At 32.2% G+C, this 62,831-nt stretch overlaps 5 protein-coding genes across 9 annotated transcripts in view; 2 read left to right on the top strand and 3 right to left on the bottom strand.

The window, feature by feature from the left end:
• Positions 1-2,128: 2,128 nt before the first annotated feature.
• LOC111703821 (lactadherin) lies at positions 2,129-15,163 on the bottom strand. 4 transcript variants are annotated; one of them, XR_002765690.1, is made up of 8 exons: positions 15,050-15,163; positions 13,255-13,643; positions 10,965-11,001; positions 7,223-7,505; positions 5,453-5,643; positions 5,085-5,277; positions 2,380-3,773; positions 2,129-2,281 (listed from the first exon to the last, which is right to left on the bottom strand). XR_002765690.1 is itself a non-coding variant. In XM_023475884.1 (7 exons), the coding sequence occupies exons 2-7, from the start codon at positions 13,641-13,643 to the stop codon at positions 3,268-3,270; spliced, it is 1,599 nt and encodes a 532-aa protein (XP_023331652.1). In that variant the 5' UTR covers positions 15,050-15,163; the 3' UTR covers positions 2,129-3,267. The 4 variants fall into 4 exon arrangements, 2 of the variants coding, with proteins under 2 accessions (XP_023331652.1, XP_023331653.1); XR_002765691.1 differs by having other exon boundaries at positions 2,129-2,290; positions 2,510-3,773; XM_023475884.1 differs by having other exon boundaries at positions 2,129-3,773.
• Positions 15,164-24,875: 9,712 nt separating this feature from the next.
• Positions 24,876-28,650, bottom strand: LOC111703822 (uncharacterized). The gene is made up of 7 exons (XM_023475886.1): positions 28,499-28,650; positions 28,281-28,323; positions 28,047-28,222; positions 27,003-27,161; positions 26,178-26,338; positions 25,171-25,343; positions 24,876-25,043 (listed from the first exon to the last, which is right to left on the bottom strand). The coding sequence occupies exons 1-7, from the start codon at positions 28,587-28,589 to the stop codon at positions 24,920-24,922; spliced, it is 927 nt and encodes a 308-aa protein (XP_023331654.1). The 5' UTR covers positions 28,590-28,650; the 3' UTR covers positions 24,876-24,919.
• Positions 28,651-31,777: 3,127 nt separating this feature from the next.
• On the top strand, positions 31,778-32,739 carry LOC111703816 (uncharacterized). The gene is made up of 3 exons (XM_023475879.1): positions 31,778-31,829; positions 31,995-32,098; positions 32,632-32,739. Exons 1-3 carry the CDS (start codon positions 31,778-31,780, stop codon positions 32,737-32,739), a joined length of 264 nt encoding a protein of 87 aa, XP_023331647.1.
• Positions 32,740-35,790: 3,051 nt separating this feature from the next.
• Positions 35,791-50,652, top strand: LOC111703813 (intraflagellar transport protein 74 homolog). The gene is made up of 16 exons (XM_023475877.1): positions 35,791-36,083; positions 36,429-36,486; positions 36,598-36,685; positions 37,956-38,036; positions 38,242-38,311; positions 40,542-40,602; positions 41,705-41,808; positions 42,471-42,659; positions 43,680-43,751; positions 46,079-46,160; positions 46,761-46,831; positions 47,104-47,316; positions 48,332-48,468; positions 48,927-48,999; positions 49,357-49,432; positions 50,522-50,652. The coding sequence occupies exons 1-16, from the start codon at positions 35,793-35,795 to the stop codon at positions 50,650-50,652; spliced, it is 1,797 nt and encodes a 598-aa protein (XP_023331645.1). The 5' UTR covers positions 35,791-35,792.
• A 9,796-nt stretch (positions 50,653-60,448) lies between these two features.
• LOC111703817 (ras-related protein Rab-3) overlaps positions 60,449-62,831 on the bottom strand; it is a 20,515-nt gene continuing 18,132 nt past the window's right edge. For both annotated transcript variants that reach the window (XM_023475880.1, XM_023475881.1), the window contains 2 exons: positions 62,641-62,772; positions 60,449-61,033 (listed from right to left, as the gene is read on the bottom strand). In XM_023475880.1, coding sequence (XP_023331648.1) covers positions 60,899-61,033; positions 62,641-62,772 — 267 coding nt within the window. In that variant the 3' untranslated portion in view covers positions 60,449-60,898. The remainder of the gene's footprint in view (positions 61,034-62,640; positions 62,773-62,831) is intronic.

Below are 62,831 nucleotides of genomic sequence, written 5' to 3'. Positions count from 1 at the left end.
AGGATAGGGGAGAGAGATGGGAGGATAGGGGAGAGTGATGGTAGGCCGATAGGGGATAGAGATGGAAGCATAGGGGATAGAGATGGAAGGATAGGGGAGAGAGATGGAAGGATAGGGGAGAGTGATGGAAGGATAGGGGAGAGAGATGGTAGAATAGGGGATAGAGATGGAAGGATAGGGGAGATTCATTTACTTCATTCTTATCAATAAATCGTCTTAAAAATGTTTTTCAATAAAAAGAAGATAAGCTCAAAGCTGCATAATATATTTATAAATTAGAAGTTTTTTAACATTAGAATTAAGCAGAACTGTATATATCTGAATATCCTCTGGGTTTTTATATCTATTATTAGACTATAATACTTTTTTACAGGTTTCAAGATTCTACTGAGATCCTAAATAAAATGTAAATTAATCCTTCAGCGCTGAAATAATTTCCACCGGTTAATCTTTAAACTATCTCTAGTTCAGCATTTTAATAGGTTTTAAATCTTTAGGGTTCTGTGTTTTTTCTACACTAAGAGAGATATAATATTTAAAATAAACACAGTATACTATACAGTTAAAGTTATACTAAGCAGACTAGCACGTAATAATAGGCGTAAAGTGTCAAAGGGAACTGCAATCACTCACCACATACTTTCCAATCCTTATCTTTGCAACTTGATGGTGCAAACCTTTGACTAATTAATCTACGACAACTGGTTACAAATATTTAAGAAATAGAAAAGTAATCAAAGGTCGTTAATCTTGAACGCTTGATCTTGATATTTGATTGGGGCACTTTTAAATTTGAGAATTACCGCTCGATTCCGCAATTAAAGTTATCCCTACGGGGTTTGCCATCTACGGGATAACATTAATCCGTAGGTCTGCACAAGATGTAGATCAATGTTTGATCCCGATATCAACAACAAAACTACTTCAGCCTGGGGTTTCCAGCGAAAAGAATAAATCGTTTCGCCAAAATAAAAAAAATTCACGTAAAATTTCGCATTTTTTGCATTTCGTGCGCTCGAGAAAAATGCATAAATTTTCGCTTATTTCTCTAAATTTTGCCTTAATCTGTTTCGCGAAAAAATGCTAATTTTTCGCGAGAAAATAAATGCAAAAATTTTGCGAAAAAAAAACAAAAGAAATACGGAAGAGAAATTGTTAATTATGATTTCATAAAAGTTCTTATGCTAAGCTTACAGAGCAACATTCTTTCGCTTAATTCATTTTCGCGAAAAAGTTAACGAAATACGAACGAAAATTTTCGCATTTTTTTCGCGAAAGTTTTCGTTCGCTGGAAACCCGACTTCAAACGTTTTCAGATAAAGTTTAATCACGTTCACGTAAAAAAACCTAATGTTGTTTAACATTAAATATTTTCTTTTTCAAAATTATAGAAGAATACACTAATACAACAGAGCTTGGGTTCAATATTTGATTCCTGAGGCGAGTATTGAATGTGTATTGGAACTAAATAAGCTTGTATACAAAATCCTCAAATATAATATTAAGTCTGAACTCAAAACAACATTTGTATAATAAATACGAATTGGATATTTTGAAAACAATACAAGAATGGAAATATAGAGTTATGATTTTAGAAAATAAAACAAAATCGAGCTAGTTTGTTAAATACTAGTTAAACACGGTAAAATGCTGAACTGAAAGAAAGTATTCAAAAACATGACATTTGGGGAACTAAAGCACACTCCTCATGCCGCTTTAGTAATTGTAAATTGGCGGTACAGTCCAAAGTAGGACTGCAAAGGTTGGCCCAGCTCGGATATTCAAATGTACACCGCTGGGGCTTGAAAGTTTGTTTTTATTAATGACACTTTTCAATAAATACTTAAAATAATATTGTTAAAACTATATTATTTAAATTCCCGTAGAATTTCAGATGAGTAAATAAAATAAAAAATATACACAAAAATTTATTTTTAATTAAAACTACAAGCTTCATACAACTTTAATCGTAATCAATTGAAAAAAACCGATGCAGTTTATTAAAATTAAAATGAATGGTTTAAATCTAAATTTTTTGAGAGTTTGATCATTTTGAAGTTTTGAGTTGTACGTTTATAATTTCTGGAGGTTTGTACAACTTTATAAACAAATACTGTACAAGCATTGATTTAACATTGATTTAAGCTTTATGTATATATACATAGTACACGAACACAGTTTTCACTAAGCAGTTTGCAAGGGTGAGAACTAATAAATATTTATATTGGCTGCCACTTCTTACAGGATGTGATGAACAAAAATCTATATTATTTTGTGTAAACTGTACAGACTAAAGAGAAAACTGTACACTGTAAACTGTACAGATTACAATCTTAACTATACAAAGTACACTGTAAACTGCACGAAGTACACTGCAACCAGTACAGAGTACACTGTTAACGTGTACAGTGTACATAGTATACATTGTTAACTGTAAAAAGTAAACTTTAAACAGTACAGTGTACAGAGTACATTAGAAACTGAACAGTGTACAGAGTTCACTGTTAACTGTAACAAAGTATGCTGAACAAGTTTGCATTATTGGAACGGGTAGAATGGGGGCTTTATTTAGTCAAATTAAGGATGGAAGTGGAAGGGAAGTGAGGGATGGGGATATAAGTGAAAGAAGATTAGGAAGAGGAGAGGAAGTAAGAGATGGGGATATAAGTGGAAGTAGATTAGGACGAGGAGAGGAAGTAAGAGATGGGGATATAAGTGGAAGTAGATTAGGAAAGAGATGGGGATATAAGTGGAAGTAGATTAGGACGAGGAGAGGAAGTAAGAGATGGGGATATAAGTGGAAGTAGATTAGGACGAGGAGAGGAAGGAGAAAAGGATAACCATAGCAGAGTAAGAAGGTTAGGATCTAGCATTCAAGGAGTATTGAAGGAATATTGAAGGAATATTGAAGGAGTATTATAGGAGTATTGAAGGAATATTGAAGGAATATTGAAGGAGTATTGAAGGAGTATTGAAGGAATATTGAAGGAATATTGAAGGAGTATTGAAAGAGTGTATGGAGTGTACAAGTATATAAGGGAAAGGATAATGTATTTGTACACTATATTAAATCACAGCCGCGAATACATCATAAACCATCGAGAAATCTACAATGCCGAATTCTTAAGAATTCTTACTTGACAAAAAGAGCATTTTTGATTTGAGAAACATAGGTCTAGTTGATGTATGTATAATATGTTGAAAAGAACAGATCTGACATGAATACTAAAGGAAGGTTGAGGTCGGAAGACAAAGTTGAAGGTTTGATTAATAAACCATAACCTCGCAGAGAACAACTGTGAAATGTTTCTTCCAACGGTTTGGAACTCCTGATGCTTTAACATAGATAAACCTTCCTTCCACAGGTTCTGGACAATCAAAATGTAATCTAGGATTAAACAGAGCTGTGTTCATCCTTGAAATCACTCCACACTTAGGTTCATTTACTAGACCTGGAGAATCCAGTTTAGGTTTATCCGATACATATACACTTAGTTTATCCAGGTTGTGTACATAATCAGTGTACGGAGTAATCTTATCCTGTCCTGTACCCTGCCAGGTTAATATCAGGACTCCGTTCACAGAGATCTTCTTTCCTAGATCCACCATCCATACTGGTTTATCTGTATAGTAGTTATCCAGGATAGCACAGTTAGGAAGATTGGTATTCTCCTTACCATCTACAGCTAAACTACTATGCCCGTATTTCCATTGCTTCCAGGAGTGACGTTTATCATTGGTCCAGGTGTGTCCCAGGTAAGCTTTATTCGGAACTAAATATAAAAATTATATATATATATAAAGATGTTTAGGTTTACACAATGACTAATAAAGTTGATTGTTATTTAAACCCCATTAAATCTTCATATTTGTTAAATTGAAAACCAGGCTTCTCAGCTAAAACTGAAACTTTGCTAAGTGTTTAAATGGGACTAAAATACTTTTTAAATTATTTTAAACACCCTGTAGTGTATTATATAATATTATTACAAATGTTTATAAACATAAAGGAGTACATCGATATAAAGATCTACATAATTGGCGGGAATAACTATCTAAATCTATTGTACTGTATGATTTGTGTAAGTAAAGTAGTATTCCTGTAAATCTGTGGAAGTGAATTTATTAAGGAATGATATAGTGGACTATATGAATCCAAATCAGAACTATTTGGCAGAGGTTGAATATATCGGGGCTAAAGAAACAATAAAATTAATTAATTGCAAATTAAAAACTATAAATGTCTCGCATCCTAAAATAGAGATGTTCCGACCAGTGTATAAGGGGTTAGAGGTGGGATTAATGTATATGTGAGAGAAGGGGAGGTTTAAAGAATGGGAGAATAATGAAGGAATTTTGGTATCCTACTATCTTACTATTCTACTATCCTATATCCTACTGTCCCACTGTCCTACTATCCTACTATCCTACCATTCATACTATCCTACTATCCTACTATCCTACTATTCTACTATTCTATATCCTACTGTCCTACTATCCTACTATCCTACCATCCTACTATCCTACTATCCTACTATCCTACTATCCTACTATCCTATTATCCTACTAATCTACTATCCTACTATCCTACTATACTACTATACTACTATCCTGCTATCCTAGTATCCTACTATCCTAGTATCCTACTATTCTACTATTCTACTATCCTACTATATTGACAGATATAGATTGAAGGGTGTAAAATGCAGAGAATAAACACTGCGGGAGATTTCTTGTTTAAAATAGTGTATTTTGCATTGCTGGTTATAGTATGCACAATATAAATGTAACACCTCTCTCTATTTTGTTACCAAGTCTTTATCACCTTTACCACTTTGAGAACTTAAATACCAGTCCTAGGACTGTGCTGGGTTGAGTATGGAGAAAATCTAATGCAGTTAATACAACTTTAAAACTTTCTCACCAGACAAAGATTTGAGAAGGATTGAGATAGAATTGGTGTCGTTTACTGGTTTAAAAATCCTTGCTGTAGAGAACTATAAATATCATAAAATTCTGTACAGTCGTCTCCAAAAACTTGTCTATTGATTTATCTGTAAAAACCCAAAATATAAAAAACCTACCACAAGCAGATCTAGAGTTTACACTGAGGAACCCAGGACCACATTCTCCAGTGTGAGGACAACCTAGAACTCCAACCCTCAACCCTATCCGTCTTCTCCAGGTTAAAGGATGAATACGGACATATCTAGTTACCATGGGAACATTGAGATAGTGTCTTCTCTCCGTCTTTATATCCATATTTCCACCAAAAATCTAGAAACAAAAATTTTAGGTCTAATACATTATAAAAAAAAACTTATATTACGGGAATTCAAATATATACAAAAATTGAGGACATTTTATTAACAGTAAAACCAATAAAAAGAAACATTATCAAAGTAAAAAAATACGAATATTTGAATCCCCGTGTTTAAATGATCATGCTTACATGTCCCTTTGTACTGTTCTCTACCTTAGCCTCTAGATGGTTTGCATCCTTGTAGTAGAACCAGATATTAGTATCATTAGAGTAGGACAAGGAGTAGGAGGTTACCCAGTTCTTCTTATCTCCTCGTCCTCTACTCATTATACCAGTAACCAGGGTGGGAGGTCCTAGATCCAACTGTAACCATTGATGCTCTAAATATTAGAAAATTTAGAAAAACGGAAATCTGAATTCAATTTTAATCTAATTATTATCATTGCTAACTTATCTTAATACGAAGCATGAACAAAGAAATTGAGTCTTTGCCACAAACTTTGATTTTCCAATCCATTTTTACAAACCAATATTTTGGACTTTAGATATTTTAAACTATGAGTTATTTTAAGTCAAATAATCTAAGTTTTAAATATCAAAGATTTATACCATCAGGTTGCAAAGATTCAGGGATTAGAAAACTTGAGTTTTTGTCACAATGACTCAATTTTTTTAAAAGAATTGCAGAAAGTTTTTTTATCAGTTGTTTAAATGTCAAGTACATTTTCAAGTAAAGTACTTAATTTAAATAGATTCACTTTGACATTTTATTAGTATATTTTTTTTGTTTATAGAGCTATTTATAGCATTAAAAATAGCAATGATCATATTTTTGCGCCCCTGAACAAACAGAACGCCGCGCTGTAGGGTATATGTTCATATGCTTAAAATTAATATGTATAATTGATTTTATGTAAAATATGTACATTGTAACATTGAGAGAAATTCGTCTTATGAAAATTGTTCTAAGAGATTCTTTATTACAAACTTTAAAACAATAGAAATAATTGGTTTAGTGAGTAGATATTAACTCAATTTTCTAGATTCATTGAGAACACATGATTCAACAGCTTTTTATTAAGATACAAGGTAAAAAAAGAAACAAAAATCTATTATTTGAAGCTGTTTATCTTGAATTGTTCCTAATATCTCTAAATAAGGATTCAAGTTTGTCATTGTCAGCCCAATAGTATCATACATTGCATTCTGACAAATTCAAATTAATCAAACTCTAAAGATTGACATTTGGTGTTCTATGCACAAGCTGCACTGCTGTATCAAACAACTCAACTGTTCTATAGATCTATCTATATAAATCAGAGAGATCTCGTCAAATTCGAACAAAAAAAACTTTATTGTTACCAAAATTCTTCACAAAATATGTCATGTATACTTTGCATTGATTCGGATATAAGCTTGAACTTTAAATACGTCTATTATGTCAATTCTGTGGGGTCAAAACATTGTAGTTAAATATTTGATCTCTCTGTATTGTGTGAATGTGAAAATACATGCATCGATCAATACAAGATATAAAGTATAATAGTAATATATAAATATAATATATATTTATACATAGATTTATATAGATCTGTAGAACAGGTTTCCTTGTCACTGGAACTTATCTTAACACATCTTAAAACCTTATTAACAACTTTAATTAAAATATTCTACACACTCCCCCCACTAGACACTACACACTAGACAAGATTAATTGTCAGGGTAAATGTATATTTAAATTTTAAATCTTGCAACAGAAACAATAGAGGATATTGTCAGAGCTATTTTCAGTACTGGGAAAACGACAATATCTTCCTCATTATTAATCCGATAAAGATTTGAAGGGTACCCTTGTGAATCGATGTCCCTCTTTGAATTGAGGGTCATTAGAAAAAAAATAACAGTCCCTTTAATGAACTAAGCACTATTTACTTTATTAACGTTTTAGTAAATACTCACCATTAGTTCTCCTAGGGCACCAGCCCCCTGCACTATAAATATGACCGTCAGCAGGAGTACAAGTATCCTTAGACTTTTTCCTTCTCCCAGTACTACTACTCTCTAGCTGGGTACTCGGTAGCTCGGAGATTAAACTATTACACTCCTGGCAGCCCAGCACTTCCATCCTGAGGGAGGGATGGTTGTGCCAAGCTTCTATATGTATCCTGATAAACCTGGCTCGGACAGTGTGCTCCAGGTAGGATACTTTAATAGTGTGTGTATCCTGGTTACCCCGGTACACCTGAATATAGGAATATATAGAATACAATAAATTATCTACAAAATATTTAAAAATATTATTAGAAATATCAAGAAGACTATGCTTTTATATTTTTAAACCGCTTATTAACCATGTTTACTAACTAATAAGGTAATCCCAATTTTTTAAAATTTCTAACAAAAATCTGGAATACATAAAGAAGTGCAGGAAAAGAAGAATCTATGAGCTGTATAATGAAGAAGAATATACAGAACTGTAAGATAAAGAAGAATCTACAGAACTGTAAGATAAAGAAGAATCTATAGAACTGTAGGATAAAGAAGCAGATATGGAACTGTAAGATAAAGAATAATCTACAGAACTGTAAGATAAAGAAGCATATATAGAACTGTAAGATAAAGAAGAATCTACAGAACTGTAAGATAAAGAAGCATATATGGAACTGTAAGATAAAGAAGCTTATATAGAACTGTAAGATAAAGAAGAATCTATAGAACTGTAAGATAAAGAAGAATCTATAGAACTGTAAGATAAAGAAGAATCTACAGAACTGTAAGATAAAGAAGAATCTATAGAACTGTAAGATAAAGAAGCATATATAGAACTGTAAGATAAAGAAGAATCTATAGAATTGTAAGATAAAGAAAAATGTATAGAACTGTAAGATAAAGAAGAATCTATAGAACTGTAAGATAAAGAAGCATATATAGAACTGTAAGATAAAGAAGCAAATATAGAACTGTAAGATAAAGAAGCATTTATAGAACTGTCATATATAGAGGCATACATAGAACTGTAAGATAAAGTAGCATATATAGAACTGTAAGATGAAGAAGCATACATATAGGACTGTAAGATAAAGTAGTTTATATAGAACTGTAAAAAAAGAATACATAGAACTGTAAGATAAAAAAGCATATATAAAACTGTAAGAAAAGAAGAATACATAGAACTGTAAGATAAAGAAGAATATATAAAAATTGTAAGATAAAGAATAATATATAGAACTGTAAGAAAAAGAAGAATATAAAGAACTGTAAGATAGAGAAGAATTCATAAAACATGTAAGATAAAGAAGAATATATGGAACAGTAAGATAAAGAAGAATATATGGAGCAGTAAGATAAAGAATATTATGTAAAACTGTAAGAAAAAGAAGAATATAAAGAACTGTAAGATAAAGAAGAATGTTTAGAACTGGAAGATAAAGAAGAATTTATAGAACTGTAAGATAAAGAAGCATATATAGAACTGTAAGATAAAGAAGCATATATAGAACTGCAAGATAAAGAAGAATCTATAGAACTGTAAGATAAAGAAGAATGTTTAGAACTGAAAGATAAAGAAGAATTTATAGAACTGTGAGATAGAGAGAAAATATAGGACTGTAAGATAAAGAAGAATATATGGACCAGTAAGATAAAGAAGAATGTTTAGAACTGGAAGATAAAGAAGAATGTTTAGAACTGGAAGATAAAGAAGAATGTTTAGAACTGGAAGATAAAGAAGAATGTTTAGAACTGGAAGATAAACAAAAATTTATAGAACTGTAAGATTGAGAGAAAATATAGAACTGTAAGATAAAATATAGAACTGTAAGATAAAGAAGAATAAATAGAACTTAAAGACTGCAAATGAATGCAATTAATGGAAGAATGCAATTAATGTTTTAAATCCTATCGCTAAAAGCCCTCTATATCTACGCATAGCAACTACAATGAACTAATTATTAGCGAATGCAGTTTCAAGGGAACGCAAGTAATAATTACAGGGACCAGTCTTTCCAGCTCATTTCTGTACATTAAACCATTCTCAGATTTTAACCAGGTTCAAGAGAACATTTTGATAGAATAAAAATATTTATTTATACAAAGACAACCTTAATAAAGAGAACCAGACATGCCCTANCCCCTCCCTCTTCTCTATATGTGCAATAAAGTCCAATCTAAAATGAATTTATTCCAACTGTTTTGTTGATTGCAGGATTTAGATAAACTCCTGATATAAACCAAACCAAACCATAATATTACACAAACCAAACCAAACCATAATATTACACAAACCAAACCAAACCATAATATAAACCAAACCAAACCAAACCATAATATTACACAAACCAAACCAAACCATAATATTACACAAACCATACCAAATAATTGATCACACAAACTATACAAACCATTGATACTATTACAAACACCATACGAAAATATTAACAATATTGCACAAATCATAATAAACCATTGATAATTTTACACAAATTATTGATTATATTACGCAAACCATAACAAACCATTTTAACCCTGACAAAAATCTAACCATTGGTAACACTTTTATAAACCACGCTGAACCATTGAATAAAAAAAGACCAGTATAAAAGCAGTGTCATACATAAACACCAACAGAACCAAAAACAAATAATGATAACAGAACCCAAAATTACATTTTGTTTTAGCTTGAAAATCTATAATATCTTTTCATCCTTGATCTGAAAAGGGTTTGAAAGGTACCGCTGCATGTGAATATGTCAGCTGTTCCTTGAAACCAAACAAATGCTTCTTCGGCTCAACATTGAGCCTTATTCTCCACTAAAACCAACCAAGGTAGAAGATTGGGTCTTAAAGTCGGGTTTAAGGAATTACAGCTCGAGCCGAAGTTTTTAAGTCGCGGGCTCAGATGAGTGTGTGGAGGGTAAAGAATGATACAGGGTTGGATGTGTGGAAGGTAAAGATGGGTATAGGGTTGTATGTGTGAAGGGTAAAGAATGATATAGTGTTGGATGTGTGGAGGGTAAAGAAGGATACAGGGTTGTATGTGTGGAAGGTAAAGAAGGATAAAGTGTTGTATGTGTGGAGGGTAAAGATGGGTATAGTGTTGTATGTGTGGAGGGTAAAGAAGGGTATAGTGTTGTATGTGTGGAGGGTAAAGAAGGATACAGGGTTGGATGTGTGGAGGGTAAAGAATGATGTAGGGTTGTATGTGTGGAGGTTAAAGAAGGATACAGGGTTGTATGTGTGGAAGGTAAAGAAGGGTATAGGGTTGTATGTGTGGAGGGTAAAGAAGTATATAAGGCTGGATGTGTGGAGGGTAAAGAAGGATACAGTGTTGGATGTGTGGAGGGTAAAGAAGGATACAGGGTTGGATGTGTGGAAGGTAAAGAAGGATACAGGTTTGGATGTGTGGAGGGTAAAGAAGGATATAGGGTTGGATGTGTGGAGGGTAAAGAAGGATATAGTGTTGTATGTGCGGAGGGTAAAGAAGGGTAGGGTTGGATGTGTGGAGAGTAAAGAAGGATATAGGGTTGGATGTGTGGAGGGTAAAGAAGGATACAGGGTTGGATGTGTGGAGAGTAAAGATATAAATATTGTGTTGTATGTGTGGAGGGTAAAGAAGGATATAGGGTTGTATGTGTGGAGGGTAAAGAAGGATATAGTGTTGTATGTGTGGAGGGTAAAGGGAGGAATACTTATAAAATACTACCTTTTTATTCCCATAAATATCTCTAGCAAACTCCCATCTGAAATATTGCAAGATTAGAAGTTAAACTGGTTTCTAAATATATTCTAAATATACAACAAATCTCTTTATTTCATCCTGGTTTAGATTTATATCTTTAGAAAACTACAGACAGCCATAGAAGGCAACTTTAGAGAGTATCGATGAACGAACCCCAGTTTGAAAAAACAGAGCTTAAAAGATATTTTTATGATTTTATTATTTCATAAAATACATATTTTGTTTTGGTAAACAATTAAAACTCAGTTGAACCTCACTGGATTTTAAAAAAGTCCTTAGTCCCTAAAAAATCAATCAAAAATAAACATTTTTCATTTCAAACTCAAAGTTTAATTTGAAACCTTATTTTTATTCGATTGGCTCAATGAAAATAAAGTGAATATTTATTTAATAGAAAACGTGTGTTGTGGAGTTGCACAACCAGAGAATCTTTTATATCTCATAATATTAAACCAACTTTGTCATCTCAAAAAACCTTAATCTATATATAAATTTGGCTTGTCTGTCTGTTTGTTTGTCTGTCTGTTTGTATCCAATAAACGTCAAAACGGCTGAACCGATCGGGCCCAAATTTTTTGTGGGACATCACGTGACCAAAGGAAAGGTTTATGAATGATCAAAATTTCAAATATTTGTCTCCATCAAAATTCGATCTTCATTAAATTTTTGAAAATTTTGAAAATTCACGAATTTTTTTGTGAAATTCCGCGAATTATTTTTGTTTTGTTTTACAATGTACACAAAGAGAACATGTTCACAATTAATTTAGAAGATGGGCGCGAAGCGCCCTATAAGGCTAGTCTATATATAAATTTGGCTTGTCTGTCTGGGTGTCTGTTTGTTTGTTTGTATCCAATAAACGTCAAAACGGCTGAACCGATCGGGCCCAAATTTTTTGTGGGACCTCACGTGACCCCAAGGAAGGTTTATGAATGATCAAAATTTTAAAAATTTATGTTTAAAAGTTTTTTATTTTTAAAAAAGTTTTGAAAATGCGCAAACAAATATTATTAAATCCGCAAACTTTTTTTGTTTTTGTTTTATACTGTACAAAGAGAAGATGTTCAGAGATAAAGCCACAATTAAAAGTTGAAATAGAAGATGGGCGCGAAGCGCCCTAAAAGCCTAGAAAGAAGGCCGCAAAGCGCCCTGAATTTCTAGTATTACCAAAATTGAATAAACTCGATAATTGTTTACTGAAAAGCAATCTAAAATAGCATTGTTTTACACGTAAAGAGATTGTCAAAGTTATTTCAAATGATTCCGGTCCTAACATAACACGTCACATTCACATACTCTTTAAACCTTTATCTGAGTAAAAATGAAGAAGATATTGTCGTTTTTCTATTTTAAAATGTGATGATTTATGACATTTTCCTTCAGCAGTGTAAATCCGACTTTATAAATTAAGGGACACTTGAAATTACGTCTACAGTCCCTTTATACAACAAACCTTTCTGGTTAAAATAACATTGTTCCTTAAACCACTTAAAGCAAACAAAATGTTGGTTATGATTGTGTTATTATGAAAATCACAATTCTACCGAATGATTTTGCAAATAATGTTCTTTCTTTGCACGTCGCAAAAAAAACAATGATAAACTGCAGCATTTTTAACCAAAAGATAAAACTTAGGACTTGACAACTCAGACTTAAATGCTAAAATATAATAAATAATCTGGATTTTAAAGAGACTGTATCCGGATTTTAGTTAAAGTAAATTGCACTAACAATACTGTAAAATTGGAACTTGTATTATAAATCTGAACAATCCCTTTAAAGTTAAAAACATGATTTTTGCAATGTTTTTATTTTATTTTATGTTGTAAATGCAGAAGCATGCGTCTAGTAGATAACAATATGAATATTGATATTAGGATACAGAACGGACCAAATCCTTTAAAAATATCACAATTGGGACAAGAAAAAAAAAAATAGATTATCGGAAAAAATATTTAATTTTAATCTCTAACTCTGTTCAAAGCAATCATATCAAATTCTTGAAACGTAATGTAAAGAAAAGGAACTAAGTTTTTGTCACAAACTTAAATTTTCCAATCCCTTATCTTTGCAACCTGAGAGTGTAAACCTTTAATATTTCAAACTTAAACGATTTGATCTAACAAAATTAATAGTTTGAAATATCAATACGACATTGTCTTGCAATAATATAGTGGTTAGAAAGTCGGAGTTTGTGACGAAAACGCAGTGCCTTTTATTTTTGTATCATTAATTTGTAATTATTTTAAATTACCTGTAAGCATCTAGACTATATGAGATTATATAATGGGTGACCCACTGATCCATAGTGTCCCTCCCTTGCGTCATAACACCCGCAATCTCTGACTCCACCCCTAGATCTACTAGGATCCACTCCCCCTGCTTTAAATGCTCCGGACACCACGCCCTCTTCCCTGGGGAGTGTAGGCGGGCAAACTTGACAGCACAATCTGGATCCTCACCACGGCTGACAACACTGCTGGCTGCCAACTGCCAATCCTTGATCTCTCCTGAGAGAAGGCCGAGGGGGCGGGCCCGACACTCGGACTTGACATACTGGAGATTGAATAAGAAGATGAGCAGGCTCCAGGAGATAATGATAGATCTTATGTAGAAGAGGTGTGAACTGATATCCCGGTTCATCTGGAATTTAAATCATCGTGAATTTGTGAAAACATTAAGCCGCCATTTTATAAAAGAAAATTGATGATTTTTCCTTGTAAAGTTGCGGATTTGTTGTTTGGTAAATTAAGATTAAAATTATTTTGTTCTGTAATGTGATTTTTAAACACGAGATTATCTCTCAACTGAAAGGTTTAGATTTACAAAATATTTTCCGATAATAATAATTTTATTTTTATCTTATCTCCAGTTTGATTTGATACAAAGCCAAGTATGTTCACAATATCAGAAACTTTTACAGTAGCACTTTAATTTATGAAATAAATATTTGATAAAATAACAAATGTGAATTTTGGCAACACTGTTGATGAATAGTTTTTTTAAACTTTATATTCTCACGATTTCATTCCATTATTTTTATTAATGAATTCAGATTGTTTAATGGACAAAATATTGAACATCAAAATACAAATATCAATTTGCTCTTTAAAAAAAATATCAAAACAGCATTTTAAAGTTTTGTTATTTCTTTTCAATTGTGTATTATTAAACGATTTTTTCTTTACTAACGCTAGATCAATGGTTCACAACTATATTATTATATTATAAAGATTATAAAGATGTATTCACACACAAAGATATAAATACATATATAAATGGTGTAGTTTAAATTTGTTTAAATAAGTTTTTGAAAATACAGGTTTCCAAAAGAAAAGAGAAAAATATGCAAAATTATGCACAAATAGACAACATATAAATTATTCATTCTTGTATTTAAAAGTTCTTGTAAAACCGGAACTTTCCATGCATGTTCCAATGGGACATCAAAATATTTCATTTCTTTCTTAACTAACATTTTACTAAGATCCGAAAGATTTACAGAACACTCATTTGCAATACAAAATAAATTTCTGCCAAGAACTGTGTTAAGGTCATTTTTACATAAATTAGAAAGAAATCTAATGCAAAGCTTAGAACTTGCTTCAATAGTCTCATAGAAAGACGCACATCTGCTAGCCAACATAGTTTTTACATTGTGAAATACTTTCAATTAAGTACCTTAAATATCTTAAAGTTTTGGTCTTCTTTATAATATAGAAAACAAAAGTTTCATAAACCAAAATTTAAAAATTANGTCTCGGAAAGCCTGGGAAAATGCTCTTTTTTAACGATAAGAAGAGTTTTGATATTTAATTAAAATATTTTCTGTTTTGATTGATTTATCCCAGTTTTATGACAGGGAGAATTCAGTTTCTCAATCAAAATTAGAATTAAAGATATATAATCAAAAATAATTAGATAAACTCAAATTCTTTGATAAAAAATTATTTTTTCTAAAATGTTTCTCAAATTAAAATATTTGAAATTTATTTTATAATTTCGTATTGAATTAATTTAAATTTCAAGAATATTATTTTTAAAATTACCTTTTCCTGTTTTTTATTTTGGCTATCCGTGGTTTTTATAAGGTTTTAATTTGAATTTGCCACATTTAAACATTGCATCAAACTTCACTTTTGGGCACTCCAAGTCCTACTGACATAAAAGCCAAATATTTTGCGTAAAAGCATGGGCGGGTACGCCCATATTTTACAACTCACCTGCTTGGAACCCAAGGCTAGTCAGTCAGGGAGGAACCCATGCCAGTACAACTAATGGAGGAGGAACCGGGCCGGTACAACTAGAAATGAAAATAGGAAAATTTGATCCTTCCTTGCAGAATTCCTGTCCTTTAAACAGAGATACAATAACACATTTGTAAATATCAATGTCGTATTAAAGATATAAATCAAAAATAAGCCCAATATATATTATGATTAGGAAAGATAGATTAAATTTGATTAACTCTCGGTTCAAACTGAAATAGAAAAATTGAGATTTTTTAACACCTCGAACCTATGATGATTATGAAAAGATGGTATTTTGTTCTTCCTATGGTACTGGTTTTAAGGGAGCTTCGCTTTCAACCATCCATAAACCATTTCCCTGGGGTCATGACTTATGAGAGCTGCCGTTTCACTCTCAACTAAGCTATCGGTGCCATACACTGACCGAAGATATAGTAGTGTTTAGTGGAGAGTGGTTTTGACGTTTATTGGATACAAACAATAAAGATGGTGGGTGTGTGTATCCTGTCTAGAATTATATAGGATGAGGATATCTTATGTTTTGACTCTAAATATATAAAGAATCAGTTTCAGAGAATTCAGTTTAGTCATTCTGCAGGATTCGGCGCATTCTCAACAATTCTGTTGTAAAGTTGTTGGTTTTTAGGTTTCGGTAAAGGAATTTTAAAACTCATCTAAAGAATGCAATTACCAACATCTAAGCTTCCGGTTTGTTCTGAAATAATCTGCAGTTCTCTGAACGAATATATAGATATAAGTAGCGTTTATTGAAGATTGCAATAAGGTTCAGCTTCAAAGAATAATAATGCTTAGGGTTCAATTGAGGATCAGGATCAGGATCAGAATGTATTCAGCTTTAAAATCAGGAAGGACTCAGATTTCCTACTTTGTATTTAGATCAGGGATTCTGTCAAATCAAATTCAGCTTTAAATCCAGAAGGAATGCAACTTAGGGATAAATATTTAGTAGGGATTTAGCTATGGGACCAAGAAGCATTCTTCTCAAAGATCAGAGAGGATTCTGATCAAAGATCAGGAAGGATTAGCTGCTCAAAGATCAGAGAGGTTTCTGCTCAAAGATCAGAGAGGATTCTGCTCAAAGATCAGAGAGGATTCTGCTCAAAGATCAGAGAGGATTCTGCTCAAAGATCAGGGAGGATTCTGCTCAAAGATCAGGGAAGATTCTGCTCAAAGATCAGGGAGGATTCTGCTCAAAGATCAGAGAGGATTCTGCTCAAAGATCAGAGAGGATTCTGCTCAAAGATCAGGGAGGTTTCTGCTCAAAGATCAGAGAGGATTAGCTGCTCAAAGGTCAGAGAGGTTTCTGCTCAAAGATCAGGGAGGATTAGCTGCTCGCTCAAAGATCAGAGAGGATTAGCTGCTCAAAGATCATAGAGGATTCTGTTCAAAGATCAGAGAGGATTCTGCTCAAAGATCAGGGAGGATTCTGCTCAAAAATTAGGAAAGATCTAATTCAGAGATCAGGAAAGATTCAACTGAGGGATCATGTTTAAAGATTAAATATTCAAAACTTGATTTTAAACTTCATCTAATTGTTTTTATCTGATGAATAGACGAGGAAATGATTTTCTAAAATGCTTCACAAAAACCAAACTGTTCTTTGATTGTAATCATTTAAATATATTTGAGTCTCTTTTTGCGCCACTTTAAAAGGTTATTGTAGTTTTTGTTATTTTTTGCGTCAGATCGTGAACTTTTTCCAGGCAATGATTCTTCATCCCTTTGTATGGAAACTTGTCTAAATAGATTTCTGAAAACTACGCAACTTTGAATAGTTATTCAGTCATAGAGTAGTTAGAGAAGGAACTGATATTCAGTTATAGAGTAGTTAGAGAAGGAACTGATATTCAGTTATAGAGTAGTTAGAGAAGGAACTGATATTCAGTCATAGAGTAGTAAGAGAAGGAAATGATATTCAGTTATAGAGTAGTTAGAGAAGGAGCTGATATTCAGTTATATAGTAGTTAGGGAAGGAACAGATATTCAGTCATAGAGTTATAGTTAGAGAAGGAACAGATATTCAGTCATAGAGTAGTTAGAGAAGGAACAGATATTTAGTCATAGAGTAGTTAGAGAAGGAACAGATATTTAGTCATAGAGTAGTTAGAGAAGGAACAGATATTCAGTCATAGAGAAGTTAGAGAAGGAACAGATATTCAGTCATAGAGAAGTTAGAGAAGGAACAGATATTCAGTCATAGAGTAGTTAGAGAAGGAACAGATATTCAGTCATAGAGAAGTTACAGAAGGAACAGATATTGAGTCATGGAGTAGTTAGAGAAGGTACAACTATTTAGAGAAGTTAGAGGGGGGGGGAGAATGGCCTTGTATTTTTGTAGTTGATTTTTCAAGTTAATGGAAAAAAATGTTTGCTTTTTATCGACAAAAAATACATATAATATAGTTCAGATGTAGTCTGTCTAGTTCACAGTTTTTTGCGTAACAGAAAGTTAAATATAGCTACTACACCCCCCCCCCTGTATTGTCAAAAAGGCGTTGTTTAGTTGTGATGCATGATCAGATCATTGATTAAAAGGTTAAAAAATGCAATATATGGTTATGTTTGAAAAAATTAAAAATGATTCAACGTAGAACCGGACTAAAGAAAAAGTTCTCCAATCCAAACTTTAGGAAAATCTATCCAGGGCCGGGGTTCATGTGTTATGATCGAACATTCAAACAGACATCGGGACAGAGATTACTATTTTATATATATAGAGATGCAAAAGACTGAAACCTTGAAAACTTTAAATATAAAGAGTTCCAGGTCTTATAAAAGTCTCATCTTTTTTGGGTATCCCTGTATAAAATGCATTTATTATAACTTATTCTCCCTTCCACTTGAAAGGAACCTTGGGTCTTAAATTGCGGATTTATGTAATTTTTAATTATTAGTTATTTAATTAATATATATATGCATATGTAACTCTAAAAGAAATATTTAGAATTCTACTCTATTCTACTCTATTTGCATCTTTCCGAGCATCATATATGTTGATTTACTATATACGCTCAGAGTTCCATCTAACTGGAGTTCAGGAGGTGATTAACCTTGTTCATTATAGTTCAGGAGGTTATTACCCTTGTTCATTAGAGTTCAGGAGATGATTATCCCTGTTTATCAGAGTTCAGTCTATAGCTAGAGTAAAGGGGGTTATTATCTTTGTTATTAGAGTTTAATCTAGCAGAGTTCAGGCGGTTACTGTTGTTTCTTAGAGTTCAGTCTAACTAGAGTTCTGGAGGTGATTACCCTTGTTTATTAGAGTTCGGTCTGGTTAGAGTTCAGGGGGTGATTACCCTTGTTTATCAGAGTTTAGTCTAACTAGAGTTCAGGAGGTGATTACCCTTGTTTATTAGAGATCAGTCTATCTAGAATTCTAGGGGTGATTACTCTTGTTTATTAGAGTTCAGTCTATCTAGAGTTCAGGAGGTGATTACCCTTGTTTACTAGAGTCCAGGAGGTATTGTTTTTACTTTTTATGTAGCAAAGTCTTTGAGTCTATAGAGTACTTACATTTTTATTCATAAAATAATTTTATCTATTATTTTCTAAAAACGCTTAGCGTTTATAAAACGCCAGAAATCCTGCGCTTTAAGAGGTACAAGAGAGATCCAACATTCACAATCCTCCATCTCTGTGTTTAAACAAAGCACCGAAACAAAATGAATCAACATAGTGCATAAATAGGACGCAGTTTTATTCCCTTCTCCCCTCCCCTTCTCCTCGCTTTTATTCAGTTTTTCTACCTTTGAGGTATTTTATTCTGAATAGTAAATTATCTTTTATGTCTATGGTGTCAGATATACCCTTGAAATAAACCTGGTAAATGGGTGGATTCAACACAATAAAACTATACCTTATCTAGTTCTACTAAACATAGAACCTGGAGTAATCTAGTTCTACTAAACATAGAACCTGGAGTAATCTAGTTCTGCTGAACATAGAATCTGAAGTAATCTAGTTCTACTAAAAGTAGAACATGGAGTAATCTAGTTCTACTAAACATAGAACCTGGAGTAATCTAGTTCTACTAAACATAGAACCTGGAGTAATCTAGTTCTACTAAACATAGAACCTGGAGTAATCTAGTTCTACTAGACTAGACTAGACTAATATTTTCTCCCTCAGCTAATCCGATCCAACCTAAACTACATCGATGCATCCGTCCAAAGAAAACTGGAGAGTAAACTGCAGGAATATAGTTTAGAAAAAGATCACAAAGTTTGCTTGTTAATGTGACATGTTTCAACAAAATAAACAAAACTATGTTTTAACTTTCATTGCATTAGATGCGTTAGATGTAAGTATTTATTTAACTTGGTGACACAAATAGGAATTCCAAGCTTATTGTTGCTCAAAGTTATAAAATTAGATTTTTAATAAATAGTGTTAATCTTTAGGTGGCAGTGAGACTGTCAGGTATTGTTTTAAGTATTTAAAAGAAAATTCACATTGTGATAACTCCAGGGTAGAGAGAAAGCATGTATTATCTTACTTATATATTTTCCTGTCTTTAACGAGGAAATAATTACATATTTATGGGTTTCACAGATAAGAGCTGGGATGTAAAAAGTTAATGTTAAACATTACCAGGTTTTTAAACATGTATTTATTCAGAAAAAGTTTAGATAAAAAGATTTTTTGAATATTTAGTTTAACGCTGAAAACACGAAGAGGTTGCGTGATCAAGGTCAAAATTATTTCTTCCTTTGCGGGTTTTCTCATATTCGGACTTTAAACCTAAGCAAGAACCAACACTTAAACAGTGAACTGAGAGGGGTTGGGGGTAGGGGAGATTATATTTGGTTAAATCCAACTAGATTAGTTATTAAAAGGGGGTAGGGGAGATTATATTTTGTTATATCGAACTAGATTAGTTATTAAGAGGGGGTAGGGGGTAGGGGAGATTATATTTGGTTAAATTAGGGTTTCCACGAAATGGCTAAATCTTTTGCGCAAAATTTGCGCAATTTTTTTTTGCGAACTTTTGCGCTATTTTGCGCATGAAACGCAATGAGTTTTGCGCGGTTTTGCGCTATTTTTTTGCGCAATTTGCGCAAAACCGGAAATATTTTTTGCGAAAGTTGCGCATGAAACGAAATTTTAGTTTTGCGCAATATGCGCAAAACCGCAAGTTTTACGCAAAATGTAACTTTTTAGGCAAATTGTCAAAAATTGATATTCTAAGCTTAGAATTAAAAACTGAAGATTTATTCCAAACATAAAAAAATATTGACATACGAGTATGATAACGATTATACTACACTCAATTGGTTACTTCCAGTTACAAAAAGTTTAAATTAAGGGACCAAAATTAATAAAATAGAAATTAGAGAGTGTGAAACTTGGCAATATTTTAATCCAATTAAATGATTTTAAGTGACCCTTAAAAGGTTTGCCTAATCAATTATGAATTATATTCTTAAATTTTTTAATCAAATTTCTGAAATCTCTTTAATCTCGTATAAAATAATGCAAGAAAGTAACCATGAATGCACTTTTAGGAAATATGCATGTCCAAAACTAAAATTGTCGAGAAAATTGTGAGATTTGAACTCTTCTTAACTGTCATTGGTCAATTATGTAAAAGCGACCAATAGGAAGACATTCCAAAACAAGATTTTTCCAGAATTGAATTCTAAGAAACACACACACCGTCCCCAACCGTTTGATTTTTACGAAAATGTGTTGCGGAATTGCGCAAAACTTGAGTCTCGCAAAAGCGGAATAGGGCAATTTTGCGCGAAATGACTTTTGCGAATGATTGCGCAAATTGTTGTTTTTTCGCGCAAAACTGATGCGCAAAGAAAGAAAAATTTTGCGTTTCGTTCCGCAAAAATTGCGCAAAAGTTTTGCGAATGGAAACCCTAGGTTAAATCGAACTAGATTAGTTATTAAGAGGGGTAGGGGTAGGGGAGATTATATTTGGTTAAATCGAACTAGATTAGTTTTTGAGAGGGGGTAGGGGGTATGGGAGATTATATTTGGTCAAATCGAACTAGATTAGTTATTAAGGGTGACATGGAAACGCATCAACACGGAAACGACTCAACACGGAAATGCCTCAAAAAAACTTTATTTTATTAATGTGTTGCCTAGATCATATCATATTATTTTATTAATGTGTTGCCTAGATCATATCATATTATTTGGTTCTGAAGCGTGGCTATAAGGGAGATAGCAAGAGTTCAACCCAGCTCTTTTTTAAGAGATGAAAACCAATATTAAGGGGTTTGATGACGTGTATCGTATGAGTCGCAGGTCTATGAAACGTGTTTCTGGATTATTTAACAGGGTTAAATCTGCGGATTTATATCATGATCTTATATTAAACCAGTATATCAGAGTTATGAGCACAACGCGTAAAACTTTATAATGATACTTTAGGTTTCGAAAGCGCTTTGAGTCGCTCTTTCTTCCATTAAACTAAGGTCTCAAATGTTCCTTAACACGTCGGAACCTATTGTATCATAGATGTTATCAAAGAAGAAACAATTTAAAATTTCCCCTATTTGTCTAATTTTATTGGTTAATTTGAAGACTTTTTCATAAATCAAAAAATAATTTAGACTCATTTTTTATGTTGACCAGACATAATTCTTCACTTCACAAAAGGAATTGGGCCTGATCGTGTCATCAGTTTTGACAGAGCCAAAAATATATAGACCAGGGTTTCTGGGTACTTTGCGGTGCTTCTTTTCTATGAATAATTTTAGATTTTAACTGTTGATTTTTAAGTCGCCAATTTTCATATTTCTCCAACAAACGAAAATGTTCGCGGATATATTTTTTTAAATCCATGGAATTTTAAAAACCGTAAAAATCGGCCCAAAAAATTGGGCCAAATCGGGTCAGCCGTTTTTACGTTTATTGGATACAATCAGAGACAAACAATGTGTTTGTTTATCCTTCTATTTAACGTATATTATTTACTAAACTGAGTGACGCGGCCTGTAAAGTAGGTAAGTGTATCTTGCTATAAGTTTTGTCTTATCTGTTTTGTTTTTGTTGTTGTCTACAGCTCAAAACCTCTAATCGGCTGAATGGGCCCAGTTTTTGTGTGGGGTATGACATGCCCAGAGGGGTGTTTTGTATCTGGTCTGGTTAAGATATACTTACATAATGTACTCTACCATATACCTGATCTATATGATCTACCTAATCCCCTTGATCAACCTGATCTACCTGATCTGTCTGATCTAACTGATCTACATGATTAATCTGATCTACCTGATCTACCTGATCTACCTGATCTACCTGATCTGCCTGATCTAACTGATCTACATGATCAATCTGATCTACCTGATCTACCTAATCTACATGGTCTCCTGATATACCTAGCTGATCTATCTGATCTACCTGATCTACCTGATCTACCTGATCTGCCTGATCTAACTGATCTACATGATCAATCTGATCTACCTGATCTACCTAATCTACATGGTCTCCTGATATACCTAGCTGATCTATCTGATCTACCTGATCTACCTGATCTACCTGATCTATCTGATCTACCTGATCTACCTGATCTACCTGATCTATCTGATCTACCTGTCTACCCAGTGTATCCGTCCATGTAGAGGAAGGTTGATTAAGAGTGTGAGTTTAATTAAAGTATTAGTTGACAGGTTGTTGGAGATATGAACACTATATTTGGTTTAGATACATGGGCTACAGGAACTACAGACAGGACACTAACATCAATTCTAACCTAGGGTTATTATTTAAGCAGGAGGGGGGGGGGGAGATATTGAATGAGACGAAGGAAATTAAAAATAAAACAAGTAGAGGGAGAAGAGAAGAATAAGAAATGGGAGAGAAAAGAAGGAAGAAAGAACAAGAACGAAGAGATAGAAAAGAAAAGAAAATAAAGCAAGTAGAAGAGAAGAGAAGAATGGTATGAAGAAGGAAGAGAGAAAAGAAAGAAAGATAAATGAAGAAGGAAGGAAAATGAAGTAGAATGAAAAAGCTACAGAGGAATAATATTATCAAAATTTAGAGTAAGAATTTAGAAACGATAGAGAAAAATTATATTAAGGAGGAGTAAAAGATGTGCAAGAAATATAAGATTGATTTTAGATAAAGGATTTCTAATAATTTGTTCCTTCCTATTAGGTTTTGAATATAATGAGAGTAGGTTGGTTTCTGTCAAGCAAATGTTTATTCTCTGTTTCAGTTCTCTTTATCCTTCGTTATCAAACCTGTATCCTGAAACCTCCCTTCCATATCTACCCTTCCATCACCAACAACAGTGTTTAACAACTTATTAACCTTAAAGGAACTGTTCATGGATTCAAACAAGCTTTTATTCTGAAAAACTCAGGTCAGAGATTTAAGTAAAATGTTTAAACTTGAAACTAATGTTTGTCTGAAAACTGATATCTAGAATGCATTTCTAAATTCATGGTCAAAGTTTGAATAAACGGAGAGAATTTCAGAATCTAGATACCAATAACCGTCGGCGGTAAAATAAAAACTTTTTTACAGAAAAAGTTTTAATGTTTGGCTCAATAATAATTAGGAACCTATCTGGGGAATACAATTGCTGGTCTTCCTTATAAATGCTGAACAAATTTGAAGAATTTTAATAGATTTTGAATCCGGTAGAGGTTGTAGACCTCTAGACTACTAGACTAGTACAGATACTACAGAATGTTTTTCAGTAGTCTTAACATAAAAAGGTTGCTAGAGTAGTGTAGGTTTGATTAGCACTAATGAATTATATTGTCGGACACCACCCAAGATAAACTGGGAGGTTCCACTTCAACTATAGTTCCCATTTAACCCAGATACATAGACAGCAGAGCACAGGACGACAAGACAATATACGATATCACAATACGACAATACAATACGACATTGGAAAGCAGTGGCGACATTGGAAAGCAGTGGACAACAAGACATCAAGGAAACAGGACATAACATGACAACAACAAGACATCAATACAACAATACGTTATGAATTATGACAATAGTACAACAGGACCAGCAGGCAACAGGACTATGACAAAAAGACATCGATATATCAAGGAAAGAAGGCAATAGGACAAACAGGACAACAACAAAAACAGAACATCCACAACCTACAAGATCAATAGGATACTAGGACATCAAACAATAAGAAAACAACATAAAGGAAATCAAAAACACTAACTTCAGTCGTAGGGTATATTGCTAAAAAACTATAGTTAGAGCTGAAACACTAGATCCAGGGGAGTAAGTTTGATTATCAGTAAAAAACAAGTAAGAATCTGGAAATAAATCAACACTTAGTGAGAACCAGAAAACTACTGTGGAATAGGTAGTCCACTTTAGACTTCTGATTTTGATCACGTCTAATAATCGCGAGACAGAGCGCTATATGGCAGTGCCCACAAACCCTTTTATCTTTATCAGGGATTTTAAGATACTAAAGAAAATATATTTCCGTTGTAACACCATCAAATACACTGAAATATAACTTAAAGTCTTCTTCCTATTCCATAGTCTTCTGATTCTAACAGAATTATAAAAAACTAAACCATCAACATCAAGATAACAATACCAAATGTGAATATATTCGTTTAACAAGTTGTTATAAGTTGTAAATTAACTATTTAACAAGTTTGAAAAGTTTCACTAATATTTATTAAGAATTGAATATTTAGATCAGACTTTAGAAAAATGCGAAACACATTTAATTGTTTTCCGTCCTTTTCTCAGTCTAGCAATCTGCACCAACCCATCATCAGTAAACGTTTGTGTTCCACTCACAGTCTTATTCTTCTTATTCCTAGATTAATTTTAATTTTAATTAAAAATTGATTTATAAACTAAATAATTATTGAAATTATACAAGATACATGTATATATATATATATATATCTGTTAATATGTGTAATATTGTAAAGGCTGGATACCTTGGTTTCAGTGTAAACCTGAAAACGAAAGGTTTAACGAAAGTATATTTACAATCGTAAACTCCAAGCTCTCTGCTCTCCACAAACCATTGTCCAGATTTAAACTCATGAACCTCTGTATGTCCCATTCCCTTGTCTACAGTAAATTTCCACAATTCATCCTTGTATTCAACCTGAAAACAAAAAAAAATGATAGAAAGCTAGCTGCAATGCCGGCGTTCCCAATGGATTTTTTTTAAATCGAGAAAAAAAATACGAATTTTTTTAGTATCCTCAAAAAAATTAAACCAATTCGGTCTAGCCGTTTAACCAGCTTTAGCTAACATATACATATATACATATATATACTTATATACATATATACATATATACAATATGTATTTAAAGAATCAGCTTCAAATTAAACACATTTCAATATATTTCAGAATCTTACTGTATGTATTTGTATGCATGTATAAGTATATATATATGACAATATGAGCGAAGAGCTTTTTTAGACGGAAAGTAAGATACGCGGCACGTTAGTATATGATGAACGCGAAAGGGAGATTTTAAAATAAATTTTTAAAGGGAGTATTGGCGACAAATAAAAGGGGGTATTGGCTAATCCCGAATTGATTTCGATATCGATCGCTACTAAATTAGTACTTTTATCATATGGACGTTACGATCTTGGGTATCAGACGTTTTTGATCAATTTATCCCTTTATTCCCAACAGATAAAAACAAATTCAATTCAAGATCAGCCTCTACCCACTTAAATTTTTCTCAAACACTCCCTTTAATAGTTTTACAAAAATCTGCAGGCATGAAAGAGGTGATTTCCTTGACAATTTTGCTCTACCTTATTGTAACAATATACGTACAATACAATTTTCCTCCAAATCAGTTTAAATGATTAAAATTAGTGCTTAATGTTCAGGACATAACGTGTCTAACGTGGACAGAAAATAATTTATTGAATTGCCCGTTGCACCCCCCCCCCCTTTATCCAGGATGAATCTGACCTTGATATTGGTGGTAAGTGACAGGAACAGTCTAATCTCCAGATAGGAGAATCCAAGACATTTTAGAAACTCTTCAGCTCCTTCCATTCTCTCCAGAGTGTATTCACCGCAGATAACCATTGGGTCAATTCCCATCCATAGAACCTCATCTAGAACCTTATCTAATATTCATTTCATATTAATTTTAAATAAATGTTTTAAACAACAATATATTCACCAACTTACAGACCTTTAAATATTTTAAAAGTTTAACAGTTTCCGGATAGAAGAAAGCCCTGACTTTTATTCGTAATATCGACCTTGCCAACAGAAATTCGAATTTATAAAAATTTAGATTGAAACAACGAACAGAATGGTCGTATAATAGTGCTTTCTGTGTGTTCGAATTTAGGAACAAAGGAACTGAGTTTTTGCCACAAATTCAAATTTTCTAATCCCCATATCTTTGCTGCACCTGATAGTGTAAACCTTTGATATTTCAAACATAGACTATTTCATCTAACAGAATTCACAGTTTGAAATATCAAAGGTCTACGACATAAGGTTGCAAAGATATAGGGATTAAAAAATCAGAGATTGCTACAAAAACTCAATTCCTGTCCAGGGGTTCTCTAGCAGCATGTTATCTTGGCTTGAAGGTCAGTGACTGATTTTATTCTTATTCGGCTCGGGCATACCGGGCATACCAACTCTACCAAGTTTCGCGTGATTTTATGATTTTCACAATTTTATTCTATTAACGATTTAATTCAAATATGTTAAAATTAAGAACTTGAAACAAATGTTTGCATGAATTAACAGTATTTTCCGATCAAAGCGAGTTACCTTTCACAATCGGCAAAGATATTTCATCAACGGGTCTATCAGATGTTTCAGCATTTTCGATCGCCAAACCAAGAAAATGATGACCATCAAGTGCTTCAGCAACCTTTTTTTCCTTAGTTAAGCTTTCATCCTTTTCTTCTTTCACTTCAGAGGATATTTCTTAAAATAAAATTCAAGCAAATTTTAACGATGTAAGTAGAAGTAGAAGTTAGTAGAAAGCAGTTGAGGTGTCAACACCTCCACTCTCTGAGAGAAAGCATGCAAAATGCTTACAGAATATATTTAGGACTAGGGCCGCGACCCTTTTACTGTCAACGAGATTGGGTTCACACTCTTTGCTACTGGTGGATGTTAAAGTCTACTGCAGTCAAAGAGTATGGGTTCACACCTTTTGCGATTGGTGGATGTCAAAGTCTTCTACAGTCAACGAGTATGAGTTCACACCCTTTGCGATTGGTGGATGTCAAAGTCTACTACAGTCAACAAGAATGGGTTCACACCCTTTGATAATGGTAGATGTCAAAGTCTACTACAGTAACAAGAATGGGTTCACACCCTTTGCTAATGGTAGATGTCAAAGTCTACTAGACAACAAGAATGGGTTCACACCCTTTGCTAATGATAGATGTCAAGTCTACTACAGTCAACAAGAATACATTGCTACTTTTGCTGAATCAATATGTATTTAAAAATTCAATTAATGCATTCCTGAAAATGTTTTGATTATTTGAGTGCTGACTAATTATCTACTTGTAAATCCACTTTAAATGTATATTTAGTTGAGATTTCAATATGAATAGTCTGTTTCAAAAAATACCGATCATAACAAAATTTGTAAACAACATCATATTTTCAATTGGCTCTTAATAAATTTTCGTGTTTTATTTTAAGCTGAACCATCATACATTATTATTTTGTATTTTGTGTTTGAAAATAAATACTATAACTATAACTAAAAAGCTACAGCATGTGAAATGCTGAAAGAGTCAAACTAGTAGTTATTTACAAAGGAATTGATTAATCTTTTAAATGAAATAAAAATACCCTTGGTCATCTTCCTCTTCTTGTCGATTTCACACCAAAGACGAAATAGCATGAACGAGAGAATGCCTATAAACGTGACCTTGGCCACAGTATATCTGGTAGCTCTGAATACAAAAGGTTGATATTCACCAGAGAATATTTGAAATCCTTTTCCACCATTACTGCTGACGGGTTCACTTAAAACATGTTTTTATGTAAATTTTTGTATTTTCAACCAAGCTACGAACATTTTACCTGGGCAAAACTTTCACTCCACCTGCAGCTGGGTTTACTTCATCTGGAAAATTGTAAAATAGATTAACAACATTTTCCGACCTTACCCAGAAAACCTTAGAACTACATGTTAACATTATTTTACAAAAGGTCTTATTTGGCATGCGAATTTCATTTATGCAAACGTATTTTTAATTGGAAAGAGCATTTAACTTTAATTATAGATATTTTTCACTTACCTGTTAAATAGTGGTTCATTTGATCTCTCAATTTTTCTGATGCCTTCATGGAAGGTCCTGTGAATGGCGAGTTTCTAAACATTTTATCCATTATAATTTAGAAGAAATATACTTTTGTGAAATTTCACTATTCAACTTGCGAATTTTCTTGAATTAAACTTGTGCGTATTCACTCAGATATTCGTAATTTCTTCAATTAAATTAAAAGCCAATTTAAGTTCAAGAACAATGAATAGTCTTAAACGAAAATTGCATTGCTTAGGATTTGGCGAGAAATAGTTAAGATATGAGACGGTTTCCATCCTGTCTTGATGAGTTTAATTGATAAGGATTGGATGAATACCAGGCTTATCTAGATCTAGGTCTACAACTACCCAATTAACAAACAAGAACTATAAAATCAGTTTAACTGAACCTAAACCTTTTTAAGGATTGTGTTGTAATCTAGAAACTCGATTGAGCAATACAAATACTTACATTTGTCCCGTAGAAAAAGTCAATGGAATCAAGAGTGCAATGTCCAAATGGAGATGTTATTGTTCAGAACTTAAGAATAAATTCTAAGGAACACACTTATTTGTACTGGATCGATTAATACGTTATTTACATATCACAAGTACAAGGGTACAAAATATACATGTACAGCTTAATAACATGTACTGAAAGAATGTATGAAACATAAACATGAAGCTTCAACATAAATGATTAAGGACCTTATTAAACCAGGCAGTAATATCTTAGCATGGGTTTCGTGCCCAGTTCAATTATGCCCGCCTACACCCTGCAAGAATTTAAATTCAAAAAATTGATTTTAATCATTGCAAACCATTGCAATCAATTTATCTTTCTATTCTTCTTGAGTTTAATCAATTACTTAAAAAAAAGTCCAAGACAGTTATGTATGACAAGGGACAGATTTAGGGATGGGTAGATTTTTTTCAGAAGGTTTAGAGTGATGGGTCGGAGAAGTTTCAAGTGTCTTTTTCTACTCGATATGTCTAATTATTTAGTATTCAATGATATTTCTATTTCTTGAACTTTATAATTTGTGATATTTCTAATTCGTGATATTCCTACATCGTAATATTCCTTCTTCGTGATATTCCTACACGTAATATTCCTACTTCATGATATTCCTCCATCGTGATATTCCTACTTCATGATATTCCTCCAACGTGATATTCCTACTTCATGATATTCCTCCATCGTGATATTCCTACTTCGTGATATTCCTACTTCGTGTGTTTCCTAATTATGCTATTCCTACTAATATATTTAGGATATAGATATATGTAGATATAAAAGTACATATAGAATTTTAAGATATTTCGACGGAATTTAAGTACTAGATCAAAATATATCGCACAAATAGGATGTACGTTGCAGTTTTACTTGCGTTTATTAAAACTCATAAATCTCTGTTAACTCTATGCTATTCGTATTCTATAATATCCCTCTGTACCCCTTCCCTCTTCTTACAGTATGATGCGCAGTGTCGCGACTCTAATCTCTGTATGCATTATAATCCAATTATAATAATAATGCCAGCTTGCAAATTAGTTACATAAATAATGCAGACAGTAAAAAATATTGAAGCGCAGATTTTAAAATGTAGAACAACAAAAGAAAACAAATAATTTTCATCTAAAAAACTTACAAGGAAATTCTAAAAATTCTGAAAAGGTCTTGCAATAAAAATCATGGGGAAGTGGAACATTATCTTTGTAACCGGATGGGAAATCTAAATTTTATATGTATTATATCTAGCAGATATTATGCTTTGTAATATCAAAGATTTATGACATTAGGTTGTCAAGATATAGGAATTTAAAATTCGTAATTGTTTAACAATTTGTATACTGTGCATATCGTAAAGTGTGGGTAGCTTTAAAAGATTCAAATTTTTTCATAATTTTTCAACAAATTAGCATTTTTTAACAATCTTATTTTAATTAATTTTGAGGTGTATTGTTACTAAAAATATAAAAACTATATTTGTAAATTTGTGTCACAATGTTAAAGTCATATGTGAGGAAAAAGATCAATATTCATTTACATAATAAATAAATATTTTGAAGAAAACTTATAAGCAGGGTTACCCCACGTGGATTTAACGGTTCTGTCAATATTCCAGAAAACTGTGACTTTCGATCACAATTTGTCCTAATAAACATATTTTGTTAGCCTTTTTTTTAAATACTTTTTGGTCGGCATAAAAATTTTGAAAAAAAGTATAAAACAAACAAATCCGTAAACTTAAAGATTGTTTAATTATAGCCCAAAACGCGTATAATTTCAAATAGAAGAAACCGAATGCCTCTAACTCTGGTCAGTCAGGTGTTTCCATCAAAGGATGAGACTCAGTGCGGAATTTATACTGTAAGTGTCTGATCCTTATATTCAACTGTAAACTTGTTTTTTTATGCAAACTCATTCAGTAAGCATGCATTTAGACTGTATTCAATGTAGAAAACTTAACCTTGTGATTGTTATATTCTCAGAGTTCCAGGTCAACTTTACTGTCTCATAGTTTGTGGGTAACCCTGTATAGATGTATATCGTGATGGATATATATGTATATATATTTTTTAGTGAATATTATGTTAACCTACTTCTCTACTCCTCTACTCCTTCAAAATAAAACAATAAGAAAGAAAAAATCTGTCAAACCTGTCAAAATATTTTTATTCAAATACAGCATAAACGGAAACACTAAAAGTACTAAGTTTATCATCTTTCCATAAAATTTAAAAAGTGATAAATGAAACATTTTCAGTTAAAATAATTTCCAATCAAAATTATTCAAAGTCTGTATTAAAAGCTCTTATCTACGAGTATCTTCAACTTAATATTTAGATTTATAGCTGTAAAGATTTTATTAATCTATTGGTTTAGGATCAATTTGATCCAACCCAACTCTCCACTGATACAATCTAGTAACTAACCAGTGCTCAGGGTCCAATTAACGTACTTACAGTTAAAAATTTCTCTTTTCAGGGTTCGATAATGTTTTTTTCTTTTTTCACGAGCTCCTACAAATTTGTTGCTGTGGTTGACTAAGGGAAGTTAACGTTTTAACATTACCCCTGTGCAACGGAGAAACAAAATCTTGCCGATTGCTTAAAAAATGTAAATACTCACAGAAGAAATATTTTTTTTTGATTAGATCGGTTCAAAATCTATTAAATTATTCTACAAAAATGTTCTATTTGGAAAATTTCTTCTTCTATCCCTTGATGAGGTTCAGGGAGGTTTAGGGATGTTCAGGGAGATTTACGGATGTTCAGGGAGGTCAAGGGAGGTTCAGGGAGGTTAATGGAGGTTCAGGGAGGTTAAGGGAGGTTCAGGGAGGTTAATGGAGGTTCAGGGAGGTTAAGGGAGGTTCAGGGAGGTTCAGGGAGGTTAAGGGAGGTTCAGGGAGATTNGGGAGGTTTAGGGAGGTTCAGGGAGGTTCAGGGAGGTTCAGGGAGGTTCTGGGAGTTTGGGGGATGTTCAGGGAGGTTTAGGGAGGTTCAGGGAGGTAAAGGGAAGTTCAAGGAGGTTAAGGAAGGTTCAGGGAGGTTCAGGGAGTTTGGGGGATGTTCAGGGAGATTCATGGAGGTTCATGGAGGTTCAGGGAGGTTCAGGGGGTCACTAAAATTACTTTATATCCTCAATATTGCTAAATAGAATGTAAAACCAGAAGAAATTGAATGTGCTCCGTTGAAAAGAGTCTGAGTTCTTGACTATTTTAACAAGAGCAATTAATCTCTGATTTAAGAATAGATTAAGTCCAAGTATAGGTTGTGAGTGGGCGGAGTTTAATCCTGATTGATTCTAATCCATCCTGACATTTCTGCAAGATCATCCAACATTTTGCACTTTACATACAAAGCCTTCAGAAATCTTAAGCTTTTTACGTCTCAGGAATTTTATGTCTCAACCCTTCTGGAAAATAACTCGATGATTTCTACAGCAAAGACGAGCAAGAAGTAATTATAAATACAATTTAAGAATAGTCCAGTGAATTGAATCGTTGCACTCTTTAAATTAAGGTCAATCAACATTCCAATACACAGTACCCACAGTACACAGGTCACACAGTCACTTTAAGCTTAAGCGTTAACCCACACTGGCTGAGGTGTGGTTGAAAGAGTGTTTGGAAGGTTAAGAGAGGTTCAAGGAGGTTCAGGGAGGTTCAGCGAGTTGGGAGGAGGTTCAGGGAGGTTCAAGTAGGTTCAAGTAGGTTCAAGAGGGTTTAGGGAGGTTTAGAGAGGTTTAGGGAGGTTTAGGGAGGTTTAGGGAGGTTCAGGGAGGTTCAGGAAGGATCAGCGAGTTGGGAGGAGGTTCATGGAGGTTCATGTAGGTTCAAGAGGGTTTAGGGAGGTTCAGGGAGGTTCAGTGAGTTGGGAGGAGGTTCATGGAGGTTCATGTAGCTTCAAGAGGGTTTAGGGAGGTTCAAGGAGGTTTAGGGAGGGTCAGAGATGTTCAGGGAAATTTAGGAAGGGGAGGTTGCGAAGAGATTAACCTGGGCTTGAGGAAGGTTTAAGGAGGTTTATATGGGTTGAAAGAGGTTCTGGTAGACTGGGGAAGGTTCAGGTGGGTTTCGGGAGATTTAGGAAGGTTCAGAGAGATTTAGGAAGGTTCAGGGAGATTTAGGAAGGCTGAGGGAGATTGCAGGGAAAGGTTGAAGGTGAATATACGGAAAATAAATTCAGAAATGATTAATCTCCCCTCACTCTAAGTATTCTTCTTTTCAATAAATCAAAATGATTCCGACAACCTCGGGAATTTAGCTTTTTCAGAAGTACTTTCATGGATACAATAGCTTTATCCCTTGTTTATTTTATATAATTTCAGATGTACTTTCATGGATACAATAGCTTTATCTCTTGTTTATTTTATATAATTTCAGAAGTACTTTCAGGGATACACTAGCTTTATCCTTTTAAGAAGTACTTTCAGGGATACACTAGCTTTATCCCTTGTTTATTTTATATAATTTCAGATGTACTTTCAGGGATACACTAGCTTTATCCCTTGTTTATTTTATATAATTTCAGAAGTACTTTCAGGGATTCACTAGCTTTATCTCTTGTTTATTTTATATAATTTCAGAAGTACTTTCAGGGATACACTAGCTTTATCCCTTGTTTATTTTATATAATTTCAGATGTACTTTCAGGGATACACTAGCTCTATCCCTTGTTTATTTTATATAATTTCAGAAGTACTTTCAGGGATACACTAGCTTTATCTCTTGTTTATCTTATATAATTTCAGATGTACTTTCAGGGATACACTAGCTTTATCTCTTTTTATATAATTTTACATAATTTATATTCATATTAAAATTTTCTTCTTTTTAAACTCTATTAGTATATGAGTTCTTCAGCTATAAATCCATTTTAAGTACGAGACAAGGAAGATCATTTTAGTAAAGTTTAGAGTTAGAAATTGTTTATTGTTAGTCAGTGTCCTTTTTAATTGTTTATTGAACTAGATGCGAGCCATGATGAGCCGGGAGCTGCCGATCAGCAGTGTAGATTGGAAGTTAGGGTTCGAACAAATTCCGTCCGTTAACCAGGATTCAATCCTGCATATATATTTTCTCCTTATAGTAATAATTTTGATAAATTATACATATATATAGACATATATATATATTTATGTATATCTATCTATCTATCTATCTAATCTACCTGATGGTTAGAAAGGCTGATGTGTTTGTAACCAAAAACCTGCTTTCTCTTCATTCCACACAAAATAATGTTAAGTTCCAATATTCTGCAAACACTATAACATTTCATACCACGCTCCACTACACAGAAGTAGAAGGTCACGCGGGGAATTACGGGATCAACTTTGTGTCCTCAAACTTCTCTGGGGCCACGTGAGGTCCCACACAAAATTTGGGCCCGATCAGTTCAGCCGTTTTGACGTTTATTGGATACAAAAAAAAATCAATCAGACAAGCAAGTATATATATAGATTTGACGTGTTACAGTAAGACCCATCAAATAAAAGTAGTTTCAGATTATTAAATCAGTGTTTCTATAAATTTTAAACTTATATTTTCGTGTAAATCGAATAGATGAATCCGAGGGAAATTCATGTCGTAATTATTTTATAGGTTTTATGTATTTTTACGAATATTTCTTGTTAAAAAAAATTTATTTTGCTGCTTTTTTCTCTTGATCGTGAAAATAGGTGTATTTATTTATATTATATTTTATCCATTCTGATTTTTTCATTTTATTCAAATTATCTTTTATTGTTTTCCGATAAATTATCTCCCCTTATACACCTCAATTATTGTTCTCATCTTATATCTTATATCTTATCCACCTCAATTATTGTTCTCATCTTATATATTATATCTTATCCACCTCAATTATTGTTCTCATCTTATATGTTATATCTTATCCACCTCAATTATTGTTCTCATCTTATATCTTATATACTATCCACCTCAATCATTGTTCTCATCTTATATATTATATCTTATCCACCTCAATTATTGTTCTCATCTTATAAGGCTAACCTCTACCAAAATCCAAAAAGTAATTAAAACATTTTCCCCCAACTCTTATTTTATAATATTCATCTAAATCGGAGTGTTCCGTCGAAAAATTATCGATGGTGATTGCTGCTAATCTTACTTCTATTTGTTGCGTATATAAGAACATTGTTAAAAACGACTCATACCGTAGTACGTAGCGCCCATACAAATTCAGAAAGTTGCAACATTCGCCTCGGATCGTAAAAAATCAATTTAATATTTGGACGCTAGGTGTCTCTGCTCTCGATGCTTCTTGAGTTCCACGTGGAAGAGACTAGTGACCAAAAAAATTGTTGTTTAAATTACATCGTATATGAAACAAATAAAAAATATTATGAAATATATCAACTATATACAAATGCGTCGAAAAATTATCGATGATTATAGGTTGTAATATCTGAATGATTTGTTTGGAATTGAACTGATTTTTTACGATCCGATTCGAATGTGGCAACTTTCCGAATTGTTATGGACGTTACGTTCTTAAGAACTCGTTTTTATCAATTTTCTCTTTAAAGACGCAACAGATAGAAGTATGATTATTAGCGATCACCATCGATAATTTTTCGATTGCAAACACTCTCTTTGTACAACTCGTTACTTGATGCCGTAAAGCCTAGATTTTTAAGCTTTAAGTATTTGACCGACCAGGATTCATGGTTTGAGGCATGAAAACTTAATTTTGTAAATACAAATTACAAATTGGATTTTTTCTAAATAGTTTCATTAATTTTATAAAATTTGAAGAAGAAAATGGCAGAATTTGATGAATCAGATTTAAGACCGTTTACCGGACTTCAGCGACCTATCACTGCTAAACCAGAGGACGACATGCAGTCCGAGCTTCCAGGCCCTTCTCGTCCAATGACGTCGGCAACTCGTCCAATGACAAGTGGAAGACAAGGACCACCTGGCTCTCGTCCGATGACAAGTATGATTAGTCGTCCTTCTACCGGATCTGTCCCGGAGTGGATGATGGATGACGACTCCCTGGGACCTGATCGTCCTAAGACGGGATACAGAAAACCGGACGGTTCGGTTGAGGTAATTTATTTAAATTTAAAAAGAAAATCTTATTTTCCGTATTTTCGATGTTACAGCTTTTACACAAAAAAACTATCACTTTAATTTGAACAAAGTTCTCGCATCAAACATGTTTTTTTTTGTATTCGACAAAAACAAAATATTTTTTTTATTACATTGTTAATTGTAGTCATAAAACTTTTCATCTAATATTTATTTACACATTCGATGATCAATTTTAATCCCCTTATTTTCATTTCACTGTTATGTATTGCTATTAAGCAGTAAAATATGCTTGGACGTATTTCAAATTCCAAAATTTGGGTGTATTCGAAACCGACCCATAAATAATATTTTCCTGTTTAGTCCAGACCTTTCTCCAGACAAGGATCAGCCATTGCTGGCGCAGATCGGCCTTACACAGGTTAGACGACAGACCAAATATTTGTAAAAAAAAAGCATAACAAATAAAATTGTAAAACTAGCTGAATAAAAGATAATGAAATATATATGAAAAGTACGTACTTATTTTAAGGGCGACCCATGACCGGGCGGGCTGGTAGTGCTATAGGTCGACCGGGCAGCTCAATGGCAAATAGAGGGATACCAGGCACAGCATCCAGGTAGGATACCAGGAGACAAGGATACCAGGATACCAGGCTCAGCATCCAGGTAGGATAGAAGGAGACAAGGATACCAGTATACCAGGCTTAGCATCCAGGTATGATACCAGGAGACAAGGATACCAAGATACCAGGCTCAGCATCCAGGTAGGATAGAAGGAGACAAGGATACCAGTATACCAGGCTTAGCATCCAGGTAGGATACCAGGAGACAAGGATACCATTATACCAGGCTTAGCATCCAGGTAGGATACCAGGAGACAAGGATACCATTATACCAGGCTCAGCATCTAGGTAGGATACCAGGATACCAGTATACCTGGATTCCAGCATACCAGGATACCAGGATATCAGGATAACAGGATACCAGGATACCAAGATACCAGGATACTAGCATATCAGGATACCAGGATACCAAGACACTAGGTTACCAGGATACCAGGATACCTGGATACCAGGCTCAGCATCTAGGTAGGATACCAGGATACCAGTATACCTGGATTCCAGGATACCAGGATACCAGGATACCAGGATACCAGGATACTAGGATACCAGGATAACAGGATAAAGGGTAACAGGATAACAGGATACCAAGATACCAGGATACCAGGATATCAGGATACCAGGATACCAGGATACCAGGGTATCAGGATACCAGGATACCTGGATACCGGGATGCTAGTTTACCAGGACGCCAGGAATAGGATACAAAGATACCAGGATACCAGGATATCAGAATACCAGGATACTAGGATAACAGGATGCCAAGATACTGGGATACTAGGATACTAGGGTACCAGGATGCCAAGATACTGGGATACTAGGATACTAGGATACCAGGATGCCAAGATACTAGGATACCATGATACCAGGATACCAGGATATCAGAATACCAGGATATCAGAATAACAGGGTACAAGGATACCAGGATACCAGGATAACAGGATACCGGGAAACCAGGATACCATGGGATATCAGAGTACCAGGATTTCAGGGTGCCAGGGTACAAGGATACCAGGATAACATTGATAAGAAGAATTTTCCAAAAAATTTATTTCAAAGGAATTGAGTTTTTGTCACAAACTCAATTGTCTAATCATGATATCTTTACAATCTGATGATGTAAACCTTTGATATTTCAAACATAGATTATTGGATCTTACAGAATTCATAGTTTGAAATATCTAAGGTCTACGACATTGGTTAGTAAAGATATAGAGATTAGAAAAGTAGAGTTTGTGACAAAAACTCAGTTCCTTTCCATGTTAAGGTTGGTCGAGACTGCTATGCGTAACAGACCAGCTAGCAGAGCTGGAGTAGGTTTACAGACAGCTGTTAGTGTAGCAGACAGGAAATATATCAAAGATAATCTCATATTTTATTAGATTAAGGGACTGTCAACGTAATTTTAAAGAGTTACATGTCCAGTTTTAAAATGATAGAGTTATCCTATTATTTCTTTTTGAAAGTGGATTATTTTCAAATGAGATTTCTCTATAAAATTGACTTGATATTCTAATCTTAAACAACAATCTGATACTATACTCTGATACCAGACCTATAACCCAGCAAGGATTAACTGGACTAAAAACTGGATCTGGTCGAGGACCTCAGAGACAATATCAGGTCAAAACAATCTGGTTTTTTCATGTCGAGGTTTCGTGATTCGTAAACTCTTGGATTTTATTCTAATTCTAATCAAACATTGATCTGCATCTTGTGCAGACCTGCGGAGTAAATTTAATCCTTTCGGATATCACGAGGTAATCGTACCCTGCAGGCACAAATAAAATTTAAGAGATGTCACAGTGAATATCATTATCAAGCACTGTAGAATAATGCCAATTCAGATACAAGTTTTGACTTCTACTGCTTTCTGTAAATAAAAGTTTGTCAAGGAGAAATGTAACAGTTTTAACAATATTTCAATGATTTTCTCAACATATTAATATAAATCTCATCTCAATTTGCATGTAGACTTTAATCCATGTGTGGTATTATCCTCATCATCTCCATCTTGTCTAATCAAAGATTTTTGTTAATATTCTTTTAAATATTTGGATTTGATTTCTATTCATAAGCTTAATATGTTTCAAAGCTTTCGGTTGAAACCGGTGACACAGTTCGTTCTGTATTCACCCAATCTAGGATTCTATTTTAGTTTTATTCTAACCAATCTAGGATTCTGTTTTTGTTTTATTCTAACCAACCTAGGATTCTGTTTTCGTTATATATTCTAACCAATCTAGGACTCTGTTTTAGTTTTATTCTAACCAATCTAGGATTTTGTTTTTGTTTTATTCTAACCAATCTAGGATTCTGTTTTTGTTTTATTCTAACCAATCTAGGATTTTGTTTTCATTCTCTTCTCACCCACTCTAGGTTTCTGTTTTTGTTTCGTTCTTAACCAATCTAGGATTCTGTTTTGGTTTTATTTAGAACAAATCTAGGATTCTGTTTTCGTTCTATTCTTTGCCAATCTGCTTTATGTTTTATGTTTTCTAAAGCCTTTAGTATATTAAATCCTAGACGAGATTTGATAGAACAAGATCAAGTATTGGAGAAATATATTTTTACATTCATTTCATTCCAGATTTAGAAGAAAATATTTCCGACTGCAGTAAAATTTATTTGTAAAAAAAAAAATTAAAGAAATATATGTATTTAACACTGCAGAAAGTAAAATGTATTTTCACTGAAGCAAAACGAAAACGAAAAGTTTCCAAATACGGGTTCTCTACAACAAATCTTTGCGGATCAGAGAGAGAAAAAAAGAAAATTGTCAGAATTGAACAATTTTCCATATGTTAATGTAAACCGGAAATGCCATCTTTAAATTAAGGGTCATTTGAAATCATGTCTTACAGAAGTCGAACATTTTATTTAACTGTCCTTGAAAATGATTTAATTATAAAGCAATTTTGTCTGTTTTGATATATGAAGAAAACCATAAATATTATGTTGAATATAGTTTAAAAACCTTTTTTGTTTAAACAACCTCACCCCCTCTCCTTCCTAACCTAGAATCACAATAAATTTTACCCGTTGTGTTTCTGAACTTGAGGCTCAATAGGTTTAGTTTAGCCAGTGTACTGTATCATGTACTTATCTTTAAACCCCGCCTTCATAATATAAAGATTTCAATTTAAATCCTCTGATTGGAATTTTAACAACAAGTCTACGATCTTAATTGGAAACCTTTTTGCCATTAATCCTTAACATCAGTTAGAACCAAGAAATGTGAATATAACTAAAAATGTCAAGAGGCGGGAAAATCTCTGGAATAACGTCTTTTAATAAAAGGGCTTTTTTCTAAAGATTATTCATTTTGTCTAGTATGACAATTTAATACTGCAAATTGTATGTTTATATATGGGGGGGGGGGTGTCTCCTGGTTTATTTTACTTGCTCCTAAATGCAGACACACACTCCCCCCACTCCAAAACAAAAAGTCGTCTTTGTTTAATCTTCTGAAAATAGATTTATCATCTGTATAGGTTATATAATTGATATATCTCTAAATATATTTATCATCTGTATAGGATATATATAATTGATATATCTCTAAATAGATTTATCATCTGTATAGGTTATATATAATTGAAATATCTCTAAATAGATTTATCATCTGTATAGGATATATATAATTGATATATCTCTAAATAGATTTATCATCTGTATAGGTTATATATAATTGATATATCTCTAAATAGATTTATCATCTGTATATGCTATTTAATTGATATATCTTTAAAGATGTATATTTCAGCGACGTTTCTATTCAAAAGACATATCAAAGACAACTTTTATTTCATTTGTTCAGTTTGATGGTTTTGACTTAATATATTTTGATCAGGATAAATCCTATTTCCTGGGAGCTCTGAGAACCAAGATGGCTGAACTTACTTCGGAAATAAGTATTTAATTTTGAAATTAGAAAATTATCTTAATTTCCATTCTCTGCCAATGGTTAAAATGTATCCAAGTTTCCTTTTCTTTCAAAATTGTCACACTTACAAAGCAGTATTTGCATGTATAGCGTCTAATATTATATTTGATTATCTCTAAGCTTTAACGCCAATACACTATACAGGCAACATAAGAAAATTATTCAATCTTCATACATTTTTTGGCATGGTTAAAAAGTACAAAATAAATTGAAATAGATTTTTTTTCAAGAAAAGAAGAAAGCATCGGACCGTAATTTATAAATCATAAAAGGATTTGAGTTTTTGCTATAAACACTAAAGACTAAAGCTAAAATAAGTTCGGTTCGGAAATGTCCAGCCTCCAGGGTACAAAAAGTATATCTAGTTAGAAAGGTAAAATTAACGGTCAAGGCGTTGCGACACTTCAAATTTGACCCAGTCGTGGAAATTGATGCAACTTTTTATAGCAGTCTGGATCCATGTGAATTAATTAAAAAAAGATTGAAAGGCGACCATATTTATTGAAGACCCCTGTATAAACATTTGATGCTGATTAATAAACAAGTTCTATCCAAAGAACGTGGATTTAATATTCAAAATTTGATATTTTATATTCAATATTTTTATATCTACTTTGTATTCGGAAAAAAACACTTCAAAATATTTCTAAAATCTTAAATTTGGCGAACAAATTTTTTTTTGTATTATTATTTTGATGACAATATTTTTTACAAATATTCAAGAGGCCCGTATATTTATTGTGTTTTGTAACTAAAACATTCCCATCAGTATAAATTCTTTAAAAATACTAGTCAGGGAGTGCAGACGTTATTTCAAGTAAACCTCTATCTTAGAGGGACATTATTCACATTCAGCACCTTTAAACCTTCATTCAAGGAAGAACGATAATTTTCGAACGGAAAATTTTAATTTTATTTGTTTTTTACCTAATTTATTAAAGGGGCTTGCGGATTTAGAAAGCAGAAACAAAGAACAAATTATGCAACTTTTTAAATGGGAGTTCAATTGAAATTACGTCGACAGTCCCTTTAATTTTTACAGATAGACTATAATCCCTTTAATATTTCAGATAAACTAAGTCGAGAGGTTGAATCACAAAGTGAAGAGCAGTCAACATATCTAGCTTATGATAAAGGAGTTAAAGAAATAGCTGAGAAACTAACTATAAGCCAGGTATTCATATGTAATATGATAGCTATACAAGATATAGCTTATATTAAAGGGGTTAAAGAAATAGCTAAGAAACTAATTATAATAAGCCAGGTATTCATATGTATTACGATAGCTTTACAATATATAGCTTATGATAAATGAAAGATAAAGGGGTTGGGCTATGGGGATTCATCCCCTCTCTGTGGAGTTAACTAAGGTCAGCCATTACAGGGAGACCCCCCCCCCCCTCCTAAAAGATTAAACTCCTCCATTGAAAAAAAAACTTCCTTGTCTCACTTACAAACATATGATTTAACTTTTAAGTTTGCGGAAATATTTACTCATTTATTTCTCGATTGTTCAGAAATCTCTTCCGGAAGTGTATAAAGACGAAATATTCCATATTTACTATGAGAACCAGCAAATTCTGCAATAGGTAGTCGACATTTAGACTAGAGATTTGAATATGAGACAAATAAATTGTAACAAATCAACCTCTTTCAGTTATTTAGTGATTTAATAAGTTAAAAGTAAAACATCAAATTTAATTGAACATATTGCTTTAATGTCGTCTACCTATTCCACAGTCCACAGTGGGTTTAAATAGATTTAGAGAGATGGTGTCGGGAATAGGACAGAACATTTTTTTATCCCATGGGATATAAACCAAATATTGTATTCAGGGTGTATTGGCGGATTATAATATGCTCGTGGATAAACTAAACACGGATACGGAGAGGGCAGATGTTGAGGCGGAAGAAGCTGAGCTGAGGGCAGCTAACGAGCAGGCTGCAGCGGAAGTGGAACAGCTCTGGGCGGAGAAACGAGGAAGAGAAGCTCAGATTAATCAGTTAGAAATAGAATTAAACCAGGTAAATTATTTAGGTTTTATTAACACTTGTATTCATATTTTAATTAATTTTATATTAATTCTTTCATTTATTCATAATTGCATCCTCCTGTTTATATTTCCTCTTATTACATAATTGTCATATTTTATATAAATGTTTTCATATTCATTCGTTCTTGCTCATTGCATTCGTGACTATTCACTCATTCATCCTTAACCCGATTCACTATGATTCCCTAGTACCCTTAACCTGATTCACTATGGTACCCTAATACCATTAGCCTGATTCACTATGGTACCCTAATATCCTTAACCAGATTCACTATGGTACCCTAATACCCTTAACATGATTCACTATGGTACCCTAATTTTCTTAACCTGATTCACTATGGTACCCTAATACCTTTAACCTCATCAATATTCATCTCCTAGATATTTCAGTTTTACTAACTTTAAAAGTATTAATTCAGTTAATTTCTCTATTGTTTCTGAAGCAGGAAATTCAATTTAAAGACAGCTATATGTATAGAACCATAAATTGAAAATAATCCTGTAATATCTAGGAGATGAATTTTGAATCCTGTAATATCTAGAAGATGAATATTGAATCCTGTAATATCTAGGAGATGAATTTTGAATCCTGTAATGTCTGTAAGATGAATATTGAATCCTGTAATATCTAGGAGATGAATATCGAATCCTGTAATATCTAGGAGATGAATATTGAATCCTGTAATATCTAGGAGATGAATATTGAATCCTGTAATATCTAGGAGATGAATTTTGAATCCTGTAATATCTAGGAGATGAATTTTGAATCCTGTAATATTTGAAGATGAATATTGAATCCTGTAATATCTAGGAGATGAATATTGAATCCTGTAATATCTAGGAGATGCATTTTGAATCCTGTAATATCTAGAAGATGAAAATTGAATCCTGTAATATCTAAGAGATGAATATTGAATCCTGTAATATCTAAGAGATGAATATTGAATCCTGTAATATCTAGGAGATGAATATTGAATCCTGTAATATCTAGGAGATGAATATGACGGAAAACCTTGTGTCTGCAATGCATCCTGAGTTACAAGATCGATATATGCAGCTTAAGGATATTATCAATTCATTTAGTTATAACTCTTTTTTCTCTAATTATAATTTGTTTTCCCTCTGGCTCGTACAAATAAATAAAAAAAGAATAATTTCGCAGATTTTCTTGTTCTCATCGGTGGATTTCCATAATTTTACAAAATGAAATTTTTCAGGCATTTTTTATTTTGACTTTCTATTAACCTTCTTGTGGAGTTCTGCAAAAAAAATGGTGTCGCTATTTTACGTTTATTGGATAGAAACAAACAGACAAATCTAAATTTATGATTATATAACCTCATGTATTTCCTAGCCCTGGATAATCCTGTTGCAGGTTATAAAAGAATTTATTAAATAAATTTTTTCCCCAGATTAAAACCATAAAACCACCATTATTATGAAGCATAATTTCTCTGTCCTGCAGTTTAAAGTTTAATAAACCCACTCGTTTTTAGGAGTCATGTATTTGTTCATTGACATCAAGCCTATAAACGATTACGTAAAAAAAAAAAAAATATATTGTTGATCTTTAAAGGAATTGAGTCTTTTCCACAACTAAAATTTCCTAATCCCTATAACTTTTCAACCTGATGGAGAAAACAATTGATATTTCAAACTTAGATTATCTGATCTAACAGAATGCATAGTTTGAAATGAATAAATTGCAAAAATATACGGAAAAGAAAGATTGTGGCAAATCCTCAATTTCTTTAGAGTTTTTTTAACAAATATATCTTGATATATTTGGACTTAAAGGTAAAGTTTTAATGTAAAAGGTAAAATGTAAAACGTATGAAATTAAAATGTTTTAAGAATTTAAAAATTATATATTTTTCGATTTATTAACAGTTTGATGATCTAAATATTTAAAGGAATTGAGTCTTTGCCGCAAACTCTGATTTTTAAATCTTTATATCTTTGCAACCCAAAAAACAAAGGTTTACAACATAAGGTTGCAAAGATATAGGGATTTGAAAATTTGAGTGGCAATTGGACTTAAATCCGCAGCATAAATCTTTCTGTGAATAAAAAAGAATTTTTAAGATTTTTTTTTTACAATATGACAAACTAAACTTATGAAAGGAATTGAGTCTTTGCCACAAATTCAGATTTTTAAAACTTTATGTTCTGCAAATTATTTAATTTTTTTTCCATATCTATGATATTACTTTTTTCATACATTCATACAATATAGATACATACAATTATACATTAACACAATCCTTTTCTGCTCTTTGAAGAATATAATCTAGTTTTGCCTTGAACCATGTTCAGCAATCTTTTGTGAAAAAAAGTTTCTAATATAATCCCTTGTAAGCTGTGTATACATCCTGATTCATTGAAAGGTTTGCATTTAATCTTCAAAACATTCATTCATAATCTTCAAGTAAACCTGTGCGAGTTCCTTGAAAAACTGAAACATTTTTCTATGAAAAAATTTATAATTTTGAACTTTTTTCTCCTTTTGATACATTCATTCTTAATATGTTGATCCCTTTTATACAAAGGAACAGAGTTTTTCCCACACACTCTGATTTTGTATTCCCAATATCTTTGCAGTCAGATTTTGGAGACCTTTGATATTTCATATTATAAATTATGTTAGATTAAAGAATCTACGTTTACAGCGTCAGGTTGCAAAGATTAAAATTCTTGAATTAAAAAATTCAAGAAAATAAGACTCAGGTCTAAGCTGCTGCTGAGCCTTATTTACGGCTCGGGCTTTCGGATTTAAGTTGCAACCAAGGTCGGTTTTATTTTCATTGGGCCTAACTCCTTAAGTCGAGCCGTAGATCTCGCAGCTGTCAATCATGTGACACAAGCTGTCGTCAGAGTTGGGTCTAAGATTGGGTCTCAAAGCTGCATTTAAGGAATTTAGACTCGAGCCGAAGCTTTTAAATCGCGCGGGCTCTGAGGTCTTATCTTTTGTATGAGAAAGTTCTAATCTACAACGCATTAACTCGAAATCTAATCCATAGCAGTAACTTTTGATTTAATCAGGTTAACTACTTGATCCGGTAAAAAGCAGATGACTCATATGTTCTTGATTTCTCATTTATATGGAGCCATTTTTTTGTGAATTTGGTTTGGATTTGTTGAATTGTACCTTAAGAGATATCCAAAGATAATCAACAATTATCCGTTTAACTATAAAAAGATAGGAATTATGTGATTTTTAGCGGAATTAAGTAGTCAAAAGTTCAGAACTTAGGCGCAAAAGATCAAAGAAAACTGAATTAAATTATCATACTTAACAATTAAAGCGTTTAGAAGAAAGCAAAACCTGCATTCAATGGATGAAATGGGATCGAAAGTGAAGGCTTACCGCAATTGATAATCCTGATCTAGTCTGCTAATATGCAGTATGCAAGAGCTGTAGAAGAGATGAACCAGGAGCTAGATGTTCTAGGCAGTAGGAAAGCTATTCTAGGTAAATAGAAAAGATGATAATTAGGATTCTAGGATATACTCTACACATATTTTAGGTAGTAGGAAACCTATTCTAGGTGAATATAAGTATTCTATGGGATAATTGGTATTCTAGGAGATACTTCTAGATATTCTAGGTGATAATTAGTATTTTTATAGATAATTATACATATTCTAGTCAGGAGGAAACCTATTCTAGGTGATAATTTGTATTTTTATAGATAATTATACATATTCTAGGCAAGAGGAAACCTATTCTAGGTGATAATTAGTATTTTTATAGATAATCATACATATTCTAAACAGGAGGAAACCTATTCTAGGTGATAATTAGTATTTGTATAGATAATTATACATATTCTAGTCAGGAGGAAACCTATTCTAGGTGATAATTAGTATTTTTATAGATAATTATACATATTCTAGGCAGGCGGAAACCTATTCTAGGTGATAATTAGTATTTTTAAAGATAATTATACATATTCTAGGCAGAAGGAAACCTATTCTAAGTGAATATAAATATTCTATGCGATAATCCGATTGTTTTAGGCATTATTATTAGTTTGTCAGCTAGCTTACGTAATAATGATTTCGTGTTTAGAGGATGAGCTGTCAGTGTCAGCTTTAAAGAGAGAAGCTGCTAAACTGTACGACCAACTGGCAGCTGTACAGGTAACAAAGTTGTTAAGGGCTAAAATTGCTCCAAATGAATTAATTAAAAAAGTAAAGAACTAAGCTCTAAATTAATCAAACTCTGTTTAAAAGTAAAAAAACCTCTATGTATTTACTGAACGTTATAAAAGAGTGAAAAAGAAGCTCTGTATGAATCATACCTTATTATAGAGTTATAAAGAAGCACTTTATCAAATAAGAAAAATCTCTCCATAAATGAAACGCTGCTAAAGTGTAAGAAAAAGCTCCATGTTGATGAATTCCTGTTTTAGAGTAAGAAAGAAGCTCTTCTATCTGATGAGAAGCTCCGGGGTACCCCCCAGCAGGAGAGAGAACGGCTGCTGGAGCAGGTTAAGAATGACAATGCTGAGATCAGTACAATGGAGCGTCAGATCCTTGAGGTTGGAGATAAGCTCCGACTGCTCCAGGAGGAACGGGAGCAGTTGGAGCAGGATATGGAGGAAAATCAGTCCGAGAAAAATCAGGTTCAATATATTAAAATTTCAGGGTGTGAAACTGAATTTTGGGTTGAACCGAGACCTTTTTTATTTGCTTGAATTATTGCTCCGAAACAATGCAAAGAATAAATATGTGAAGGGAACGTGGTCTTAAATATATGAATATCATGAAGCTGATAGCTTTTGCCATATTAAACTTATTTTATTTTATTTGATAACTCTATTCTATTAAAATTATATTTCCGATTTAAACTATAGATTTAAATTCTTGTTATTTTCTAAACTTTAAATGCATTTCTCAAACAATGGTGGAAAAGGAATTGAGTCTTTGCTACAAATACCAATTTTCTAATACCTATATATCTACAAACAAATTATGTAAACCTTAGATATTTCAAACTTTGTTTGTTTGATATAACAGAAGTCATAGTTTGAAATATCTAAGGTCTACAGCATGGGATTGTTAAGATATTGGGATTTAAAAACCAGGGTTTGTGGCAAAGACTCAATTCCTTTGTTAAAATTGTAAAAAGATAAATCTGATATAAATTAAATTTGTACAACATAGAAATCTAATATTTACAACAAATAAATCTTATATTTGCAACAAATAAATCTAATATTTTCTAAAGGTAAATCTAATATCTTAAACAAATAAATCCAATATGTACAATAAATAAATCTAATATTTACAGCAAATAAATCTAATGTGTACACATAGAAGTCAAATATTTACAACAAATAAATAAATATTTACAACAAAGAAATCTATTATTTAAAACAAATAAATCTTATATTTGCAACAAATGAATATAATATTGACAAGAAATAAATCAAACATTCACATCAAACAAATGTCAAACTCTTTTGTCTGAATAAAATATCGTGGTTCTTTGACTGGAGTTATTCATGTTTCATTTTTAAGATTAGTTATGTATTATTAGCATATTTAGCAAATTTCTTGGCTTAAAGATTTTATTTCTTGCAAACTTATCCTTTTTTAATACAAATATTTCTCTTAATTCTTCCTTTGTGTTCATAGAAGTACCGTGAGCTAAGGAAGCGTGAAGAAACGATGGATCAATTTCTCCAGAGTTTTCAGGAGACTAGAGATCAGGAGTTAAACAGGATACAAGAACTAGAGCTCCAGGTTGCATCTACACTAGAGAATATATCAAGGTATGCATTGCATGGAGCTAGGATACAAGAACTATAGCTCCAGGTTGCATCTACTCTAGATAATATATCCAGATATACAAGGAGCTAGGATACAAGAACTAGAGCTCCAGGTTGCATCTACACTAGAGAATATATCCAGGTAAACAAGGAGCTAGGGTACAAGAACTAGAGCTCTACGTTGCATCTACACTTGAGAATATATCCAGGTATTAAAGAAGCTAGAATACAGGAACTAGAGCTCCAGGTTGCATCTACACTAGGGAATATATCCAGGTATACAAGGAGCTAGGATACAAGAACTAGAGCTCCAGGTTGCATCTACACTAGAGAATATATCCAGGTATACAAGAAGCTAGGATACAAGAACTAGAGCTTCGGGTTGCATCTAAACTAGTGAATATGTATATTCATGTTTTCTGTAAGTAAAGCATGCCTTAAATTCAATGGCATATGTTTAGGAACCTGCAGCATGCTGGACATATGCCCTCTAGCAAAGCGTATTCTAGTATGAAAGAAGATCTCGCCTTTAAGGTATGTTTATAAGTATCTAATCCTCCCTCCCACCTCTCCACCACTAAATATAATAAAAAATATTCCTTATCATGTTAAATAATAATATACTAGCTTTGCCTGGAAAATATACCTTATCATGTTAAATAATAATATACTAGCTTTACCTGAAAAATGAGTATTCCCTATAAAATTCATAATGAACCTAAAACTTCTGAACCAAACTAAGAACATTACCGTGGTTCTACCGAGTTCCCCAGTTTAAAATTTGAGGCAAATTGGTCAATCATGAGTAATGATTGGACATACAAACAGACTACTACTTTATATACAAATATGTGTATAATTTGTGTGTATATATATGAATATCTGATCTAGGAAGGCGAAGTTGAGAAATCCAAAAATACTATTGAAGGACTGGACAGAGAGCATCAACAACTAGCTTTAAATCTAGGTAGCTTTTATAATCTTGGAAGTAGGTAGGTTGTAGGTATTGGATGGTAGGATATAGAAGATGGGAAGTATAGAGAAGATGATTAGTAGGATAAAGAAAGAAGATGGGAAGTATAGAGAAGAGGATTAGTAGGATAAAGAAGAAGATGGGAAGTGTAGAGAAGAGGATTAGTAGAATAAAGAAGAAGATGGGAAGTATACAGAAGAGGATCAGTAGGATATAGATGAAAATGGGAAGTATAGAGAAGAGGATTAGTAGGATACAGAAGAAGATGGGAAGTATAGAGAAGAGGATAAGTATTATAAAGAAGAAAATGGGAAGTATAGAGAAGAGGATTGGTAGGATATAGAAGAAGATGGGAAGTATATAGAAGAGGATTGGTAGAATAAAGAAGAAGATGAGAAGTATAGAGAAGAGGATTCGGAGGATAAAGAAGAAAATGGGAAGTATAAAAAAGAGGATTGGTAGGATATAGAAGAAGATGTGAAGTATAGAGAAGAGGATTAGTAGGATAAAGAAGAAGATGGGAAGTATAAAAAAGAGGATTGGTAGGATATAGAAGAAGATGGGAAGTATAGAGAAGAGGATTATCAGGATAAAGAAGAAGATGGGAAGTATAAAAAAGAGGATTATTAGGATAAAGAAGAAGATGGGAAGTATAGAGAAAAGAATTAGTAGGATAAAGAAGAAGATGGGAAGTGTAGAGAAGAGGATTGGTAAGATATAGAAAAAGATGTGAAGTATAGAGAAGAGGATTAGTAGGATAAAGAAGAAGATGGGAAGTATAAAAAAGAGGATTGGTAGGATAAAGAAAAAGATGGGAAGTACAGAGAAGAGGATTAGTAGGATAAAGATGGGAAGTGTAGAGAAGAGGATTAGTAGAATAAAGAAGAAGATGGGAAGTATAGAGAAGAGGATCAGTAGGATATAGATGAAAATGGGAAGTATAGAGAAGAGGATTAGTATGATAAAGAAGAAGATGAGAAGTATAGAGAAGAGGATTAGTAGGATAAAGAAGAAGATGAGAAATATGGAGTAGAGGATCATTAGGATTAAGAATAAGAAATATTTAATCATGAATATTTTTAGAGAAGATAGAAGCATTGGAGGAGAAAATAAAAACTGAGATGAGCACTTTGAAGGAGAAGATGGGAAGAATGGAAGAAGAAATGGTTACATTTATAGATTTGGAAAGGTTTGATTTTGTTTTCCAATCTTGACAAATTTGGTTTGGTTTACAAATCTTGACAAGTTTAATTTTGTTTATATTTCTGAAAAGGTTTGGTTTTTATTTTGGGACAGGTTTGGTTTGGTATTATATATCTGGACAGGTTTGGTTTGGTTTGATTTTTCTGGACATGTTTGGTTTAGTTCATATATCTGGACAGGTTTGGTTTGGTATTATATATCTGGACAGGTTTGGTTTGGTATTATATATCTGGACAGGTTTGGTTTGGTATTATATATCTGGACAGGTTTGGTTTGGTTTGATTTTTCTGGACATGTTTGGTTTGGTTTTACAGATATAGAAAGGTTCGGTTTATTTTTATTGCCAAACTTAGTTTTAGTTCTGTTTGACTTGGTTTCGTTTGTAACCTTTTCATGTATATTTGGACCTTTAACTAATTAATTGCATAATTTTATTCAAAATTTCAGTAGATTAATTGCCTCAAGTTCATTTTGATGTTTTATCTGCCTCTGGTTTTCATGTTTTATCTTCCCCTAGGTTTCATGTTTTTCTGCCTCTAGGTTTGATGTTCTATGTTTCATGTTTTATCTATCTCTAGGTTTCATGTTTCATCTGCCTCAAGGTTTCATGCTTTATCTGCCTCTAGGTTTCATGTTTTATCTTCCTCTAGGTTTCATGTTTTATCTGCCTCTAGGTTTCATGTTTTATCTGCCTCTAGATTATGTTTTATCTGCCTCTGGTTTTCATGTTTTATCTTCCCCTAGGTTTCATGTTTTTTCTGCCTCTAGGTTTGATGTTCTATGTTTCATGTTTTATCTGCCACTAAGTTTCATGTTTAATCTGCCTTTAGGTTTCATGCTTTATCTGCCTCTGGTTTTCATGTTTTATCTTCCCCTAGGTTTGATGTTTTATCTGCCTTTAGGTTTCATGTTTTATCTGCCTCTAGGTTTTATGTTTTATCTGGCTCTAGGTTTCATGTTTTATCTGCCTCTATGTTTCATGATTTATCTTCCTCTAGGTTTGATGTTTTATCTGGCTCTAGGTTTCATGTTTTATCTGGGTCTAGGTTTCATGTTTTATCTGGGTCTAGGTTTCATGTTTTTTCTCTCTCTAGATTTCATGTTTTATCTTCACTAGGTTTTATGTTTTATCTGGCTCTAGGTTTCATGTTTTATCTGGGTCTAGGTTTCATGTTTTATCTGGGTCTAGGTTTCATGTTTTTTCTCTCTCTAGATTTCATGTTTTATCTTCACTAGGTTTTATGTTTTATCTGGCTNGGGGGGGGGGGGGGTTGGATATATATGAAGTATTGTTTTCATGTTAGCTTGGTGTCAGATCTTATATATGAAAGGTTTATATCGTTTATAGAATGAATCTTATTAGATGCTCGTTATATTTTATCTAAAGATAATTTTCTAGATTTATATCACTTAAGTCGGCAATTTGCTCGAATATTTTTTTTAAGGGTGGGGGAGGGGTTTTATTATAGCAAACTTTTATTCATCTTGCATTCTTGAAAGAGTCTTTTTTTTGTCGACAAAAAGTTTTGCAGGATTAAGCCCCAAATAACATTTTACACAGAAATTTACAAATGAATGTACTCTTGACCTCCATTTACAAAGGCAATGTCCTATTAAAACGGTATTTTTTTCCTGAAATTTTGACAATTTTTTCTAGAGCATAATTCCGCAAGTTAATTTTACTCAGAACAAAGCCTTCAAATGGAGAGTCCCTTTTATAACTTATTTTTGTTTCAGATGATTGAACAGAATAATTACGGTGTTCAAGAGTTTATTTTCAACAAGAAAGCGGAATCCAACTTTGAGGCAGTTAAAAATAAAGTAGGAATATATATTAAAGTTTTTATATAAAACTAGTATATAGGAGACCGATTTTTAAATCTACTTTTGTTAAAAGGGATTGTTTGCGAAAAATGAAACGAGGGTTATATAAATCATTAAATCGATACCAAAATTAATTAACGAGTCAGGGAATCCCCGGACGCCATGAGCCTCCGCCATGCAGGCACGAGCCTCCGCCATGCAGGCACGAGCCTCCAATATTTGCTAGGCAGGCTGAGACTCCAAGATGCAGTAGGAGCCTCCGCTATGCAGTAAACGAGCCTCCGCTATACAGCACAGCTTCCTTAAAATTCTTTGGTTTAACATGTAAGAAAGATTTTTTTTTCCATTTTTTTTCAACTCAGTGGCACAAGAATTTTACTTAGGATTAATGTTGTTTATTGATTGTCATAATTTGTATCTTATATTGACACGAAAAGTGGTATAAAAGATTTATATTATTTAACATTTCTTACGCAGTAAGGAGGCTATTTGCAAATTATTTTGTTTTAATCTTTGATTTAAGCAATACCTTTTTTGGGAAAAATTTTTAAGTAAAGTATCGATTAAATCAAATAAAATTACTTTAAGAATTTTTTTCTCTAAATGTTTTCCTTTTTGCGTAAAAAATATTTCAAGTTTTAAAAACCACTTTACTAGTCATAATTAGTCACTATTTAAAAGAATTCATTAATACTTATGATCTTTGATAAATTTTGTATGCCACTATGTCGAAAAAAATCAAAATTATTTTTACTACTATTCTGACTTGCAGACTTGTTTACTTTATAGCGGAGGGTCTTACTGCATGGCGGAGGCTCGGTCTGCCTAGCAAATCTGGGAGGCTCGTGTCTGCATAGCGGAGGCTCATGGCGTCCGGGGGGTTCCCCCCCTTCTTTTATCTGCAAAATACAAGTTTATTTGGTTTGGTTTAAAGAATTTCGATTTTTTTCCGTCTTGGCTGGGAATAGAATCGTTATGCAAGCATTATATTGATTAAAAGTAACCATTGTTTTTCGTTAAAAGCTAACGTTAGAATAAAGCCGTGAAAACATGAATGCTATGCAATGTGACCGCATTGGTAAACCTAACTTTTAGTTAAAAAAATAAATCTTTAAAACATTGGGTAGCATTAAAATTGGTACAAAGGAATTGAATCCTTGCCACAAATTCTGATTTTCTAATCCCTATATCTTTTGAACCCTATGTTGTAAACCTTTGATATTTCAAACTTATATTATTTGATCTAACAGAAGTCATAGTTTGAAATGTCAAATGTCTACAACATTGCATGGACTGCAAAGATATAGGAATTAGAAAATCAGATTTTGTGACAAAGACTCAATTCCTTTACGCATGCTATAGTGAATAGATATAAATATAATTAAAAATTCCATTTCATTTTTCCTGAGCACTCACTATACAGCCTTTTAGGAGGACTCTATGTACATAAAAAAGATATTTTAATAAATATTTTAATTAAATTAAGATTTTCGTTACATTTTTCTTTTTTAAAATTTTTATTATTTATTTTGTTTGATTATCTAGTTAAGCTATGTAATTTCATTTCATTTAAAGCTCTTTTATCTAAAAACTTGACAATTAAATATTAAATGTTATAAATAAATAAAGCAATTTTTTGCTTTACAATTAAGAATTTATACTACTAAATTTTTAATTCAAAAGGTTTCTATTTTGTAATTTTTTAACCATTTTTCCGGACATCATTTTAATTTGAAACACTCGTTAATAATAACAAATAACAAAAATGAAATAACAAAATCCAATGTTCAAAACACAATTTTATCCTTGAAAGCTTAGTATCATCAAGAATAAATTAGATATCCGTGTTTAATTCTGTAAAAATTCATTTTAATCATTCCAAAGAACACGATAAAGTAGCTTGACTTATCGCAATAATAAATTTTTTTCAGAAGTTCTAGCTTTTTTCGTTTATTCATTGAAAAATAACTTCAAAGTGAATTTGATGGGTAAATCAAATAAATTAAATTCAAACTCAGTTTTACAGCAGGAAATATAAATCTAATCTTACTTATCATTTCCTCTGGTGTCGGAGTTTGAAGCCTCGATGATAAAAATAACTTTTTAAATATCAAAACTTTTATAAATGTTCTTTTCAGGTTTTGAAGCTGCAATGGGAGTACAACAAAATACTTCAGGAGAATCTAAAAAAGTCTCTGATTTAAAAAGTAAATAAAATTCAGATAATTGATTGAAACATATATACTCTTTTGGATATTTTCAATTTTTGAATTTGCATTATTTTATTTAAAAAAATACAAAACTTTTTTAAAACTATAAGTTTCAATATCTAAATATTTTTAATAAAAAAGTGTAGTTTCTGGTAAGAAATCATGGTTCCTTTGTAAAGATTTTCAATTAGAAAATTTAGATTTAATTAAGAGGCAGGTTTTTTTCGACAAAAATTTTTCGACTTTGTTTTTTTTTCATTACATTGTTATCTAGGGACACCATTGAATAGTATTCTATTTTTTTTCGTATATTCATGCATTTAAATGTTCATTTTATATAACTTTGATATTCAACCAAATTTTTAATAACGACTTTATCTTTCATGAATCTTTTTTTCCACTGATTTTATCAAATCGGTCAAAATTATTAAAAAGTTGACAATAGATATTTTTTGCGTTATGTGAATGATACATTGTGAATGTGAATGATTTTGAATAGATGTCAAATAATAAAAATCTAATTTTCTTTACAGGTTAAGAAATAAATATACACTATATCTACATATGTTCCTTCCACATTCTTCTATCTATCTATATATAAATTTGCCTTGTCTGGGTGTTTGTTTGTTTGTTTGTCTGTCTGTTTGTATCTAATAAACGTCAAAACGTCTGAACCGATCGGGTCCAAATTTTTTGTGTGACACAGGGAAGGTTTATGAATGATCAAAATTTCAAATATTTGTCTCCATCAAAATTCGATCTTCATCAAATTTTTGAAAATTTTGAAAATCCACAAAAATTTTTGTGAAAATCCGCGAATTTTTTTTGTTTTGTTTTACAATGTGTACACAAAGAGAACATGTTCACAATTAATTTAGAAGATGGGCGCGAAGCGCCCTATAAGGCTAGTATTATCTAAATATATCCTGTTTGTCTGTTTGCTTGTTTTTTGTTTGTTCTGGTGTCCGGTCAACTTTGATTGGAAAACTTGATAGAAGTTTGGTTTTTAAGAATTCAAAGTTGAGCAGATTGACTTTTATATAGATACAGTTTATAGTTTAGTTGGTATCCCAAGCTAGTATAAAATATAATCTCTTTTATCCTTATCAAATAATCAATGTTCGATATATAAATAAAAAATATTCAAAACATTTACCCAAAGAGAATAGAATATATATTAGAGTGGAATTTACTAGAAAAAAGTGTAAAACGGCCATTTTGTTGTACTGTTTCCATACTGCAGGTGTACTTCACATATGTGTGCTATATAACCTTTTGGGCCCTGGAATATCATTTTATAGAAAATCTAAAATTAATATTAAAAGAAAACCAAATTATGAAATAGGCTCGTTTCATAATTGACCAATGATCATTTTACAAATATGCCTTTCACTTTACAAACGATGATTTTCCGTTATAACTATAAATCAAATGATGTTTTTTATTCACCTAATTCATTTTATAAAGTTTATTTAACAGCTTTCAATTCGAAATTGAAATGGATAGTCTAGGGAACATACTGTATTAATTTACTCTATTGCATATAATTTGTGAACATTTACATGATTTGTATACTCCCTTTCAGACTGAAAGGGAGTGAAAAAATTCATACCGAGGGATTATCTAAATTCCACTCTAATATATATTCTGGTCTCTATACATATACCCCCCCCCCTTCCTCGCTAAACCTAAAGATGAACATCAAGTCAATATATTTGTTTTTCATCTATTGGTTGATTAATGAATAACAATTCTGTATTTTCTCTCTCAAACAGACTGTCGTTGCTATTTCAAGATTGGTATACCCGGTTTACAATGGTACCCTTGAACCCTTTACCTAGGATATAGAGATTCATTTCATTAATTCTTAATCTCCCAAATTTTTAATCGGACATCGGTCACCGAATTATGAACATGCAAATTTTTCATAAGAGAATTAAGAGGTCTCCAATGAGAGGTAAGAGGATCACTTTGAGAATTCAGAGGTTTCCGATAAGAGTTAAGAGGGTATCTTTGAGAATTGAGAGGTTTCCGATCAGAATTATAATGGGTCTGATAAAGATCATAAGGTTTCTGATGGGAATCATAAGTTTCCTATGAGAACTATTCGGTTTGTGATGAGAATTATTCGGTTTGTGATGAGAACTATTTGGTTTGCGATGAGAACTATTCGGTTTGTGATGAGAGCTTTTCGGTTTGTGATGAGAACTATTCGGTTTGCGATGAGAACTATTCGGTTTGCGATGAGAACTATTCGGTTTGCGATGATAACCATTCGGTTTGCGATGATAACCATTCGGTTTGCGATGAGAAATATTCGGTTTGCGATGAGAACTATTCGGTTTGTGATGAGAACTATTCGGTTTGTGATGAGAACTATTTGGTTTGCGATGAGAACTATTCGGTTTGTAATGAGAACTATTTGGTTTGCGATGAGAGCTATTCGGTTTGTGATGAGAACTATTCGGTTTGTGATGAGAACTATTCGGTTTGTGATGAGAACTATTCGGTTTGCGATGAGAACTATTCGGTTTGTAATGAGACTATTCGGTTTGTGATGAGAACTATTCGGTTTGTGATGAGAACTATTCGGTTTGCGATGAGAACTATTCGGCTTGTGATGAGAACTATTCGGTTTGTGATGAGAGTTCCAGGAAGAATCAAGAAGTATTTGATGAGAAATAACAATAAATATTCAATAACAATTCTACAAGAATTATAAATATACTGGTTGAAGTTCGAGGGGTTCCCCGTGAATTTAAAAAAAATAGAAATTGAAGAATTTTTTTTAATCAAACTTTTGAAAAAAAATGTTTAACCTGTGTATACCCCGGGGTATCTCAAGGGTTTCCTAAACAAATTCAGCCCATTCGGTCCAGCTGTTTCGCCTATAGCTAACATATAAATATATATGAGCGAAGAGCTTCATTATATATAAGTTTACAAAAATAGAAAATAGATGAAAACTCGCCACAACTCTAATTTTCTAATTTCTACATCTTTTCAACATAATGGCTGCATAGATCCTTTACATTTCAAACTAAAAAATTTGCTTAATTAAAAGTTTGAAATATCACAGGTTTTTAACATCAGGTTGCCAAGATAAATGTAGTTAAAAAAATAATAGTTTGATGCGAGTTTTCTTCCTGTGCCTTAAAATATGTACTGAAGATAGAAAATAATTGAAGTGTAAAAATATGTTTTGTTTGAAGAGCAACATTATTGAGTTCTCATGGGAGAAAATACATTTCTCTTCAACAACAAAAAACAAAACGTTTCCAAAAAAAATTAGAGTTTTGAGTTCAGGGGTGATTAAAAAAAAATAAATTGATGCCAATTACTCAATTCCACGTATAGAAAAAAAAACTAGATTTATAGGAAAATTTACAGGATGTCCCAAGAAAGAAAATCTATTTTTCTCTAATGTCTAGGTTTCTCTTGTTTAATAGTTCATCAGGATAACATTGTTTATTTTGATATGTCACAAATTAAACTTCAAGTCGTAAAAATACACATTTAATGTACATATTGGAATGAAACATTTATAGCAAAATCTAAACATAGATTACAATTACACAGTACATAGGAATTCTCTTTATATTCTACAAAAACATTGTGTCTGCAAATCTGAAACTTTTTACAATGTTATATCGTAAAAACGAGAGGGAGGACGACATCATTCAGAGAATTTGAAAAGTAGATAATTATTTTCATTGAAAAAAGATTGAGTTGAATAAGATGAAAGTTGCTGAAAACTCTAACTTTTCTAGGATTATAAAAAGAATTATATTTTTAACGAAGCTATAACAATGTTGAAACATTTTTAATCTAATTTTCTTTTAGTAGACGATAAATTTCTGTTTAAGGTTTTTAATATGTCGTAGAATAGATGAATTTCAAGAAAATAATAAAATATTTTACAAAAAATAAAAAAGCTTTCAGATACATTTATCGGATGAAATAAGTCATTTAAAAAAAGTAAAAGTTGGGAAAAGCAATGATTGTTCTTAACAAGATAGGTTTGTGCATTTATTTTTGCCTAAAAAACGAAACTTTTTATTTCTATTAAAAATTAAAGATATCTGAAAACTATTGAAAAAATCAACCTGAATCTACGCAGTACATTAAAAAATATACTGAATCGTGCGTTCATTTGTCAAAAAATTCAGAAAATTATTTACCAGTATGAAGCTACAAAAAGATGGTAAATTGATAACATACAATTATACGATTTTAAATAAATATTTTTAGATGAATAAGTGAATTGAAAAATTCTAAAAGATTATAATACCCGAAGTAATTTATATGAAAAATTTATATGAAATAAAAACTAAGAAATTTCATAATTTAATCTAGTTTCTAGGCACATTTCTTTACAAAGCTAAACTAGGAACAGAACAGTCTTTCTAGGAGTACAACTAGCGTACAACTAGCAGTACAACTAGGAGTACAACTAGTAGTACAACTAGTAGTACAACTAGGGTACAACTAGCAGTACAACTAGCAGTGCAACTAGTAGCACAACTAGTAGTACAACTAGTAGTACAACTAGCAGTACAACTAGGGGTACAACTAGCAGTACAACTAGTAGTACAACTAGCAGTACAACTAGTAGTACAACTAGTAGTACAACTAAGGTACAACTAGCAGTACAACTAGCAGTACAACTAGTAGTACAACTAGTAGTACAACTAGTAGTAGAACTAGTAGTACAACTAGCAGTACAACTATTAGTACAACTATTAGTACAACTAGCAGTACAAATAGCAGTACAACTAGTAGTACAACTAGTAGTACAAATGATTGGCGATTTTGCTTTAATCAGTTAGTTGGCTTATTTAAGAAGTAGTTAAACCAATTATACCTAGTTTATCTACGTCTTAATTCTTCATAAACTTCCATTTGTAGGATATATGTTGGTGACAACAATATACTTCACCATTTTTCCATTCACAACGTGGAGGAAAACAAAAAAGAGCTATTAAACACAAAGAAACTGATCACACGCTTCAAACTCTAATTTATAATTTATATCTTAACAACCTGATGTCGAAGACCTGTAAAATCTTCTAAACCAATTGGTCAACCTTTGAAATACCAAAAGTTTACACCAACAGGTTGCAAAGATATGCAGAAAAGAAGTTTGAACCGAGTTCTCAGTTTGAAAAAAAAAGAAAGTTTAGAAAGATTTATAATATTATCAACATGTTCCAGAATATTATGCTACTCACTGTATTTTTGAATTTTTGTGGAAACTGTGAATAGTTAAAGATTAATGTCTTTACTCCTTCTTACGCGAGAAAATTATAAATAAAATAAGAATTTAAAACCCTCGTCAAATATTTCTTGATATTACTCGTGAGAAACTTTTTTCTATTATAAAAACATTGCGGAATACTGGACATTTTTTGCATTGTAATTGTACACACTATATACAATAAAGACCTTTGAGAGTGGTTATAGGGGTGAGAAATGTTTTTGGAACATTTTCTAGTCCAAAAATTTATTTTTCCCATTGGGCAAAGCATAAATTAGTTATTTTAAACAGAAAATTTACTGAACTAATAGTTTGTTTTAAATTTTAGTTGAAAGATGTAGTCTAGTACTACATAGTTATTGACCCTTGTAAACACAGAACAATAAAAATATGATAAAAGTGACTACTGAAGTTATTTAAGGGGAGTCTCCATTGAAAAACTACCATTAATAATTCACAGCAGTAAAGCCAAATCTTTGTAACATCGCTGATAGAGATATTTTTGATTTTCCGATAAAAAATTGATGATCTCGCGGCCTGCAGTTTTTTTCTGAAAGTCGAAGAAAATGACTGAGATTTCTCTCTTTAACCTCAAACAATGACAAGGAAGATAAAACACTGTTGTGAATCATCAATGTTATTCAAAGACGGAGGATTGTTTAAAATCACGCCGAACCCCCTTATTTGAATTTATGTCTAAAATTTACCAAAAACCTTTATTTATCATATTTGATGAGAAATAATTTCAATGCAACATATTTAGCTAATTGAAATCGACTAGAAATAGTTGTTTATGCACTTAACATCGGAAAAGAAAATTTGTTTGTATTTGTTGTTAATTCATTTCACTAGATTTAATCAACATAATATATATATATATATATGATATATATATATTCAACCATATCTAATATATTTCGCTGAATATTATCTGTTGATTGTGTTTCTGTAGATTTGAAGATTTGATTAACAGTTACAGTTCACGTTTGAAGGTTGCGCTGTGTCGGTCAATCTTGTTCCTTTAGCTCCTATACCTGGATCCGCGTCCAGGGATTCAGACATCTTGTCACAGATCATATCCACCAACCGTTCAAATACAGCCTAGAATTATAATAATAATGATAATAATGATAATAATAATAATAATAAAAAAATAATGATAATAATAATAATAATAATAATAGTAATTTATGATATAAGACTGAATATATTGAATCCAATAGATTTTTCATTAGTATTCAATTAAAAATATTTTTTTTATATGTTTTTCTTTCGTTAACGATGAAAAACATATTTTTTTTTTCTTTAGAACTTTATAATTGTATCTTTTTTATTTTACTCTAAGATAGAAGCAATAACTTTCAAATCAGAAAAAACTAAATAGACATTTTTTCACGCCACAAATCAATGAAGTTTTCGACCTAGGCAAGACAAAGGCCAATACAAAAAATAAGAATTTATTTTCAAATGATGCATAGTCCAAAATTGATTAAACAAAGCGTAATATCTCAGATTTAACAGTTCGATCCTAATCCCAGTATATTTAGACAATTCTTTAAAGATTGTTGAGTTAAGGACCAAAAGGCAAAACCATCAATTAAGTATCTAATGTAAAAGAAATGTATACAAAACCCTATATCTTTGCAACCTGATGTTGTAAACCGTTGGCATTTTAGGTTCAGTTTATTCAATCTAACGGAATTAATATTTTGAAATATCTAAAGTCTACGACATTAGGTTGCAAAGATGAAGGAATTAAAAATCAGAATCTGTGTCACAGACTTTGTAGAGCTTTTTTGAGAAGGATTTCCAGATATCTAGTAGAGAGAGATTGAAGGGAGGGGAAGAGAGGGGAGTGGTAAATAAGAACCTTGGTTGCTCCTTTCATAAATATATTTTGCAGGTTTTAATTCTATTTGACGGTGGTTGAGCATAATCCCCTTGAAATAAGAGCGAGCTGGGTTTGCAAGAAAGAGATAATAGATTTTTAAAGGATATAGATCATTTCTGACAACTTAACATCCTTAATCAGATTTTTAAAAAAAACAATCAAAAGTTTTACTTTACTCAATTTCGGAATTAAGTTGAAAACGAAAAGATTTGAAGAGATTTTAACGCAACTGATCCTGTAATTAATTCAAGACTACCATTACAGATTCTTAGTTAACATTCTGAATAATATCATTCATGGCTAGCCTGACATTAATATTCTTAGTTCTTAGCCTGACACTAATATTCTTAGTTCTTACCCTGAAATTAATATTCTTAGTTCTTACCCTGACATTAATATTTTTAGTTCTTACCCTGACATTAATATTCTTAGTTCTTACCCTGACGGTTATAATTTACGTTCTTACCCTGATATTAATATTCTTAGTTCTTACCCTGACATTAATATTCTTAGTTCTTACCCTGACATTAATATTCTTAGTTCTTACCCTGATATAAATATTCTTAGTTCTTACCCTGATATAAATATTCTTAGTTCTTACCCAGATATAAATATTTTTAGTTCTTACCCTGGCATTAATATTCTTAGTTCTTACCCTGACATTAATATTCTTAGTTCTTACCCTGACATTAATATTCTTAGTTCTTACCCTGACGTTAATATTCTTAGTTCTTACCCTGACATTAATATTCTTAGTTCTAACCCTAATATTAATATTCTTAGTTCTTAAACTGATATTAATATTCTAAGTTCTTACCCTGACATTAATATTCTCCTTTGCACTGGTTTCGAAAAACTCTAAGCCTAAGCTGTCTGCTAGATGCTTCCCGCGCTCATACGAGATAACGCGCTCGTCTTCCATATCGCACTTGTTGCCAACCAGAATTACCTAAAAGATAATTTTGTTAGTTTGGAACATTACAAAATTACTTTTTTTGTGAGTTTTAT

This window comes from Eurytemora carolleeae, unplaced genomic scaffold (genome assembly GCF_000591075.1).
Source record: "Eurytemora carolleeae unplaced genomic scaffold, Eaff_2.0 scaffold579, whole genome shotgun sequence".
Lineage (NCBI taxonomy): Eukaryota > Metazoa > Arthropoda > Copepoda > Calanoida > Temoridae > Eurytemora > Eurytemora carolleeae.
The sequence above is the reverse complement of the archived record's forward strand: the minus strand, read 5'-3'. Positions and strand labels throughout refer to the sequence as shown.

Bases quoted from the DNA above. Each gene is read 5' to 3' on its own strand.
- LOC111703821 (XM_023475884.1), bottom strand. From the start codon at position 13,643: ATGAACCGGGATATCAGTTCACACCTCTTCTACATAAGATCTATCATT. The intron at 11,002-13,254 runs GTAATTTAAAAT...GCAATATTTCAG, and splicing joins TATAGTCTAGATGCTTACAG to ATGGGAGTTTGCTAGAGATA. The intron at 3,774-5,084 runs GTAGGTTTTTTA...TTTTATATTTAG, and splicing joins AAACTCTAGATCTGCTTGTG to TTCCGAATAAAGCTTACCTG.
- LOC111703822 (XM_023475886.1), bottom strand. From the start codon at position 28,589: ATGGATAAAATGTTTAGAAACTCGCCATTCACAGGACCTTCCATGAAG. The intron at 28,324-28,498 runs GTAAGTGAAAAA...ACAATTTTCCAG, and splicing joins AATGAACCACTATTTAACAG to ATGAAGTAAACCCAGCTGCA. The intron at 25,344-26,177 runs GTCAGATTCATC...TTTTGTTTTCAG, and splicing joins CACTTACCACCAATATCAAG to GTTGAATACAAGGATGAATT.
- LOC111703816 (XM_023475879.1), top strand. From the start codon at position 31,778: ATGTTCAGGGAGGTCAAGGGAGGTTCAGGGAGGTTAATGGAGGTTCAG. The intron at 31,830-31,994 runs GTTAAGGGAGGT...GGGGATGTTCAG, and splicing joins GTTAATGGAGGTTCAGGGAG to GGAGGTTTAGGGAGGTTCAG. The intron at 32,099-32,631 runs GTTCATGGAGGT...TGTGGTTGAAAG, and splicing joins GTTCAGGGAGATTCATGGAG to AGTGTTTGGAAGGTTAAGAG.
- LOC111703813 (XM_023475877.1), top strand. From the start codon at position 35,793: ATGGCAGAATTTGATGAATCAGATTTAAGACCGTTTACCGGACTTCAG. The intron at 36,084-36,428 runs GTAATTTATTTA...TTTCCTGTTTAG, and splicing joins AACCGGACGGTTCGGTTGAG to TCCAGACCTTTCTCCAGACA. The intron at 36,487-36,597 runs GTTAGACGACAG...ACTTATTTTAAG, and splicing joins CGCAGATCGGCCTTACACAG to GGCGACCCATGACCGGGCGG.